General features: G+C 40.1%; 1 protein-coding gene across 1 annotated transcript; it reads right to left on the bottom strand.

Moving 5' to 3' along the window:
- Positions 1-35800: 35800 nt before the first annotated feature.
- On the bottom strand, positions 35801-71608 carry LOC126109743 (inositol polyphosphate 1-phosphatase). The gene is made up of 6 exons (XM_049914798.1): positions 71154-71608; positions 70937-71059; positions 66128-66278; positions 53220-53388; positions 39941-40028; positions 35801-37158 (listed from the first exon to the last, which is right to left on the bottom strand). The coding sequence occupies exons 1-6, from the start codon at positions 71358-71360 to the stop codon at positions 36751-36753; spliced, it is 1146 nt and encodes a 381-aa protein (XP_049770755.1). The 5' UTR covers positions 71361-71608; the 3' UTR covers positions 35801-36750.
- Positions 71609-72089: the final 481 nt, after the last annotated feature.

Genomic DNA, 72089 nt, shown 5'->3' with positions numbered 1-72089 from the left:
CCACACTCCTGTCCTTGTGACACAACGACATTATCTTGTCGAAAACTGACACTGCCATTGGCAAACATCACTGTCGTGAAGGGGTGTACGTGGTCCTCGGCTACCGTGGCGCCTTGCGCGAGCTCCACTGGACACACGGATGCCCACATGAATGCTCCCCAGAGCATATGGAGCCACTGCCAGCTTGTCTCCATCCCATAGCACAGGTGTCCAGGAGCTGGTCCCCAACAGGACAATGGATTTGCACCACCCCCCCTCCCCCCCCAACAGCATGACGAAGAAGGTATCAGGATTCATCAGACCGTAGAATGCTCTGCCACAGCACCAAAGTCCAGTGCCAGTGGTCACAGGCCCATTTCAGTCGTAATTGCTGATGCTGTGGTGTTAACATCAGCACATGCACAGGTCATCAGCTGCAGAAGCCCATCATTAAAGTGTTTGGTGCACTGAGTGTTCAGGCATGCTTGTACTCTGCCCAGCATAAAGTCTGATGTTAGCTCCACCACAGTTCCCTGTCTGTTCCGTTTTACCAGTCTTCCTGTAATGTGGAGTGACCACCCAACACCATAGCATCTGAACATGGTTTCACTTGGTTTCGCCACGTGTGGAAGACACTCACCACAGCACTCCACGAACACCCGACAAGTAGTGCAGTTTCTGAAATCTTCGTGCCGATCCTCTGGACCAGTGGTTCCCAACAGGTGGTCCGCAGACCCCCAGGGGTCCGCAAGCTATGCCAGATGGGTCCGCAAGATGCTATTAGAATAAAAAATATATTAAATATATTCCATACGATAACAGATTTTTTGTTTTGGCCACTTCCTGATGAGCAGTTTTAAGCTCAATAATGAATATGTCAATGTTTTTTCTAAGTACCAAAAATAGAAAACAAAATAGAAAATGTATAAAAAAATACTTAATTTGGCTTTTTTATGTACTTGATACTGTGATATGACAAGGTAGGAATCATGCTCGATGAGGGGTCCTCGAGAAAATTTTGCTGGGAACCCCTGCTCTGGACCATCACAATCTGCCCTCAATCAAACTGAATACATCATGTGCCTTTCCCATTGTAAACACGGACAGCACGCTCACTGATACTACGTGTGCTGTGTGTGTGTATGACTAGTAGTCATTCCTCATCAGGTATCGCTGCTATCACCCGGATGGGCTTATATCGATAGTAGGTCAGTGGTCGTACTGTTCTGACTGATCAGTGTATATGTATATGTAAATGATTATCCATCTAATACATCTAAAAACAAAGATGCTGTAACTTACCAAAAGAAAGCATTGGTATGTTGATAGGAGACAATAAAAAACAGAAACACACACACAAATTTCAAGCTTTCGCAACCCAAGGTTGTTTCATCAGGAAAGAGGGAAGGAGAGGGAAAGACGAAAGGATGTGGGTATTAAGGGAGAGGGTAGGGAGTCATTCCAATCCCGGGAGCGGAAAGACTTACCTTAGGGGGAAAAAAGGACAGGTATACACTCGTACACACACACATGTCCATCCGCACATATACAGACACATGCAAACATATGCAAATGCAAAGAAGTTGGGCAGAGATGTCAGTCGAGGCAGATGTACAGAGGCAAAAATGTTGTTGAATGACAGGTGAGATACGAGGGGCGGCAACTTGAAATTACGGAGGTTGAGGCCTGGTGGATAACGGGAAGAGAGAATATATTGAAGGGCAAGTTCCCATCTCCGGAGTTCTGACACCAACCTATCAGTTCTTTCTGAGGCATGTTCTATCTTTGAAAGCAAAAATCAGTCAGTATAGGATACAAAATACGACAGGTTGTACTTATTTTGTATGTGACATACACTGCAGGTCTTATAATTGTAATTAACTAGTGCATAAACTATAAATTATGACTTCCTTTGAATAAAATATGAAGTAGTAAAATTTACAATGGTTTAGTAATAATATAACATCCCCCTCCCCCTTAATATTCTAGGATTAAGCCCTGTTGTTATGTCAAAGCCATACCATACCCTCAAAAATTGTGATATATTCATAAAAAAAAAAAAAAAAAACGCAAAATAGCTCTTGTAGACCAGAATAGGAATGTCACTGCTTCACTTGCAGCAATTTAAGATGTTCTCTTACCTTCCAGCCTAACCACATATCTGAAGGACAGAAACCTGCCAATATCTGCAAGACAATTGAAACATTTCCGCTGATCACCAAACTACCCAGACACGAATATTGAGCATATCTGGTATGCCTTGCAACATGCTGTTCTGAAGAGACCTTCACCCCTGCCGTACCCTTCAGAATTCATGGTGTCAGTTCCCTCCAGCATTACTTCAATCATTACTCAAGTCTGTGCCACATTGTAATCCAGCACTTCTGCATCCTCATGGGGGACCTATATGATATTAGGCAGGTGTACCAGTTTCTTTGGCACTTCAGTGTACATGAAACAATATCATGATTCCAAACTTACATAATAACTTCGTACTACTACTTTTAGATCTCATGCTTGAGACACTGGACTGTATGAATGAAATGTAAAACTATTTCCTACCATAAAATTTTTTGCTTATAGTAGGCCTATTAGGCATCTGATATTGATACTTTGTTAATTCTTTCTGTTGTGTTATTTATGTAAATGAGGTACACAAAAATGACCATCTGTGCCAAAGCAATTTTGCTTATTTGGCATGTGTTACAATTGCTGTTATATTGGAAAGGCCTATTTCCTTTTATTTTGCAGAAAGTGACAAAATAGACATAATAAAATCAAAAAACCACACTAGTCTTGGGTACTATTAGAACAGTTTTCAATATTGGATAACGACACTTTGATTTTCCATACAGGAAAACGTTTCATGAACTTTGATGAGGTACTAGATCCTTTCGCAAAAAGGAAAGCACATTGCATAAAGCTGTAGCAATGTTAGAGAGGAAAAAAATGTTGGGATCTGGCACACAAAAGAAAAAGTTACTAGTTAATAGGCATTAAAGGGTGCAGATTTTCTGAAGAGTTCTTATTCTCCTGGTTACAAATAATCCAACCCAGTATTATTTTTTAGTCTTTTTTAAGCAGGTAGGACATCAAACCGACTGACTGGGAGCATTCGAGGCACCACAAGACATTTTAATTTCCACTGCCTTGAATAGGTTTAATGGCTTCCATTACAAAATATACGCATAATACATATGATTCCAAAGACCGAAATACAGTGCAATGCAACAAAAGAATGCTGTGTGAAGAGGCGTGGCACTGCACTTGGGCACACTTAAGATCAAATAACATGTTTTACATTTCCTCTAACATACATGTTTTATATATCAAACCCGTCAGAACGATGTGCGTTATGAAATGAACATACACTACCGACCATTAAAATTGCTATACCAAGAAGAAATGCAGATGATATAACGGGTATTCATTGGACAAATATATTATACTAGAACTGACATGTGATTACATTTTCACGCAATTTGGGTGCATAGATACTGAGAAATCAGTACCCAGAACAACCGCCTCTGGCCGTAATAACGGCCTCAATACGCCTGGGCACTGAGTCAAACATAGCTTGGGTGGCGTGTACAGGTACAGCTGCCCATGAAGCTTCAACACGATACCGCAGTTCATCAAGAGTAGTGACTGGCGTAGTGTGACGAGCCAGTTGCTCGGCCACCATTGACCAGACATTTTCAATTGGTGAGAGATCTGGAGATTGAGCTGGCCAGGGCAGCAGTCGAACATTTTCTGTATCAAGAAAGGTCCGCACAGGACCTGCAACATGCGGTCATGCGTTATCCTGCTGAAATGTAGGGTTTCACAGGGATCGAATGAAGGGTAGAGCCACAGGTCGTAACACATCTGAAATGTAACGCCCACTGTTCAAAGTGCCGTCAATGCGAACAAGAGGTGACCGAGACGTGTAACAAATGGCACCCCATACCATCACGCCGGGTGATACGCCAGTAAGGCGACGACGAATACACACTTCCAATGTGCATTCACTGAGATGTTGCCAAACACGGATGCGACCATCATGATGCTGTAAACAGAACGTGGATTCATCCCAAAAAATGACGTTTTGCCATTCGTGCACCCAGGTTCGTCGTTGAGTACACCATTGCAAGCGCTCCTGTCTGTGATGCAGCGTCAATGGTAACCACAGCCACAGTCTCTGAGCTGATAGTCCATCTGTTGACTCAGGGATCGAGACGTGGCTGCACGATCTGTTACAGCCATGCAGATAAGATGCCTGTCATCTCGACTGCTAGTGATATGAGGCCGTTGGGATCCAGCAAGGCATTCCATATTACCCTCCTGAACCCACCAATTCCATATTCTGCTAACAGTTATTGGATCTCGACCAACGCGAGCAGCAATGTTGCGATACGATAAACCGCAATTGCGATAGGCTACAATCCGACCTCTATCAAAGTCGGAAACGTGATGGTACGCATTTCTCCTCCTTACACGAGGCATCACAACAACATTTTACCAGGCACCACCATTCAACTGCTGTTTGTGTATGAGAAATCGGTTGGAAGCTTTCCTCATGTCAGCACGTTGTAAGTGTCGCCACCGGTGCCAACCTTGTGTGAATGCTCTGAAAAGCTAATCATTTGCATATCACAGCATCTTCTTCTGTTGGTTAAATTTCGCGTCTGTAGCACATCATCTTCAAAAAATGGCTCTGAGCACTATGGGACTCAACTGCTGTGGTCATAAGTCCCCTAGAACTTAGAACTACTTAAACCTAACTAACCTAAGGACATCACACACATCCATGCCCGAGGCAGGATTCGAACCTGCGACCGTAGCGGTCGCACGGTTTCAGACTGTAGCGCCTTTAACCGCTTGGCCACTCCGGCCGGCGCACATCATCTTCGTGGTGTAGCAATTTTAATGGGCAGTAGTGTATTTTTGGAAGATTTTTTTTTTTTTAATTTTTGTCGTCCTAGCTCAAACGCATGAGGGAGGGCACTATCAAGCTTTTGTCCGGTTCGGAAATATCGTAGATCCGGGGCTGCTAGGCATTTTCTTCAGCGCGAATGCACAAATATGCCCGACCTCCAGTGGGAGTCAGGGTAGCGAACGAAAGTAAAATGGGCAGGGACTGCGGATAGGTGGCGCTCTGTGGGAATGTGGATCGGCCATTAGCCGTGCCAAGAAAATCCGCGCGACAGCGGTGTGTCCCGGATGCGGTGAACGCACCTGCCTAGTAAGCAGGAGACCCAGGTCGGTACACATTTTTACTCGTCGCTGCTGATTCCGCGTAATGCCCCATTGCACCTGACAACAGCGATCCCCTTTAATTTACATATGTTTGAAGCCATGGCTCTACTTGCTTCAATACTGTATGTATATTATTTTGTGTGAGCGCACGCGTGACGAAATAGTCATGCTGCTACTGACCGACACAAACACATTTAAAATCACGTCTAAATGTATTTATCCATGATGGAGATGGATATGGATGAACTTCGTGACTTTTCCCTGGGTTTCTTATCGTGTTCTGTGCTTGCTGTAACTGGCTGACTTGATCACGTGTCCTGTGTTTAGATTCTGTAAGAAAAAAAACATATCGCACAGCACGACTTCACAGTTTCCGGAACTGTCTAGCCTTATTTTGTGGATTTGGTATTTGTAGCTACTTACTGTGCAAATATGCGCTTTCTGTAATGCAGCACATTAAAGATCTATCCCAGACACGCTTTTTCCTCTGGGTTCGTTGTGCTTTAGTGCCTAGATGTCCGACACAAACACATATAAAAACTTCACGGTATCTCTGGTACATGACCGTCGGTAGCTCTTACGACACACCCATTCGTAGTAGCTTTCAGTCGCTTGGCAGTAGTCAGTGTTATATCTAGCTGTTTTACGTACACAAACTAACCCACCTCGTGAGCGAGAAGAGCAAACACAGTTGAAAACACTATGCCTATAGTGCGATATTTTTTTCACTGAGCAGTAATTAAATAATTTTAATTGGCGCTTGCTATCCCATTTCAATTTACGGGTTTTATTGCTAGGATAGGCCCTATTTAGCGGAGCAGTAGTTATATAACTTTAAACTACGCTTGTTAACTTTTTTTAATTTACGGGTTTGATATGCGAGAAGTATTACAAATAGCCTTTTAGCACTATACCTAACGATTTACAGCCGAGACGAGATATCTATTAGGACAAAAGAGGAACTTCGTATAAAATTTACCGTTCCTCTGAAACTTTTTTTCTGGTGATATTTACTAACAATTTTCATAAGGGCGATAATTTACGATAAATGCAAACAATATACACTCCTGTTAAAAGAGAAGATTAATGTGACACGATATATTAGATATTCACAGTGTAGATCAGAAACGCCGATTTGCCACGACATAGGTTGTGCCTAACACACGTACTTGCGAAAATATACGTTTGCAAGGGTCCCACACTGTCATAAATATACCGTTTCTGCTTAAATAATTAACAAAATTGGGGAACTGTTTGTTTTGAAAGAGGATATTGTCGCCAAAAGTTTCTACAACACACAGGTTATGTTTGTAATTCACGATGTCACGATACAAGCACGAGTTCTGATACGATCAGCACGGAAAACACGTATAAATTTTCCGTCAGTTTTGGACCTAAGTTTGCGATACAAACCGATATACAAAACACGAATACGCTCAAAACAATCACATTGGGTACATTCTTACCGAATTAAGTACTGTATTAATTCCTTTCACTGCAGCAGCTGCTTTCATACATACGTTGCACACCACAGAACAACAATAAATGGTACAAACAATTGTTACACTTCACACTTTTGACGGCCTTGCCGTCTTGACTAAGGCCGGCTTTACGCTGTCAAATTTCTTTGACAAAATTGATTTGTCCAATATATTTGACGTAGTGTAATAGGAAACATTTGTCAAATGTCGCCTTTCGTCCAATTTATTTGATCAAATCCAACGCCTCGTAACCTTCATGTTACGCATAGTAAAATCCTAGTCCCCTGCTTGATTGACAGATACGGCTTCGTTTAGGAAAAACACTGTACCGAAAGGATTTCTTAAGGCCGCCGGAGACGATCAAACAATTTGTCAAACTTTACTGCGCTTGCCAAACATTTGACCGTCTACAGTACTGTTTGACATGTTTGTCAAGCACAGGTCGTGTTTGTGAGAAATTTTGTTTGAGGAAAGTTTGACAAGATGGCACACAATGTTCGTGCCGATGTTTCGCCGCGTATGTTCAGTGAAAAATTGTTTTATTACAATTGCTCTCGCCGTATCGCGAGTTTCCACAACTACGGGAACTATGATCAGGGATAAAAACAAGAAATCACTGACAGTTACCAAAATGGTAGCGTTTTTTTTCCATATTTCCGAGTCACACACTACGTGGGAAGAGGTTAAGAAGAAAATCAATACTCTACGGCCTACGCGTAACATACAAGCAGTGGTGCAATGAAATAAAGAAATCTAACTTCTCCGATTCTTCCATGGTTACTGTGGGCATTGTGTTTTCACGTTGCTTTATATAAAACTGTCATTAGAAGATCAAGTAGAAGACAATAAATTTTCGGGATAAATTATTGAGTCCAATTCCACTCATCGGCTTTAAGCAATGATGTCTTACGAACGGCAAGGACGCTACATAGAGGCAATCTTTGAAAGCAGCGGATGTTATTTGTAAACAGATTAATGTGGCATACGATAGTATTACAAACACAATTCCGCGGTATTTAATTAGCGTCGACGTATATCCAACCGAATTGAAAATAACAGAAACAAATAAGAAAAAAACAAAATGATGACTCGAGGAATTTACTACAACTCCATACGCATCGCTCATATACTGATCGTGACGATAAGATTACAGTAATTACTGCACGCCAGAGACATTCAAACAATCATTCTTCCCACGCCTCATGCGTGAATGGAACTGGAAGAAAACCTAATAACTGGAAAAATGGGAAGTTCCCCTCTGCCATGCACCTCGTGGTGGTTTGCAGAGAATAAATGTAGATGTAGAAAAGAGAAATACCGGTATACAGTTTCGAAATAAATTATTGTGATTTTTTTGAGAAAGAAAAGCACAGAGTAGCTTTAAATTCCATTACAATAATGGGCCACCTGATATCGTAGTAAATAAAACAAAGTTAATTAAAAAGAAATAAGCGCAATACACAAATAACGAAAATTCACATAATGTAACAAATACTGAAATCGATAGCTATGAATTGGCCTATATACGTTAATTCTAGTTACTGACTATAATATTAAATACTTTTTTGTAGAAGTTACAAGAGCATGAATCATATTACATTTCAGTGCACACACCTGCTCCAAAAACGATCTAAATAATGAACCATGCAATGGCTGGAATCGGCAACTAGAATTGACTAATACGGGATGTTAATTCTAGTTACCGATTCCAACCATTCGATGGTTCATAATTTTGGACACATTTGCAGTATGTGTGAGAATTAGATTATTGTAGGATTTCTAGAATTCTTATTGAGCTCTTAACTACTGCGAAAAAGTATCAAATACTGTTGGTACCGAATACAAGGTTTTTTTTTCTTTTTTTCCCCTCATAGCATAGACGATCAAGCTCGCACGTAGAAATTTTTTTTATCCCCCGGGGGCGACTGGGCAAATCGAAGAGCTAATTTTACCTGGTGTGACTTTTAAAACGTACAGATTCGATTAAGGCTTGTAATATGTCACACTGAGTTTGTTGTTTTCATTGGTCTTAAATGATCCATAAATGTGTCATAGCTCACATTTCCGCAAAATTACAATATAAATATTTGTTTAATTTACAGCATGGCAGTGAAGTATCAGTCTCACATAGTATACAGTAAAAATGCAAATACCCCAAAAAATTCAAAGAAACTAACAAAAGGTTACGAAAGTAAATTCAACTCATAGAGGAGATTGTGTGAAAATGTCAATTATAACACTGGGGTTCACACTAAAACATTGGTTAGTAAACAGTGGCTTGGTGGTCGCTCTCACTTTAATAGACCTATACCATGCCATATGACCCTTCCTGCTAAAATCGTTTGATTATTTTATTTATTTTTTTTTTCCTACATGAAAGGCATTTATTTACTTTACACAGATTTTCAAACAAAAATGATAACCTTGAGTCTATTCTGTTCTGTTCCAAAACAGCCCAGATGCAGCAACATCACACCTAAATTTTTCCTTGCATGGTTGAGACTGGAGACAAAGGAAGCTAATTAGCTCACACCTGCCCTTGCATGATCTATTTGCAACAACAAGGAAATCTTTACACAGTTATAGATTTAGTAATGTTATGAAACTGTTCAACATCTACTGTGCTTTACATGCGTTGAATACTGATATAGTTTTGTGAATCTTCCTCTGCTGTTTTTCATCATTTCATTTTTATTGGCACTTTTAATCATTTGTTGAACAAAAAATACAAAATGATATTGGACAAGTTACTGTGATTTACAATACACATTTTTAAATCATACAAGAATATTTACATTGATTTAGGCTTAATATTCTCACAGATAAAAATGAAGCTTTCATGCATGATATTTAAGACATGTAATTCAATCAGCTTTTTTACATAAAACTTTTGATTAACATTTCATTCATTCTTTTTTTAATATTTGCAATGAATTTTTACCTTTCAAGATATTCATCTATACTATAAAAACACTCCTGCAATAAATATTTATGGACAGCAGTTTTAAATTTTGAAGTTTTATTGTTTTAATGTTGTGTATGCATGTTGAACGTGTATATCCTGCTTTCTCCTTGTGTTATACAGATGGATACTCTGATTAGTTGATATAAGAATAAGATTGTTTGTAAAACATATGTAGACTTAGTAGTGGAAGGATGTGAAGTTTCTTGAATAAGGGCTTGCATGAGCTTCTTTGAACAGCATTTTCTATGCCTCTTACAATTCTATTTTAGCATATAAAACAACTTTTGTTAGCAGATGTGTTTCCCCAAAAGATTATGCCATATCACAATAAGGATTCTGCCTGGGCAAAGTATACATTGTTTAGTGTCTCTTTCAATGTGCAACCAGAAAGAATTCTGATTGTATAACAAATGGTGTTCAATTTATTTCTAATGTGTTTTGCACGTTGAGCCCCTCTTAGATCTTTTTGGATCCATATTCCAAGAAATTTTGTAGAGCTTACATTTTCAAGGGTTCTGGTATACAACTCTATGTCTGGTGTTAGGAGACATTTATTTTGCACTGTGTGTAAGAGCATTGTAACTGTTTTTCCTGTGTTTATTAATAAATTGTTTCAGAAAACCAGTCTGTGGGTGGTACACTTTTTAATATTGTGCAGTAATTCTTCTCTGGTCCTTCCTTTTATTATCACATCTGAGTCATCTACGAATTTTATGTAATTGTGGCATGGACTTGTTCAGTTCCAAGTAATTTACAGATAATAGAATGGAGCCTTGTGGTACACAGTACCGTGGAGTGGTTGGAATCGGTAACTAGAATTAACTTACCTATAGGTCAGTTCTAGTTACCTGTTCCAACATCAGTTACATTTTCACAGTAGTTCAGGGAACAATTACAAATGCAGACATCCTATTACATTTCAGTGCACGCAAATGCTGGAAAAATGGTTTAAATTATGAACCAGAGAATTTTTGTAATCAGTTACTAGAATTGACCTATATAGCTTAATTCTAGTTACTTGTTTCTTTTTCGTGAATTTTCGCTACTTGTGTGCTGGATTTTCTTTTAGGCTTCCTGTGTTGTTTTCTCCACATTTCATGCTACTGTTATTTTTATGTTTCATGTACATTGTTGTTAATTTCATTTTCAAGTTGTTGCGTTACATTTTAGTTTCTCCTTGCCCAAAACCCCCAACTCTCCCATGGTAGCCCCATTAGATTCAATAATTATTATTAAAAATTAACACTATTTCACAATATTATGAATTCACCATGCAGTAAACGTTAACAAATTTAAAGGTTCTCTGTGGTTTTCTTACTAGCATAAATTACGATAATAAATTATTTCAGACACTACATTTCTCTTTTTTTGTTCATATTTATTGTCATTACCTCCAATTCTTTTTGATATGATTTGTGGCTAAGTAATTATTCACATGAACTATGACTGACTGTAATTTTGTTTTATCATATGTTACATTCGTTCATTTATGAATATGATCAGTTGCTTTCAAAGGTTGCCTCTATGTAGCGTCTAGCCTAAGGTATGAGGTCATTGCCCAAAACCAAGGTGTGGAATCGGACACTACAATTGACACTATTTTTGCACAGTAGTGTCTCCTTTTCCAGTGCGAAAGTGAAGTAACTCTGAACAAGTTATTAAAACTTTCACTGTCCATCCCAGAAATTTGACACAATCATCAGGTTCTGACTGTAACATTTTCTTTAACAGGTTTTTATGTGTATCTTTCTCCATCTACATCTATACTCTGCAAATCACTGTGAAATGCAAGGAAGAGCATATGTCTGATTGTACCGGTTATTAGGGTTTCTTCCCATTCCATTTACATATGGAGCACAGGAAGAATGATATTCTAATCTTATCCTTACAATACCTATGTGAGTGATGCATAGAGGGTTGTAGTATTTTCCTAATAATTATTTGAAGCTGGTTCTTGAATCTTAGTTAGTAGACTTTCTCAGAGTAGTTCATCTCTATCTTCAAGAGTCTGTCAGTTTAGTACCATTAGTATCTCTGTGACACTCTCCCACATGCCAAACAAACCTGTGCTGCCCGTCTCTACATACATTCAGTATCCCCTGTTAGCCCTATTTGGTACAGGTCCCATGTACTTGAGCAGTATTCCAGAACTGGTCACACAGTTTTCTTTGTAGTCTGCTTGCACTTTCCCGCTATTCTACCAACAAACCAAAGTTTACTAATTGCTTTACACACGACTCAGCCTATGGGAGTTGGATTTCACATGATTGATGTTTTCAGAATCCATGCTGATTGGCATAGAGGGGGCCATTCAGTTCAAGATAACTCATTATGTTTGAGCTCAGAATATGTTCTAAGATTCTACAACATATCAATGTCAAGGATTTTCAGTATTTTAAACATAGCTGCGCAACAGCAACGGTTCCATGTAATAAGACTAAAAACAGCCAACCAGTTGCAATGGATAAAGAAATCTTTACCTAGGTTTCGGCAGATTTAAATCTGTCTTCTTCAGAAGGCGGCAATTTTACATCATTCCATATTTATGTAAAATTGCCGCCTTCTGAAGAAGACAGATTTAAATCTGCCGAAACCTAGGTAAAGATTTCTTTATCTATTGCAACTGGTCGGCTGTTTTTAGTCTTATTAATGTCAAGGATATCGGACAGCAATTTTGTGGATCACTTGTACTACCCTACTTGTAGACTCATGTGGCATGTGCTTTCTTCTAAGAACTGGTCACAGTTTTTGTTCGACGGATCTACGATAGATTATAGTTAGAAAAAGGGCTATCTCAGCTGTAAATTCAGTATAAAATCTGATAGGGATTTTATTGGGCTCTGGAGCTTCATTCAGTTTTAACAATTTCTGGTATTTCTCAACACCTCTGACTCTAATACTTATTTCACTCATCTCTTCAGTGGCACAAGGATTAAATTGGGGCAATTCTGCTGAGTTTTCCTTTGTAAAGGAACATTTGGAATCTGAGTTAAGCATTTCAGTTTTTGCTTTGCTACCCTCAGTTTCAATTCCTGTCTCTTTCACTAGGGACTGTATGCTGACTATGGTGCTGCTAACAGCCTTTACATACAACCAGGATTTCTTTGGGTTTTGTGAAACATCATTTGATACTATTCTGATATTGTAGTCATTGATAGCTTCATGCATTGCTCTCTGGACATTCAAACATGTTTCATTCAGCATATCTCTGTCTATAACCCTATGCTTTGTTTTACACCTATTACACAGTAATCTCTGTTTCTTTGGAAGTTTCTTTACAGTGACTGTACACTATGGAGGTTCCCACCCATTATGATCTGTTGTACTGGGTACATATCTATCCAGTGCAGGTCAAATATTCTTTTAAACTTGAGCCAGATTTCCTCTACATGCTCCTGCCATGTGCTGAAAGTTTCAAGTTCCTCATTGAGATATGACACTACTGATTTTTTATCTAGTTCACTGGACATACATACACTTTTCTGCTTGTTTTAGTTGTCCTTTGTACTTTGGTAATCATTGTTGTCACAACCATGTCATGGTCACAGATACCCATTTCAATGTGAACATCCTCAAAGAGGTCAGGTCTGTTTCTTGCCATTAGATCCAATATATTTCCATCATCAGTTGAGTTCTGAAGTATCTGTTCTAGGTCATTTTCAAAGACGGCATTTAGTAATGTTTCACAGGATGTCCTATCATGCCCAAAACTAACAAAACAATCATTTTACTAATCGATTGTTGGATGATTAAAATCTCTGCCAATGATTGCAGTATGATTGGGGAACTTGTAGAAATGAACTGAGGTTTTGTCTCAAGCTTTCAGTTACATCAGGAGATGAGTCTGGTAGGTGATAGAAGGATCCAGTTATCATTTTATGACCACACATCATACCGAGTCTTGCCTAAACAGTCTCACATGCAGATTCATTTTCTGTTCTTGTCTACTGCAAAAAATAAACCACCCCCATTTCCCATTTGCCTATCCTTTCTATGTACACTTAAATTTTCCACAAAAATCTCATTGGTATCAATTTCAGGTTTCAACCATCTTTCTGTACCTAGTGTTATGTGAGCTCATTTTAACTCATCCCCTGGACCAACGTCTTGCTTACTTTTTCTTTAAACACAGCCCCATAGTCGATGTTAGAAATGCTTTATCTGCATTTTTAACCATTCCAACTATCATCAAAATACAGCAAATATGAAAAGTGACTGCTTCCAAAGTAACATTAAACTGACAAATTTTGTTGGCACATATATGGCTTGTTTGACAAAGAAAGCGAGAGATGTTTTAGACATCGTCTCATATTGGAGGGCAATCCATTTATGTGGTCTACATCAAAAACCATTAAAGCAGAAGATGACAGAGTGTGGTAAAAGGGAATCTAGAAAACCAAGCACAAAATAGATCAAGAAAATCCAATGAAAAGTCTATTACACTTGCGCTACAGGTTAATGATTTGGTAATAATTGATGGTTTCCATCTTAGTTCTAATTTAGAGAGACAAAATAGAAATTTTTTCCAAAATACAGTGGGCAATTCGGAACAGTGAATATTCCACACACAAAAGCAGTCTTCCTAGTAAGGGCAAGAAAAGGCACTGTGTAATGTCAATACAATAAAAGATTTCAAACCCTCAAGAAAACATGCTTCCTTTGCAGATTCCAAGTTAACTGCTTCTTTACTCCATATTTAGCTTTCCATGGAGTAATTTCTTCTTTTTCTTCAACCATTCCATTTTCTATAATTTACATCCTCATCTTACTGTGCTATCTTACCTAATAAAAGTAACATGGAAAGTCTGTTATTTGGAACATAAAGAGTATACATTATTAAATAAAAAAATATAAGCTCTATTTCAGAATACGGAAAAGTAATGCTGGATGTTTTGTACGAGGGATTTTCTAACTTTTCCTTTCCTTTTATGCAAAATGATCAGCTTTTGTATATCTTTTATAGGAGAGGTTTGGTCATATAAGGTCTTAACTATGCACTGTAATCTGGATAGTATAACCAAGGCGAGTTTCACATTGGTGAAATACTGTAAATGACAACTGATGTAGAGACAGGTGATTCAAAGGCTGATTAATACAATGACGAACTTGCGGTTACCCAATCTCTACTGGCTATCCATAGAAGTGTCTTAGTGTAAATTTCCAGGGCCTGTATGAGTGAAATTGTGACAAGCCTGTTCTGTAGGGCATGTTGACTACTCTTCATCCGCCAATGTCATGGTGAAGTTACTCAACACAGTGGGAGTCTTGAGGAGGGGATGGGTGGGGTGGTATGGGATGCTGCCTTTGGGGAACTACCTTCTTTATTTCTTCAATCCTAAAGATTTTTTTTCTTTTTTTACACGGGTGTGTATGAAATGCAGGAGTAAAGACACACTTGAAACTTCCTGGCAGGTTAAAACTGTGTGCCGGACCGAGACTCGAACTCGGGACCTTTGCCTTTCGCGGGCAAGTGCTCTACCAACTGAGCTACCCAAGCACGACTCATGCCCTGTCCTCACAGCTTTACTTCCCCCAGTACCTTGTCTCCTACCTTCCAAACTTTACAGAAGCTCTCCTGCGAACCTTACAGAACTAGCACTCCTGAAAGAAAGGATATTACGGAGACATGCTTGGGTAGTTCAGTTGGTAGAGCACTTGCCCACGAAAGGCAAAGGTCCCGAGTTTGAGTCTCGGTCCGGCACACACTTTTAATCTGCCAGGAAGTTTCATATCAGTGCACACTCCGCTGTAGAATGAAAATCTCATTCTGGAAACATCCCCCAGGCTGTGGCTAAGCCATGTCTCCACAATCTCCTTTCTTTCAGGAGTGCTAGTTCTGCTAGGTTCGCAGGAGAGCTTCTGTAAAGTTTGGAAGGTAGGAGACGAGATACTGGCAGAAGTAAAGCTGTGAGGACGGGGCGTGAGTTGTGCTTGGGTAGCTCAGTTGGTAGAGCACTTGCCCGCGAAAGGCAAAGGTCCCGAGTTCGAGTCTCGGTCCAGCACACAGTTTTAATCTGCCAGGAAGTTTCATATCAGCGCACACTCTGCTGCAGAGTGAAAATCTCATTCTAAAGACACGCTTGTTAGTATAATGTCAACCGAACAGGGGGAGAAAGGAGGAGAGAGATAGCATGAAAAGCAGAAAACTGAAGTTTTAACAAGTATTTAGGGATGTGGAGAGAGGACACATGAAATATCTGGCTGATATAATAATACACGGCATTAGCATTATCTGCAAGAGTGTACTTATCAGTTGTCTTTAAAAAATGTGGTGAGAAATCACTCTAAAAAACTACCATCTCACATGGGGAAAGTGTGCTAGCCAATAAAAGATTTAATAGGTGATAATAATTTTTCACATATTTTTTTAAGTAGTAAAAGAGATAAGGTGCAATTAAGTAACAGTTTTGTACCTTATGATTATTAAAATCAATTACAAACAAAATTAATAGCTTAGTAGGAAATGTTCTTAATGGGATTAGAAAGCTTTGCTTAGCTTCTTTGGGGTAGAGTACTATATAGTCACATTAAAATGAATGAAAATAAAGCAGCAGGAACTGTAGCTTCAAGGGGGTGGGGGTCTTAGACATGAGTCAAAATATTTTTGACAGTTCAGTTGAGGTGGAAGTGGACAAGAAACCAGACTTACAGAAGTTACTGATATGTTTTTTAGTACAAGTGGGAGGATTAGGCACTAAGTTAAGAAACATAGAGGCTACATTGAAATCTAACAGTAATCATCTGGAATTCCAAATAAAATATAACAGTGACCATCTAGAACCTCACATAAAATCCAACAGTGGCCATTTAACTGGAAAATGTGGAAACTAGAATGGAAGGAACAGAATCTGCTATAAAGGCTAACAATGGACAATTCAGTAACCAGATTTTAGAATTGAAGAAGAGGATGTAGGCTGGCTTTATGGGTGTTGATGCAAGAGAAGATACCACTGAAAATAGAGTAAATGAAGTTATTAAGGGAACTGCAAAGCAATCAAAGGCTACTGAACAATTACTGGTATGGCAGACAATTTAAAAATCGACTATAGCAAAAAGTTTCCTGAAGGAGAAGCTTTGTCATGAGCAATCGTTAACTATGGTCATTTCAGGACCTTGAATAAAAAAAAAGTTTTTAAATAAACTTTGGTCAGAATAAAGAATGAATTTTTGAATGGTCCTATTTATAGGGAGAAGAATAGTTGTATGAAGGAATTTCTGTAGAAACTGCCTAAAGAAATTAGTACAGTTAGACAAAACTTCTGATGAAATTGATGAACCTAAGAGAAGGTTGCCTTTTGGGATCTTGTTCATGAGCCAGATGACACTCTAGACATATTCTTGAAATTTGTTGTTAAGTGCTTTGGACAGAAACAATGGGCAGAACATTAACCAAGAAAATAATTGCCACGGGAGGTGGATTCTGGTTTCAACTCGGCTAACTTTGGGAGAAGAAATTACAGGAATCATGGGTCTGAACATCAAAACAATAGTGCAAGAGATTAAAATGAAAATAACAGAGGCAGGCAGTGGAAAAGAAATGCTGAAAACAGGAACAGTAGATGGCATGTAGGAAATGAAACACGTCCAAAAAGAAGACAGGATAATGGGGGAAAATAGAGAGGAAAACTTAATATCACCTCGGCGAGGGTCCACAGTTTTGCGGCAAACAGAGCAAATAATTATGGGACCCTTAATTCAAACACCAATAAAAGAGGGATGTTAAATAACAATAAATGGGGACAGTACAGCCACTCTACCTAATATGTAAATATGAAAATGTCTGCTTGTGTCTGTGTATGTGTGGATGGATATGTGTGTGTGTGCGCGAGTGTATACCCATCCTTTTTTCCCCCTAAGGTAAGTCTTTCCGCTCCCGGGATTGGAATGACTCCTTACCCTCTCCCTTAAAACTCACATCCTTTCGTCATTCCCTCTCCTTCCCTCTTTCCTGATGAAGCAACCGTTGGTTGCGAAAGCTTGAACTTTGTGTGTATGTTTGTGTTTATTTGTGTGTCTATCGACCTGCCAGCGCTTTCGTTTGGTAAGTCACATCATCTTTGTTTTTAGATATATTTTTCCCACGTGGAATGTTTCCCTCTATTATATTAATATATGAATTAGTTAGAGTTTAACAAAAAATTCTGGGACATTATGAGGGCTAATGATTGTTCAGAAAAAGTGTGATCTTAAAAATGTAAGAGGTTCAGAGGTAGGGACTGAAGTTTTACCAGGATTTTATAAGTGGGCAGAATGTGAAGTACCAAATGTAAAGAAGGAAAGTAATGAGCATAACAGTTCTGATAAGAGGGGGGGGGGGTTATTTGAACAGAAATAAAGTGGCTGGATGAATGTCAGTACCATGCAACAATCACCTGAGGATATGATGCAAAAACCACTAAATTTAGTATGAAATATTGTCCCAGTTAGTACAAATCTATTCCAAATGTAAACTATTCAGAAGTCCAGAATGAGATTTTCACTCTGCAGCAGAGTGTGCGCTGATATGAAACTTCCTGCCAGATTAAAACTGTGTGCCGGACCGAGACTCGAAGTCGGGACCTTTGTCTTTCGCGGGCAAGTGCTCTGCCAACTGAGCTAACCAAGCACAACTCACGCCCCGTCCTCACAGCACAGAAGTAAAGCTGTGAGGATGGAGCGTGAGTCGTGCTTGGTTAGCTCAGTTGGTAGAGCACTTGCCCGCGAAAGGCAGAGGTCCCGAATTCGAGTCTCGGTCGGGCACACAGTTTGAATCTGCCAGGAAGCTTCATATCAGTCCACACTCCACTGCAGAGTGAAAATCTCATTCTGGAAACATCCCCCAGGCTGTGGCTAAGCCATGTCTCTGTAATATCCTTTCTTTCAGGAGTGCTAGTTCTGCAAGGTTCGCAGGAGAGCTTCTGTAAAGTTTGGAAGGCAGGAGACGAGGTACTGGCAGAAGTAAAGCTGTGAGGACGGGGTGTGAGTCGTGCGTGGTTAGCTCAGTTGGTAGAGCACTTGCTTGCAAAAGGCATAGGTCCCGAGTTCGAGTCTCGGTCCGGCACACAGTTTTAATCTGCCAGGATGTTTCATATTCAGAAGTCCCCATCTAACTGGGCTCATATTTCACCCATAGGCCACAGTGGGGGAATGCGAGAGATATATTGTGGGACACTGGCACATTTTGCTGCTGACGTAAGATGACATCTAATGCTCCAATATAGAAATGTTGATCAGAGCCAAGATGACCTAATCTTAATTGTCCAGATTTTTGTGCTAGAGTGAAATGTACAGTGTTCTCACTGATATACAACTGAAGACATGGAGCAATGAATTATACAATCCTATCGTGATATACCAGCTGTAGAGGTATGAAACTGGAATTTGGGATGGAATAATTACAAGTCCGTTGTTTGAAAATGATAAACAATATTTTATTCAAAATAATCTCCATTGCTATTTATACATTTCTTCCACCTATCTGGCAGACTACGAATGCCATACCAAAAAAAACAGTTCTTCTTTTGAAGTGAACCAGTCAACGAGCCATTTCGTACATTTTCATGTGAACTGAAGCATTGTTCAGCAAGAGCATGTTCCAGTGTGCAAATGGATGATAATCGGATGGAGTCAAGTCTGGAGAATAAGCCGCATGCTCTCGTATTTCCCTACTCAATGCCAGTCGTTTCCCTGACTCGTTTTGCTGTGTGTGATGGTGCATTATCATAGAGCAATATGACTTTGTGTTGTCTTTTTCCATATTCAGTAATTTTTCACATAATGCTCAATCTAAGTCAATCATTTGCTGTTGGTAGTGATCAGTGTCAATGGTTTCACCAGGTTTTAGCAGCTCATAACAGATGGCTCCCTACTGATCCCACCAAACACAGAGCATTGTCCTTTCCAAAGCGATTTGCTCTTGCAGTGGATGTCAACGGTTTGCTTGGATTCATCCATTTTTCATCACCTGTCACTATTCGTTGGAGAAACGACTTTCTTTTGTAGAAGGAGATTTTCACTCTGCTGCAGAGTGTGCGCTGATATGAAACTTCCTGGCAGATTAAAACTGTGTGCTGGACCAAGACTTGAACTTGGGAACTTTGCCTTTCGCGGGCAAGTGCTCTACCAACTGAGCTACCCAAGCATGACTCACGCCCCATCCTCACAGCTTCACTTCTGCCAGTACCTCGTCTCCTACCTTCCGACTTTCTTTTGTATCTGACAAGCAGCACTTCACAAGTGGTCTTTCAATTTGCTTGTTATCTTTCATTCATTCCATGTGGAACCCATTTTCCTACCTTCTGCACTTTTCCCACAGCTTTCAACCAAAGAGTGACAGCTTTCTGCAGCACTTTCTATTGTTCTGCAAGTTACTGTTGACTTTGAGTATCATCTTCATCCAATAAGGCCTTCAATTCATTGTTGTCGAACTTTTTCGGTGGTTACCTGCAGTTGTTGTTTCACATGTTACAATCACCACTTTTAAATTTTTTGAACCATTCGAAACACTGTGTTTTTCCAAGAGCATGTTCGCCGAATGCTTTGACAAGGATGCAATGTGATTCTGTAGCAGTTTTCTTCAAATGATAACAGAAAAACAATGTTGTCTGCAAATTGTAATTTGTAGGAACAAAACTTGACACGTTTACGAAACAGAGTCTGACACAACGGAAATTGGGTTACTGTGTGTTGACATTCATCGTCAGCCATTACAGGAAGCACATGGCACTGCAGATGCAGTCTCATGAGCCCAACACTGACGGCTAACACCATCTATAGGGAAATTCTAGTTTCATAGTTCTACATCTGATTTTTGAAAGAATTTGTACTCACTGTAGAAAAGAGAGCAGTATTGCATCCAAATATGAGGCTGACATGTGCAACAACACTTTTAAAATGTATGAATTACCTCGTGAAGCAGTATTGTATTTCTTGTTAAGGTAGGCCATGGGTGAAATTTGAGCCTCATGAGATTGGGAATTAAATTTACATTTCAATTAAGCTCGTGTTAACTAGAAGAATATTTCATAGTGAAGTCAGGGGCTGCTCATAACCACAAATTTGCAATCATCTTGCAAACTGGTCATTTGCTGCCCCATGTTTACTGAATGTTGTTTGCTTCTACTATCGTATATTTTTGCGCATGTCAGTTTTTGCTATTAATTGTGATATACAATGTATTAGGTTGTCATGAATGGTTGTTCCCAAAAATTTTACACTATTCCTGTTTCACAATGTTGTTGCCTATATAAAGTTCACAACTGACATGTTGTAGGTGCTTTCACTGAGATGGCTTTCATTAAAATATTGCACTATTTCAGTTACAACAATGTTCAAGTAGACTCTGATTCATCACAGGCTTAGTGCTTACATATAACAATGTATTACCTGCATGTAGAACTACTCAAGAACTAAGAACAGTAATTACATGTAGAAGAAAAGGCAGTGGACCCAGTACAGAACATTGAGGCACGCCATATCTTATGGATAGTCAAAAAAACAGTATGAAGTAGCTCCACAATGCAGTCAGCCCCAGATGACCACATGATGCAGAATGGCTGCCGTGTCATCCAGTGCTCTATGGCATTATTTGAATCCAATATGGAAGAAGCAAGAGGCCAACAGACAGCCCCCAGCCATTGTCAGCATTCAGTATTGAAGCCCCAAATCTTCAGCTGCTCTATCATCAAGAGATTGAAAGTACAACCCTTCCACATAGGAAATGTACCAGGCTGTTGAACCCTGCTCATCTACACAGCAGTCTGATGCAGTTGACTACTCATATGTGGGGAGGCTTCAGGATTACATTTATATATGATGTTCTGAGTGAATGTTGTGGCAGTTCTGTGGGTAAATCTGTCAAAATACTGAGAAATCGTTTAAACAGACATAAATTTGGATTAAATACGAGGCTGTACACTGCTCAGAGCAGATAGTACGCCAATTCATAAGGCTGGCCGACACAAGAGTTTGGCCAACTCTTGTGACTACTGGACCTGTGCCATCGAGGTAGATGAGGAATTACATATACATGCAGGTAAACATGAGAGTGGGTGGCTCAATACAGAAACATGCAATTAACAGTCTCTATTATAATGAGAACAAAGTATCACTGATGAAGACTCTAGGACTGTGAGTTCCTCCTTTGAATGAGGTCATCGAGGACAGTATTAGATAAATATTTCGGTTTCTTTCCATTCCATTTACATTTGGAGCACGTAAGGAACGACTGCTTGCTTAAATTCTGTAATGTATGTGAGATGGAAAGCAAAAAGGAACCGGTTGTCGAAAATTTTGGATTTTGAGTAATTGTAATTTGTGTGTTCATTATTAAGTTATAAACAATTTGTAAAAAAAAAAATAGGTTTGTATCTCTGAATTTGAGTGAGTTACCTATTGAATACTCACGATGGACAAGAGGTGTTTTGAGACAATTCCTTTTTAAAGTTTCACCTTATTACCATTGTTTAACTGGACATACTTAAGAGACAAATTCTGTACATATATTACTCCTAAAATGTCCTTTGTCAAATGGTACAGAGATTTATGACTTAACATTACACATCATGTGGTTAACTACTTCATACCTGTAACACACTGCAGTGCACGTAAATTTAAAACCAAGTAAATTGGCCCCAAATTGAGAGAAATCTGTAAACCTTTTGCCACTTTTTTTTTGGCAGAATACTGATATCTTTATTCTACGTTATGACCAACTGCAAATTGACAGCATCTGTAGCCATTTATGACTCTAATATGGAAAGGGACTGGTTGTCTTGTTTGGCTCGTCATAATCACAAAACTTTTTCTTTTATACAAAACTGCTCTGAGCCCCTTAAAATTTCTCTAAAATTTAGCAGATGCTATTTTGTGAAGCATTACATATAAATCTGTGAGATTTTGAAAAGTGATCTTTTGTCGGGCTAGAGTTATTTCTCCATAACATCAAGAGGACCATTTTCAGAAGACTAATGACTGCTTTTAATGATGTTATTGACTTCTGCTGGATTCAAACAACATCCAAACTGATATGAGTATGCACTGAATAATACACAAAAAAACTAAAATGCATTTTTACTTGTACTGAAAATTTTAAATTTCTGACAAAAGTTTGCTTTCTACTTTCCATTCCACATGTATTTTTGTGGCTGCTAGGGGAAGCAATATCAGGGTTGCCATAAGTTTCCCCGAGTGAAATTCCTTGATATTTCTATGATTTCCAGACAAGTTTTAGCATTTTTCCATCATAAATTTTGACGTCTCAAGGGTAAGTTAAGACATAAATTGACAATCTGTCTTTGCAGCTACAGTACAAGAAATGATAGCTCAAATGAGGAAATATCGAACAAAAACTTGCAAGAAGATGGCGTTTCCTGATATGAGCAAAAATATTAAGGACTAACACCAAAATCTTTTGTAATGAACTGTTTTTAGATGGGGAAAGCAAGCCAATAAAACAAAACTCATTTGGTGACAAAAATATGGATTTCCTTGGAGTCGCAAGACATATTTAAAATACCTTCACTGATTTCAGAAAAAAAGTAGACTTCTTGAAAGAAGGGTATTAGATGGGGAAGAATTGCGTAAACCAACACTGTAGGTGACCGCAATAAAATGTTGGTTCTACTCTGTTCATTATTGTCAGTTATTACTCTGTGTGTTATATATATTATTTTACAACTATTTTATGATTTTCTTTTGAGAAAACTATGAGAACATAGTGTACAAACCGCCAGCGACTGACACAATTTTCTTCTTCTTATCGTACATACTTTCCAATATATAAACTACTTTTGAAGTGCCAAAATGTACTAGAACAGATAAAATGTCTATAAAATGCCACACTGTAAAACATACTTGCGGTAAGACAGTTGCAATTCCTGAAATCCATCACCCGTGGCCTATGGCCTGCTGACAAGCACTGCTATCCTGGGTCCGTGGATGAACGATGAAAATCTGCTGCTTTATGCCAAACACAAATGGACTCGGCCTGCGCGCAGATTGGTGAGACTAGATCTGATGGCAGGGACTGCACATTAGTGGGAACCAAATGGCTTCAGATTGGTGGCTCCGATCCATTACAGATATACGCAGAAATGGACTGTGGTTTTGGCCCATTGTGGAAATCCACTCATGTGGCAAGCTATTAATGAGCCACAGAAAAGACAGTTACACTCTCACAACTAAATTTTCAGCCATACTGTTGCTTTTGAGTGAAATACTCTTGTAGAAATGTGTGTGCATGTTACCATAAAAATAGGTGTTTATTTTGAAAATGGCAAACTAAAGGGAAGGAAGGAAAAAAACTAAAGAAATAAAGGATGAGAAACTTCCCATAGATATTTGGAGGAACATTCACTTCACAAGAGTGCATCACTTCACCCAGTGAGTATCCATTTGCATTTGTATCCATACAAATTAACCTCAACTGCAGTTCACTTTTTGAGAAGACAACAGAGGTTAGGATAGGAGTTAACAACTTTGATGGAATGAAAAGAACTACACAGTCAGCAATGCATGGGACTGGGTGCTTGATCCAAAGGAATATGCTGAACAGTTTATGATGTTATACAAATAATGTATTAAAATTTAACACTGAATTACCATGAACACTTGAAACAAGAAATCTGTGCCAAAATACTTTGCATTTGGGAGTCAATTCGTGGATGAAGTAACAGTATTCGCCTTTGGTTAGGTAAAATTAATTCTATATTTCAAGTGAAAAGTAATAATACATAATAAGCTGAAACATAACAATCAACAAAAATACCCTTGCAGCCACAGCCTTCATCAGTTAAAGAGAAACACACACTATTCCTACATACAAGCAAGCACAACTCATGCACATGTGACTGCCAAGTCCAGCATCAAATTCTGGAGCTGGCGGTCATGCGTGCACTAGTTGTGCTTACTTTTGTGTATGAGTGGTGTGTGATTCTGTTTTGCCGAAGGCTGTGGCAGAAAGCTTCAAGTAAGTGTCTTTCAATTGTGCCTGTCTACAACTTAAAGGATCTTTTTTATGGTAAGTAGCAATCTGTCTTTCCTACACTGTTGACATTCCTACCTGAGTTTCCACTGTTTGACAATCAACAGAAATATGAATTTATTAACCAGTGCCGGTCCTAAGTGCATATCCAAAAGAAGGGTGAGAAATATGTACCTTCCTTTGTTGCATCAAACCTCTTGTACATTGCTTCACTGACATATCATTTCTGTGTTTAGCAGAACTTGGCCACACACAAACATTTCTGTACCATGTGAAGCCACAGCATGCAGCTATTGTTGGTGTTAAAGGCTTAAGAAATCACTCCTAGAGGTGAAGACGTGATGAGTGACAGGAGGAAAAAATCCTACAACCAAATGAGCTCCTAACTGCAGGCCTTTAGATTTGTAATCTGAAACCCCCCAAGCCATACTCACTTGGAATACAAGGGCAAAGTACAGGAATTATATCATGTTTGTTTGCATGAACCAACAATGTGTGTTTACGTATGACAGATGGAGAGGGTGGGAGAGCGAGGGAGAGGGGGAGAGAGAGGGGGAGAGAGAGAGAGAGAGAGAGAGAGAGAGAGAGAGAAGTAGTTTATGTAGTTAACAACATAATTAGTGTTAGCGAAATTGGTTGTTAGCATGCTTGAGAGAAGTTGCCAGTAGTGACTGCTTCTGCCAATAATATTTTTTTTCGTTTTCTTCTTTCCACTTCTTTCTCTCTTTCTATTTTCATCTTTCCCTTCTCGCCGGTCCCGACCTCCCCGCACTCTGTCCTTTTCCACCACTATCTTTCCTCTCAATTCTTAATTTAAGAATTTAAGTATTCATTTCATTTCTCATTTATTTTCCTTTCCACTGTTTTTTACATTTCACTCTGCATTTGCTTGTCTCTGGAGCTGAGTGCCCTTGCCTTCCTTCAGGGACCTAACCCCTACTCATTCCTAGTGAAGGAACTAACAGTTCTGAAAGCCAGAAATAGCTCACCTCCCCCAGCGGTAATGGAATTTCTCCTTCTTGCCGGCCAAACTGTCTCGCAATAATTCTGCAACATGCAACTTCATTCTATACACATCCTTTTAATGTTTCCCTTAGTAGTAGGATTCACAGAACATGATATGTGAGAGAATGAGTGAGTGAAACCTTACACTGAGCTCTGAATCGATTTAACCAGCAAGTTATACGGAGACCTGTGTTTCAACAAGAACTCTAAATGTAATGTTTCTTAGTGGTATGGGAGTTAATTTCGTCGGGCGTTGGTCTCTTTCCTTTCTGAAGTAAAAATTAAGAAAATAATGCCACCTGTGTTTCTGTTATATCCCAACCAGCAATGGAATAAGTTCAATTATCTTTCTTTGAACTGCGTTATGTAATAAATATAATATTCTAAAATATGGTTTGGACTTATAAAATTCATTTACATAAATTCAAGTTACTGTAGAAGGACACTGAAAAATGTAAGCTGCAAATTGATGCCTGGTGTGAGTTAACATATATCCCTATATTTGACTGACATATGTTAGTATACCTTTGAAGAGAACTGTGTCAAAAGAGTTTTGCAATTGTGGCATGGAGTTGAATGAGTGCAGTTGTAGAAATTTAGAGCTACAGATTGCCAGAGTTAAACATGTGACAATGAATCCATTATTTTGGTGAATGATGCAATTAGGAACTGAACACTGAATACATTTAATAATCAAGAACAGTACAGGAAGTGTTAAACAAAACACAGAGCAATTTGACATTTGCACATGTGGAAATTACTGCTGGAGGTGAAAGAAGCAATATGTGACAGGAGAAAACCTACGACCAACTGAGGATTTACACTTGCATCTTTAGTTATAAAGGCTGGTGCTTACCCCTCGAGTCACACTTTTGCGAACAAAGACCTCAGAAACAGTGCCCAGAGATACTATATATTTACTAATACGAGGGGCATTCAATAAGTAATGCAACACATTCTTTTATCAGAAAATTTCAGTTGAAAAAATTTGGAATTTGTTGTGGGACATCATGGAATATTCCCGTTTCAGCTCCTACAGCTTCAAAAGGTTCTGATAAGAGGCAGTGCTATACGTAGCCTTCGAAATGGCTTGTAGATAATGTGGGTGGTTTCACAGGTAGCCTTACCTTTGATGGTATGGACGATCCTTGTGACTGGACTGGAGTAGGTGGCGGTGGGAGGATATATGGAACAGGTCTCACATCTAGGCCTATTGCAGGGATATGAACCATGAGGAAATGACTGCCACAAAGCCTGTGCTATCTGGACCCTTCCTACCAACACCACCTTTTCTGAACTGCACAGGTGGGAATTCGCCCTGCAATATATCCTATGGTCCTGTAACCATCTTGGCCTCAAACTTCACTAATCACTGTACTTCACCCACCTATCCACTTCCCTGTTCCCACTCCAGCACTACACAAGCCTTCTATTCTACCAACACACACACACACACACACACACACACACACACAGTCTTTTTACTTCTCTGTTTTTCCACTGCCCCCACACTTCCCCTGCCCTCGATCTAACCTCACGACTGCAACTAGCTGCCCTATCATCTCCCCACTGCACCCCTGTATGTTCCCACGAGCAGCAGTTTACTGTACCCCACTGCTGCCCTGCTATCCCTCCCCTCCTACGCCCCAGACTCCTCCGTATCACCACCACTCACACTGCATTTCCCATGGCGCACTGCTGCTTGCAGTTGGAACGAGGCCTTTGCTGAACGCTTGCTTGCTTGACAGTCCTTTTGTTGTGCTTACCTGCAACTTGACATCTGCACTATATGGTGGCAGCAATCTATCCTTTCCATAATACTGACATATGGCATACAGACAGTTTAAGTGTTACAGCCTACATTACTTGCTTTGACACTGCAGTGCCTGTTGTCTGTGGATTTGTTTCTATTCCTCTTGCTCGAGAATTATTTTTTGCGAAATACCAAAACATGCTCTTCCAACTGAGTTGCTACAAAAACACTCATCAAGTTGCAATTATCATGCTAAAAATAACACAGAAGCACTGTGTATCTGATACCCAATTTATTTTGTGTGCTCTACACATTAGTTGGCAAAGTAAACTGTAGACTCAGTCGTAGTGGCAACTTACTGGGTCACATGACTTAGGTACAGTTACGTCACAGTTGAAGTAATGCGTGTGATCATCAGCTATTAACAAAATCAAATTTATAAACAATGAGAAGGAGAAAGCAGTGACAGTGCAGATGAAAAAAGTTATGGAATGTGCAGCAAAATATTAATCCTCAAATTATATCATCTCTGGAAAAATATATTATATGAATATGGGAACTCTTAACACCAAAGTGATTCTAGAAACTAATGGAATATTTCCACAAAGATAATAATGACTTCCACTGTTGCATGCTATAATTAAGTTGCAATCTTGTAAAAAGATTCCTACTACTTCTCCACAGGTGGCCACCTAAATCACATACCACTCATTTGCCTTGATTTATGTTTCTTCATTCAGCTGCTAACCCTGTATATAGTAGTGCATTTATGAGATAATTGGTCTCACAGTTTCGTACAGTGCACTTTTTTACCCTGAACTGCCCATTTGTTGAAGAAATGTTCTCTTTAATGAACATCGTCCCCTGGAAGTTCTAAGGTGCTCATCAACGGTACTATATGAACTGGAATCCAAAATTTTTGGGACTGGTGCTGCCATCTGGAAAGTAGGAGTAGTAGAGCTTTGCACCACTAGGTGTTGAGAGCGGCATATATGATGAGTCAGTGTGCGGAGTGGCATTCAGCTGGGAGGGCGTGTTGCATGTCCACAGTGATTTTCGTAATAATGCGGCAATTTTACGACGGATCCGCAAACAGAACAGCGCCTGTGTCAAATGCTGTGCGAATCTCAGGAAAAGTGCTATGGAGACCCTTGCAATGATTCAAGTGTTTGGCGGAGAGCATGAGCCGTACACGTGTGTTTCAGTGGCATGCTCGGTTCAGGGCTGGCTGTACAGACATCAAAGATGATGCTCACACTGGAAGGCCCGTTATCTGCACAACGCCAGACATTGCTGCCAAACTTCAACAATTGGTTCTTGCAAATCGACATTGAACCATTCAAGACCATGCGGATGAAATGGGTATTGGTTATGGGACATGTCAACAAATGTTGACTGATGAATTGGGCATGCATTGTGTCACCACAAAATTTTTGCCAAGGATCTTGACTGCCGATCAGAAGGCACAGTGCATTGCAGTGTGCACAGACCTTCGTCAGACCGCATCTGATGAGCCAACCTTTTTGTCACGGGTTATCACTGGTGACGAGAGCTGGATTTAAGGTTATGACCCAGAGGCAAAGTAACAATCATCCCAGTGGAAGAGCCCAAGCTCTCCAAGACCCAAAAAAGCAAGACAGGTTGTAGCACCGCAGCTATTATGCGACTGCAGATTTTTGCAGCAAGTTTGTTGCGTTATGGCAAGCTGTTTTGGGAACCTGCAGTATAGTAGTGTCCGGTGGCAGCTGGTATGTGGCCTGCCGTATGCAACATAGCCCATCTGTCGCTAAAGCGGACCATGTGAATGCTCACTGTGGCGCGTACTAAAATCACTTTTTCACTTCACCTAAGAAACTAAATAACTACGTTTAATATTAGCTGTTTTATTCCAAATTTGGTACATGACCTTTTGTTATTCTGATGAGCTTTGTGTCAAAATTTGATACTGCTACCTATAGTTTCAGAGACATAAAAAGCCTATTAAAAAGCACTTAACCGACACTTAAGAAAATAAATTCAGATAGTAATAATAACAGTTTATACACTCCTGGAAATGGAAAAAAGAACACATCGACACCGGTGTGTCAGACCCACCATACTTGCTCCGGACACTGCGAGAGGGCTGTACAAGCAATGATCACACACACGGCACAGCGGACACACCAGGAACCGCGGTGTTGGCCGTCGAAGGGCACTAGCTGCGCAGCATTTGTGCACCGCCGCCGTCAGTGTCAGCCAGTTTGCCGTGGCATACGGAGCTCCATCGCAGTCTTTAACACTGGTAGCATGCCGCGACAGCGTGGACGTGAACCGTATGTGCAGTTGACGGACTTTGAGCGAGGGCGTATAGTGGGCATGCGGGAGGCCGGGTGGACGTACCGCCGAATTGCTCAACACATGGGGCGTGAGGTCTCCACAGTACATCGATGTTGTCGCCAGTGGTCGGCGGAAGGTGCACGTGCCCGTCGACCTGGGACCGGACCGCAGCGACGCACGGATGCACGCCAAGACCGTAGGATCCTACGCTGTGCCGTAGGGGACCGCACCGCCACTTCCCAGCAAATTAGGGACACTGTTGCTCCTGGGGTATCGGCGAGGACCATTCGCAACCGTCTCCATGAAGCTGGGCTACGGTCCCACACACCGTTAGGCCGTCTTCCGCTCACGCCCCAACATCGTGCAGCCCGCCTCCAGTGGTGTCGCGACAGGCGTGAATGGAGGGACGAACGGAGACGTGTCGTCTTCAGCGATGAGAGTCGCTTCTGCCTTGGTGCCAATGATGGTGGTATGCGTGTTTGGCGCCGTGCAGGTGAGCGCCACAATCAGGACTGCATACGACAGAGGCACACAGGGCCAACACCCGGCATCATGGTGTGGGGAGCGATCTCCTACACTGGCCGTACACCACTGGTGATCGTCGAGGGGACACTGAATAGTGCACGGTACATCCAAACCGTCATCGAACCCATCGTTCTACCATTCCTAGACCGGCAAGGGAACTTGCTGTTCCAACAGGACAATGCACGTCCGCATGTATCCCGTGCCACCCTACGTGCTCTAGAAGGTGTAAGTCAACTACCCTGGCCAGCAAGATCTCCGGATCTGTCCCCCATTGAGCATGTTTGGGACTGGATGAAGCGTCGTCTAACGCGCTCTGCACGTCCAGCACGAACGCTGGTCCAACTGAGGCGCCAGGTGGAAATGGCCTGGCAAGCCGTTCCACAGGGCTACATCCAGCATCTCTACGATCGTCTCCATGGGAGAATAGCAGCCTGCATTGCTGCGAAAGGTGGATATACACTGTACTAGTGCCGACATTGTGCATGCTCTGTTGCCTGTGGTTCTGTCAGTGTGATCATGTGATGTATCTGACCCCAGGAATGTGTCAATAAAGTTTCCCCTTCCTGGGACAATGAATTCACGGTGTTCTTATTTCAATTTCCAGGAGTGTATTTCTTTTGTTATTTGAAAACAGTAATAGCACTCTTCGTGTGCTGATTTATTTTATAAAGATTTTCAATTCTAAACTTCTGATAATTTTTCATTTGTAATGGAAATAACAGTTTAAAAGTTAATATCTATATTTTGTATTAGGGTGAGGGTAAATGAGATTGAATGTGAGTGTGTATGTGGGACATACGTCAAATTTCAATTCTATATTGTATTACACCTTACGTAACTAGCAAGTGTTACGCCACCAGGATGTCATGAAAAAACTGTGAATCCCCCTAACTGGCGGATGACGTATGTCTATGAGCGTTTGCTTTTGTAATAAGGCAGTCAGAAAGATGGTACGAGGATAATGAGTTCTAAAGTATATTTCAAGCATAGTTTTCTCTTAGTTTTCGTTTGGTTGGGTTCGGTGGAACATTTTGTTAATACTTGCAGCACGAAATGACGTAGATGCATCTGCAAATGCGGATTGGAGTAAAGCAGTTTGAGCACGAATATGATCATGAAAGATTAATCTGATTGGCTGTTCGTTTTGATCAACCAATGAGAGTAAAGTCTTTCCTGCACATTGGAATGAGTTATATGTCCTGAAAGCAATGGCGTTGTCAGTCGTGGACTAGCTGCCAGACGAGGAGGTCATGTTAGATATGTCCTAAAAAGTTATTTGTAAAATGAAAAAGTGACTGATATTTAGCGGTCGGTTTATATCACCGTGACAAGCAGATGTATTTACGGACAGTTCTGTGAAGTTGGGAATTCTGCATGGCATGTTCAATATACATTTACAGAACATTTTTGGCGAGCATCTTCATTCGAAGAATCCACAGAAAAGAACCAAGTGTGAAACTCATTTCGTATCAGAGTATTGACTGTATTAATCTCGTAATATTTCAGGTTGGACTTAGCACATTTCTGGCTGTCTTGCATGTGACATAAGCTGCACGAACTAGTAGTGGCTGTGCTATCGATGTAAATGTGGATTTGTTAACAACATAGATAAAAGACAATAAAAAACATTAGTATCGATACGCGGACATTTTCAATAAAGGAAGGAAGCATCCCCTTATGCTTGTTATTACTAGAGATTTGCAGGTTTATTTTGTTACCTAAGTTACGCTGACTGTGCAATCATAAGTATGGACGACGGTTTTCTTCAACACTGCTTAACATCGTCTGCATAGTACCTACGAATGCAGAGCATCGGATGGTGAACGAATGCTATACTGAGGTAGGTGGACATTAATTTTGCAGCTTGCTTCACTCTGTGTTAGCGAACATTCCAACACTGCTCTGACGCAAGGTGAAAAGCAAAGTGAACAGTATGAACACCGTTTTCTTTGATACCAAGGGAATTGTGCACAAAGAATTCGTTCCACCCAACCAAACAGTGAATTTTGCGTACTACTGTGACGTTTTGCGACGTCTCCATGAAAATGTGTGACAACGATGGCTCAAACTTTGGCGTCAAGGGAACTGGCTGTTGCTGCATCACAACAACGCGCCCTGTCATATGTCCTTGCTCACTATGACCTTTTTGCAAAAAACAACACGGCGGTTGTACTCCACCCACCGTACTTGCCAGATTTGGCACCCAGTGACTTTGCGCTATTCCCAAAACTGAAACTCAAGTTGAAACACCGTTGGTTCGACACTCTAGAGAGGATTCAAGAAGCATCGCTGGTTGTGATAAACACTCTAAAAGAACACGACTTTCGTTTGACCAGTGGCATTAGCTCTGGGACCGGTGTGTATGTGTGGATGGGAACTACTTCGAGGTTGATGGTGACCATTAGTCCAAAGGTAAGGTTTTCAACAGATATTTTGGAAAGCACCTCGTACAAGGCCCAGGGATATAAGATGAAATGCATGCATCAACAAACATTTTAAACACAGCCTAAACAGGTTCAGCTTTTGATTCAGGAAGTTTTTCTTTCTTCACTTGTATGTTTATTATCAACCGAAGGTAAGTCAGAATATAAGGAAATCTTGAAAAACTCATTGTGATTTGAAAAATGTAAACCAGACAGTCTTTAGTTCTGTAGATTCAAGTTCAATTCAGTATTCAAGTTACAACTGTAGAATTTTACTGTCTTCTGCATGATTAATAGTATGTGTTACTTTTACACTATGCAAGTGATTGGTGATAAAAGGTCTGCCCTTGTCTTTATTTGTGGCCTAAGGTGACGTGGAATATGTACAGTTTCACATATTGTATTCCAGGAAGCCTGCTTGCAAATATCAGGTGATACTATGTTGTGTGTTACCTGTCCCCTTCTAGGTACAAGAGAAGGTGCACTAGTTTCCTGAATACCATTATCATAATCTTCACAGTCATTAACATCCACCTCATCTCTGACCTGTATATCTTCCTGTCACATCTACATCAGTAACACTTTCATTCCCATTTTCGAAAACTGATTCATTATCACTATCACCTGCTCGAGCCAGTAGCTCATTTAAAAGCGTATATCATCATCCATTATGAACAAAATATAATACCATGTCTAACTTCAACAAAATGCAATTTCTAACTGTGATTTTATTCCGACCATGCACGTATATGTTTTCTATGAAATAATCACAACAATAGACATATGAATGTTGGTTGAGAAGGTGCATTGTTGCCAAATTTCTATTTTCACAAGGAAGCTAAAATATAACCTTGAAAATCACATATTATATATATATACATGGGGTATTTTCTGATGCCACTGGAAAAAATTCAAATTATTGTACAGCAAACTGTGGCATAACCATAAATACTTTGCCCAGTTATAATCAAAAATTCATAAAAAGCATATCTGGAGGATGAGCATCCTATGTTCATGATAAGACTGTTTCTTTGTAGTTAAAAGAGCCTCGGCCTGTAAAAAGACCCTAGCCACCAAGCAAGGGTTAAAGCTGAGGGAGCACAAGTAAAAATTTCAGCAGTAGGGACACAATGCTGAAATGTGTGGAGGTTAAGTATTTACCCCAAACAATAATCAATAAGTATGTGTTTAACAACATGGTTAACTGTATTATTTGGTAGCAATTTCTGTGGTGTTATGAACAACAGATGGAAATACCAACTTTTGGAGGCCTTTACAGTTGATGTTGAACAGAAGTGAACTTCACAGCTACCACTGAAGGGGAGGATGTGCGGTGTAAGGTGAAGATCGGATAATGGATTGTACGGTGATGTGGTCTGAAGTGTCAGATATATAGTTGTTCAGTCTGGTGTGCCTTTGTTGACAACATATTGTTCTCAAAAAGTGGACCATCCATGAAAATGACCACAGTATGAGGAAGAACACTATAGCATATTGTGCAATGTTGCAAGCTCACACAGTATGGGGATACAGGTTCTATCCTAGTCAGAAGTAAGTTTTGATTTTCTTCCCTCTTACTCTTTTTACTTGTTCTATTTTCACTTATCACAACCACCTTCATTACGTCACTTAGAAAGAGAAAAAATGCAACTGCTTTCATATTATCATGCTGCAGGCACATACAAATTTACTTACTAAGTAATGATCAATAATTTTCAGAAAGAGTGTGGTCTTGAAAACAGAACTGGTAACAATAAGTGTTTCTGCACAATGGACACTGTATGCAAACCTTTCCAAAACAAATTTCAATTTTCAATAAATTTCAGACAAAACTTAAGTCATTAACATTTGGCACTATTGGTTTTTTGTAGTTAATTTTGCACTGTCTAATTAATTCAGCATTCTTCTCCCTTATTTTCAGTTATATATTTGTATATATTTTAAAAAATTCACATGTCTAGCACAGAACCCAAGCCCTCAAGTATACTCAAGCTGATAGGCACTTGGCTACTCATCCATTACCAGCATTGTTTCTATTTGAATAGGTTATACAGAAATTGATTTTGTCCTTTTTCTGAGGATGACCTCTCTCGTATGAAGGTCCACCTGTGTGGATGGCTTCAGTGTGAAACAGCTAGTACCCTAAGCTGCATCACCATTCAGTCATTCTCTAATCGCCATCTGCATCCAATGTTCTCCACCTGTGAGAAAAATTGTTCTGTCTACAAAATTTGTTTTTGAAAGGAGCCAGAATAAACAAATTATTTCACAACTAGATGACATTTCTACTTTTTCAAAAAAGACAAACTACATTAAATTTTTTATGAAAATATGAAGTATCAGAACTGAAGTGGCCAGTAGTTTATTCACATGCTACTCAATGGTTGACCACTGTGCTACGCAGGGCACTGACACAGAGATGTGTAGCGTGTGGCAGTGTTCCACTTGCAAAAATTACCAAATGTACGCTGTTCTGCCTCCCCTCCTCATTTCTTGGCCATAAACATGACGGTGCTGCCACCCTGTTCAAGTATTCAATTTGTTTTGCTGAACAATAAAATTCTACACTCATGTACTTGTAAATTGGCCAAGAACTGTCACCATAAAGCATACATAATAACTGATAACTTCAGTTATAAAAATCACATCTCCTTTCTCATATGATACTGGCTAATAAAATCAGTAACATTTTGATTCAAGAGAAACTGTGCATCAACATGAACCTCTGACATGTTTAATGAATATATGAACAATAGAACAGCTACATATGTGTGACAAATATCAGATCATAATTTGTAAAATTTCACAATCAAATAAGACTAGCATTTGAATTACATCAAAACAACATCACTCATTTGTTGTATCAAAAGATAATTCACTTGAGAAAACTAAAAAAACAGATTAATGACAGAAGTGTTGCTACTACTTAATGTTCAGGTAGCAAAACATGCAGTACTGCCAACAGACACACATAAAGGAACCTACTTGTTGCAAGCTTTTGAAAATATTGGTTTCTTTCTCAAGGAGAAAAAGAGGGATAAGGTTCAGAAAGGTTAAAAAGGCAGGATAGGTCACTCAAGACACAGGAGAGCTCCAAAGCTAGAATAGTGCCATGTGCTTTTACACGAGTCTATCTGCAGTACTAAATTCTTTATTGCACTTCCTTGTCTGCTTTAAGAAACTTCCACTTGCAGAGAAAAAATTGACATGGCAGAAACGAGGATTCAGTATTACAACTGACTGATTAATCATCTGGCAAGGTAACACTACCTTCTCAATGTAGATGTGACATTACTATAAACATGTACAGAACAGTTCGAAATAAATACAGTAATTACAAATGATTATAACCATCAGAATTACGCAATGGTAATGTTGGAAGCCATGGAGGAAGGAAAATTTGCTGCAGATCTCATTTTTAGCAATGAGGCAACCCTCCACATAAGTGGTAGGGTTAACTGGGACAACATCCGAATATACGTACAGAAAAGCCTTCACGTACAACAGAACATCTGTGTGACTGACCAGAGGCTAATGCCAAAAATAATGCCAGAACTCAAATGTACAATTCTAATTCTTCAGAACTGATTACTGCTTAAATGTTGTCTGTATGACTAAAGGTAACTCCTATAAATAATGCAAAATATTCTCGAATTTCTTTTATTTTACATTCTTGGAATGCTTATCAATGTATCAGTACTCATTAAATAGTTATGGTCATTTGTAATTGCTATATTCATTTTTCGAAAAAATTACTAAAAAACGGCATATGAGATCATCAATTTGAATCTTTATACATACAGGTACGTTTGCAAAATGCATCACCTCCAGTTCACTATCTCTAAAATACTTTTCACTCGGCAGTGAGGCATACGAGATCGGGCCAAAGGGGCAGACCGGATCACCAGGGATCGTAATGCATTCAGGAGTAGACAACAGTTAAAATTGTAGTAAGGCATATAATTTTCATCTGCTGTCACAGCAGACTCCACTGCAGTCTGTGAAACAACTTCACTCACTTTCGGGATAATGACATTAAAATGGCGGGAAAAATATAATTGTCCACAGTCGCCAGACGGTACTTTCCGAGGGGTGACGGTCTCTCACTGGAGTGGATCGCCAGATGCCTGTGGGTCGCCAGACGCCTGCGGGTCAAGCGGCAGGGCCGACTCCTGCAGCTCACGGTCAAGCAGAGCCTCCAGGAAGGAGCGGTCACGGTACGCGACGATGCCACCCTCGTTGCAGGTGCCTACGCTCCCAGTGTAGGTGAGCTGCGTCCCCGGATTGGCACAGCTGGCGACGCCACCGCCCTGCGAGAGCAGCAGCGCGTGCGGCCCACAAGTGTCCCACAGGAAGGTGGTGGGCCGCGTCAGCACGTACGCGTCCGCCAGCCCCAACGCCACACCCACCAGTTTGTGGCCCGCACCTGCCACACCGCGTACCACCACTGCCCCCGACGCTCGCAGCTTCTCTCGCAGCTCCTCCGACTCGCCGGAGCCTACCAGCACCACCTGAATGAGGGACATTTATTTTATTTTATTCATTAAAAAAGGGAATGGAATTGAATATTATTATCCATTTATACAAATGTGACATAGCCTTGGGGGTCTATAGGTATTTATTCAAGTTGAAAGGGGGATATATGTCAGGCTACAAAAAGAGAAACAGAACCCAGAAAATGATAGGTACCTGCTCTGAGGAACTTGGACACGACACATTTATTACACATTTTTAAGTGTAAAAGTTTGTTTCTTTGTCTTTGCCTTATTGCCTTAGGTTTCGACTACCTCTCGTGTCCCGGAATGAGAAGTGCCCTGTCCACTATCCTTCCCACCCCTCCCACAGCAGTATTCTGCTGTCCACCGGACCTACACAATACACTCGTCCATCCCTACACAACCAATGCTCCCAACCCCTCACCTCATGGCTCATACCCCTGTAATAGACCTAGATGCAAAGACCTGTCCCATACAACCTCCCACCACCACCTACTCCAGTCCGGTCACAAACATCACCTATCCCATAAAAGGCAGGGCTACCTCTGAAACCCATCATGTGATCTACAAGTTAAGCTGCAAATACTATGCTGCATTCTACGTGGGCATGACAACCAACAAGATGTCTGTCCACATGAATGGCCACCGACAAACTGTGGCCAAGAAACAAATGGACCACGTGGTTGCTGAGCACGCTGCCAAAGATGACATCCCTCATTTCAATAACTGCTTCACAGTCTGTGCCATATAGATCCTTCCCACCAACACCAACTTTTCTGAATTGCACAAGTGGGAACTTTCCCTATGGTATACAAAGGGCATTCAAAAAGTTTTGCTCAGTCATCTCTAATTTTTTTTTAGTTTTTGCAGGAGGAGGATTAAATTTTTTGTGAAGATACTTGGAACATTTAGCTGTAAGTTAGTCTATAAAAGTATTTTCTTTTATTTACAGATGAGACATAATGGACCATGACGTAGATGTCAGGTTGCAACAACGGTCGGTGATGGAGTTACTCTTCAAGACCGGCGATGACTCTGCCACATCAATTCACAGGAAGTTGCTCCCTATTTATGGGAAGGACACAGTGGATCGCAGCAGTATCCAGCTGTGGTTGCACAGGTTTAAAGAAGGTGATTTCTCTCCACTGGACAATCCACAATGCAGCAGACCATCAACAGAAGTGAGTGATGTGAATAAGGAGACCACTGATCAAATCATCCACGATGACAGATGTGCGACGACACAACAGCTTGCTGAAATGACTCGTTTGTCAATGGGTAGTGTGGTATCACTTGTACAGTCACTAGGGACCACTGGAAACAGTGTTTTGATGGCGTCACTATCCAGGATGAAACATGGTTGTTTTTGTTTGAACCTGAGAGCAAAACCCAATCCTTGGGGTGGTGTCATCCAGGTTCCCCTCAGAATAAGAAACCAAGACTTTCATGAACAGCAAGCCAAAAGGTGATGGCCTACTCCTTTGGGATCAGTGTGGTATTATTTTCATTGACTTTTTAAACCTGGCTCCACAATTAACATGGACCATTACTGTTTGTCATCAGACACACTGTGACGTGCCATCAAGACCCACAGAACCCATCTTCAGGGTCAGCTCATCAAACTACACCATGACAATGCCAAACCCCATGCAGCCCTTATGACGCAGGAGAAAATCAGGAAAATGGGTTGGAAAATTGTTCCTCGTCCTCCCTACAGTCCGGACTTAGCTCTGTCTGATTTTTTACCTCTTTGGTGTTCTGAAGGCACACATGTGCGGTAAAACATTTGATAGTGAGGAAGAAGTGATGGTGTAAAAGTCAATCCCCAGAATTTTACTAAAGTGCATTTACATCCAGGAAAGAGTGTTGGGCCTGATGCGTCACAGTTGATGGAGGCTACACTGAGCAGACTCAATGTACAGCTAAATGTTCCAAGTATGTTCACAAAAAATTTCATTCTCCTCCTGCAAAAAAAAAGAGAGGTGACTGTGCAGAACTTTTTGAACGCCCTTTGTATCTTACGTTCCCCATAACCCTCCTGGTCTCAACCTTCGTTAGTCATTGTCACCATCCATCCGGCCTCCCTGCTCCCATTCCAGCACTATACAGCCCTCATTCCCCCATCACATCCAGTCCTTTTACTTTTCCACTTTTCCGCTACCCCCCTCCCCAGTCCTCCATCTAACCTCCCGACTGCACATAGCTGCCCTATCCTTTCTCCACCTTGCCCCTGCGTACTCCCCAACAGCTCTGCACTGTCCACCACCCCTACCCTACTGTCCCTCCCCCTCCCCCTCCCCCTCCCCGTCCCAACCTTCTTATTACCACACCTAGCTGCCACTCCCTTCATGCAGTTGTGCTGCTACTCGCGGTGTGGCTACAGTTGCCTGAGACTGCAGTTATGTGTGTGTGAGTTGTGTTTGCGCGCGCGCGTGTGTGTGTGTGTGTGTGTGTGTGTGTGTGTGTGTGTGTGTGTGTGTGTGTCATCTGCTTTTGGCGAAGGCTTTATATATCACTGATAACAGCTTGTTTGTATTTAGGTACCACTTATGAGACATCCTCAAAACCTGTAGCAATAGATAAAAAAATATATAAAAAAGCATCTCTGATCAAGTTTCATTGCAATGCATTTCATTTCATAAAGTCTGCTAATAATTATTATAGAATCAATAAAATCCCAGAATCTCTGATTGTCACAAATATTTTCAAAACATTATGTTCTTTTAAAAATTAAAAGAGCTTGCTGATTAAGTTCAAACGACTTTAATCTTTGTAAGACCTCGAAATGATATGTTACCTTCTCTTTAGGTGATAAATCTGGTTTGGGAATGCAGTTTACATTTGTATCATTGTGACTTATCCCCCACATACATCTTCCGATCCATCTGCAACAGAAAACAAGGTTCACTTGCAACAACAGTGAGAAGATGCAAGTCAAATACAAAACAAAATTAGCAACTTACGCCATGCTAGGACACGCTTCCCGGACTATAAAAACAGCACCACATTTAATAAACAAAGTGGCCAAATTATAGCAAGCAACTGAGGCTGCAACTCAATTTTAAAATATTTTTCGTAGTTACACACTGAGGTGACAAAGGCCATGGGATAGTGATATGCACATATACAGATGGTGGTAGTATCATGAACACAAGGTATAAAACGACATTGCATTAGCGGAGCTGTCACTTGTACAGGTGATTCAAGTGAAAAGATTGTCAATGTGATGATGGCAACATGATGGGAATTAACAGACTTTGAATGCGGAATGGTAGTTGAGAGCTAGAAACGTGGGACATTCTATTTTGGAAATCGTTAGGGAAGTCTATTTCACAGATCCACAGCATCAAGAGTGTGTAAATAATACCAAATTTTCACATTACCTCTCACCACGGACAATGCAGTGGCTGATGGCCTTCACTTAATGAGTGACAGCAGCGGCATTTGCACAGTTGTCAGTGCTAACAGACAAGCAATACTGCGTGAAATAACCAGAGAAATCAATGTGCGATGTAGGACCAACATATCCATTAGGAAAGTGTGGTGAAATCTGGTGTTGATGGCCTATGAGGTACCCTCTGCCATGCACCGTATGGTGGATTGCGGAGTATGTATGTAGATGTAGATGTAGACAGTGCCTCTCGTGGGCTCGTGACCCTACTGGTTGGACCCTAGATGACTGGAACACTGTGGCCCGGTCAGATGAGTTAAAGGTAGGATTCAAGTGTGGTGCAGACCCCACAAATCATAGCCTCAAGTTGTCAACAAGATACGGTGTCCTCTGGTTCAACTGAACTTACCATTGATTGAAAATGGTTATGTTTGTCTACTTGGAGACCATTTACAGCCATTAATGGACTTCATGTTAGCAAATGACGATGGGATTTTCATAGCTGAAAATGCGCCACATCACCAGGCCACAATTTTTTTCACAACTGGTTTGAAGAACATTCTGGACATTTCGAGCAAATGATTTGGCCACCCAGATCGCCCGACATGAACCCCATCAAACATTTATGGGACATACTTGGAGAGATCATTTCATTTCATGCAGAAAATCCCCCACTGGCAATACTTTCACAATTACGGATGGCTACAGAGGCAGCACATGGCTCAATATTTTTGCAGGGGCCTTCCAATGATTTGTTGAGTCCATACCACATCAAGATGCTGCACTACTCTGGGCAAAAGGAGGTCTGTCATGATATTAGGAAGTGCTCCATGACTCAATGCATGTATCAATAGACAGTTGATTCAGTATCAGATATTAGTGTTTTGAACACACTGACATAATTAAAATTATGTTATTCTGGGTTGCAATATAACATCATACAAAACACTAAATTTCTTGCAATGTAATTTCTTCAAACAACTTAAACTGAGTCACCCCTGCAATGTCAAATTTGATGGAAAATTGACATATGATTTGTTGCTCTTGTGACTGCCATACAACAGCATAAAAAATGAACAGCCTCACTAAGCTTCTGGCACAATCCAGAAGATTTTTCTATACACTGCGATGAGTAATGGCCCTCTAATTCTCCCTCAGGTGCTCTCAAAGTAATAATTTTGTCCTGCTCAGAATGATAGGTTGAATTGTATCTGCTACAAAGGCCTGAATTCAATCAAATTGCTGACCACATATTGTGAAACCACATATTTTGTTCACTGTGAGACAGTTTAAAACTGCAACAAATGTCAACCACAAGTCAAAAACCATGTCAATCAAGATAACTTTGTCTATGGGGCTCTGGATCTCATGGGCTAACAGGGTAAACTGAGTTTACAAACCTATGGTGGAAGATTTTGTTCTTGAAATAGGTAATAGGATGTGAGCATGAAATGTGTTCTGTAATTCTTATGTTGGCAATATAGGCAATATGTTGAAAACAAACCGGTGTCCCTAAGCATGGTGCATGGGCCTTGCCGTGCTCGCCACCCTTGTCTTTTGTTGTGCAGGACGTACGGTGCCAATTGTTGGGCACCTTGATGAGCAAAATTGAGGTTGGTTTGTCATCTCATGCTGAACAGCTTCCCAGCTCATAATTTGCAAGCTCCAAGTTACGTATGACTTTCATTCTGTGTTTAACTAAGAAGGTTGTTGAAACTTATTGTTGTGTGGGTAGCTGCCGGAGATGGTTCTGAACTTGGTTTAACACTGGCTATTTTAAGGAAGCTGATGTTCCTCATTTCATTTCTCATCATTAGTTGAGTGTGTGTTTTAAGTGGTTTTCATGCAAGTTGTAAATTGTTTTAGGACATAATGACACTTGGGGACTGGTTGCCATTGTGTACGTGCCCGGCAGCCATAGAGTTAATGGTTTAATCTTTTGTCACGGCAGGATTTGGTATGTTTATTTAATGTTGGAAGTGCCAAAGGCAACTGGAAGTGATCTCTAAGTTTCCTGCTAATTTACTGGGAGACGGGCAATGTTAGAGTATTGCTCCTTAAGAATTTGGGGGCATGCTTATTATATATTCCAGTGTAGCTGTGAGTTGACCTTGTTTTCATTGCAATCTATTTGTGCTGCAAGCAGTTTGTTAAGTCTGCTTGTTTCCTGGTGTCTGTGCGGTTATGGATTCTTGTCTGGACTACTGATTGTGAGACCAGTCGGACTATATATAAATATATACCACCTGCTAGTGAGCCTGTGCACAAGCCATGGGGACTGAACACTCGTATTGCCTGCCGGCCGTAGCGTCATTGATTCCAAATACTGCTGTGGGTCTTAACGCTGTTCTCTAAAGTTAAGTCAGGCCACTTTGTTAATATGAGCGTTTCTGTAAGTTATTTTACTGGTTGAGTTATTACTAACCATTCTTATTTAATACTTATTTTAATCATTTGTGTATCTTTAATGAATGTGCAACTTGTTATTATTCCTATGTGTCAGTTTTGCGGCCCTGGTTGGCCCACTTTGCATTTTTAGTATAAGCATGTTTCACTGTGGACCTTTATGTGGGCAGTTCAGTTTCATTAAGCTTTAAGATCTTTGTTTTTTTAATGAAGTTGTGGTATTACGTGGCTGTGTAACTTTGGGTTGGAAGTGTATAGTGTTACTAGTCTTTTGAGATATGGTTAAATAAGAACAATTGTTTATGATTGATTATTCACCGTGCATACTATCTAAGATTTTGGTTGCGGACACAAAATATGATTCTTATTCGTGTTTATGTAATTCAATTAAAGTGAAGATTTGTATTTTGCATCAGTAAGAGGGCAAATGTCCAAATTGAAATTTGTAATAAAGTCTGTTTTGAGTCAAATTAAAATTGTAAACAATCACAAGCTTGTCCATCACCAGTGACCCCGGGCTTCCTACTTCCTTTAAATAACTGTGGTGAGATTGTAATTTTTGATTTTCTAAAGAATTGAGTAGTAACAGGGTTCACCCTTCTTGAAAAACAATGACCTGTGGCTTTTTCCAATTGTCTAGAATGTTTTATTGCTCCAATGGCCTAGTATAAAATGTCACAAGAAGAGGGACAAATGTTTTTGCATAATGTTACAACATATATTAGTAAGTGATGGAAATTAGAAAAAATATATATTTTAAAACTCACTCACATTGCCCCAGGCAAATCCAAGTCATGCCAGAGACAGAGACGGAAGAAGAAAGTGAGCCATTATGTCGCAAGTGGGTGAGATCAATGATACTGTCTGTGAGTAAGGAATAAGCATTCTATAGAAAAGAGGATGGAAAACCACAGGAAGTGAGGACAGCATATTCGTTAGCTTGTAAGGCATTGTTTCTATTTCGTAAGGGCACACAGCAAGGGACCAACAGAGCAGTTAACGATCTGTTAAGTGAATGCAGTAGAATAAGGCTGGCTGGTTTGTGGGGGTTAAAGGGACCAGACTTAGAATAAGGACACATTCAGTCATTATGAACTGAGCTTCTTGACACAACCTCATGCTAGTGCCCTTTAAATACTCCATCTCACCAGCTCTTGTCATGAATTGATCATTGGGTCTGCGGCATACATAGTAATAGCACTCAGTTCCATGATTATGATTGTACTAAAGCTATGTCCTAGATACTCTCCAGCACAGCCTATGAACTAGCCAAAAATCTACATCTACAAGGATACTCTGCAAATCACATTTAAGTGCCTGGCAGGGGGTTCATCAAACCACCTTTGCAATAATTCTCTACTGTTTCAACCTCAAACAACATACAGAGTAAATGAACACATATATATTTCCGTGCAAGCTCTGATTTCCCTTATTTAATTACGATGGTTGTTCCTCACTATGTAGGTTGACATAAAGAAAATATTTTCACATTCGGAGGAAAAAGTTGGGGATTGAAATTTCATGAGAAGATTCTGGCCATGGTGACAAATGCCATTATTTTACTGTAATTATGTCCACCCCCAATCCTGTATCATGTCCATGACACACTCTCCTGTATTTTAACATAATAGGAAATGTGCTGCTTTTTTTTTTTTTTTTTTTTTTTTTTAAACTTTCTCGGTGTACTCTGTTACCTTTCTGGTAAGGACCCCAGACAACACAGCAGTACTCCAAAAGAGAAATGACTAGTGTAGTGTAGGCAGTTAGATGTTACATTTTCTAAGTGTTCTGTCAATAAAATGCCATCTTTGGTTTTACTTCCCCAGGACATTTTCCGTGTGTTCTTTCCAATTTAATTCATAATTGTAATTCCTGGGTTGTTGTTGTGGTCTTCAGTCCTGAGACTGGTTTGATGCAGCTCTCCATGCTACTCTATCCTGTGCAAGCTTCTTCATCTCCTAGTACCTACTGCAACCTACATCCTTCAGAATCTGCTTAGTGTATTCATCTCTTGGTCTCCCCCTACGATATTTACCCTCCACACTGCCCTCCAATACTAAATTGGTGATCAATTGATGCCTCAGAACATGTCCTACCAACCGATCCCTTCTTCTGGTCAAGTTGTGCCACAAACTTCTCTTCTCCCCAATCCTGTTCAATACTTCCTCATTAGTTACGTGATCTACCCATCTAATCTTCAGCATTCTTCTGTAGCACCACATTTCGAAAGCTTCTATTCTCTTCTTGTCAAAACTATTTACCGTCCATGTTTCACTTCCATACATGGCTACACTCCATATAAATACTTTCAGAAATGACTTCCTGACACTTAAATCTATACTCGATGTTAACAAATTTCTCTTCTTCAGAAACGCTTTCCTTGCCATTGCCAGTCTACATTTTATATCCTCTCTACTTCGACCATCATCAGTTATTTTGCTCCCCAAATAGCAAAACTCCTTTACTACTTTAAGTGTCTCTTATTTCCTAATCTAATTCCCTCAGCATCACCCGACTTAATTCCACTACATTCCATTATCCTCGTTTTGCTTTTGTTGATGTTCATCTTATATCCTCCCTTCAACTTTCCATCCATTCCGTTCAACTACTCTTCTAAGTCCTTTGCTGTCTCTGACAGAATTACAATGTCATCGGCAAACCTCAAAGTTTTTATTTCTTCTCCATGGATTTTAATACCTACTCCGAAATTTTCTTTTGTTTCCTTTACTGCTTGCTCAATATACAGATTGAATAACATCGGGGAGAGGCTACAACCCTGTCTTCCTCCCTTCCCCACCGCTGCTTCCCTTTCATGTCCCTCGACTCTTATAACTGCCATCTGGTTTCTGTAGAAATTGTAAATAGCCTTTCGCTCCCTGTATTTTACCCCTGCCACCTTTAGAATTTGAAAGAGAGTATTCCAGTCTAAATTGTCAAAAGCTTTCTCTCAGTCTACAAATGCTAGAAACGTAGGTTTGCCTTTCCTTAATCTTTCTTCTAAGATAAGTCGTAAGGTCAGTATTGCCTCACGTGTTCCAGTATTTCTACGGAATCCAAACTGATCTTCCCCGAGGTTGGCTTCTACTAGTTTTTCCATTCGTCTGTAAAGAATTCGTGTTAGTATTTTGCAGCTGTGGCTTATTAAACTGACTGTTCGGTAATTTTCACATCTGTCAACACCTGCTTTCTTTGGGATTGGAATTATTATATTCTTCTTGAAGTCTGAGGGTATTTCACCTGTCTCACACATCTTGCTCACCAGATGGTAGAGTTTTGTCAGGACTGGCTCTCCCAAGGCCGTCAGTAGTTCCAATGGAATGTTGTCTACTCTGGGGGCCTTGTTTCGACTCAGGTCTTTCAGTGCTCTGTCAAACTCTTCACGCAGTATCTTATCTCCCATTTCATCTTCATCTACATCCTCTTCCATTTCCATAATATTGTCCTCAAGTACATCGCCCTTGTATAGACCCTCTATATACTCCTTCCACCTTTCTGCTTTCCCTTCTTTGCTTAGAACTGGGTTTCCATCTGAGCTCTTGATGTTCATACAAGTGGTTCTCTTATCTCCAAAGGTCTCTTTAATTTTCCTGTAGGCAGTATCTATCTTACCCCTAGTGAGATAAGCCTCTACATCCTTACATTTGTCCTCTAGCCATCCCTGCTTAGCCATTTTGCACTTCCTGTCGATCTCATTTTTGAGACGTTTGTATTCCTTTTTGCCTGCTTCATTTACTGTATTTTTATATTTTCTCCTTTCATCAATTAAATTCAATATTTCTTCTGTTACCCAAGGATTTCTACTAGCCCTCGTCTTTTTACCTACTTGATCCTCTGCTGCCTTCACTACTTCATCCCTCAAAGCTACCCATTCTTCTTCTACTGTATTTCTTTCCCCCATTCCTGTCAATTGTTCCCTTATGCTCTCCCTGAAACTCTCTACAACCTCTGGTTCTTTCAGTTTATCCAGGTCCCATCTCCTTAAATTCCCACCTTTTTGCAGTTTCTTCAGTTTTAATCTACAGGTCATAACCAATAGATTGTGGTGAGAGTCCACATCTGCCCCTGGAAATGTCTTACAATTTAAAACCTGGTTCCTAAATCTCTGTCTTACCATTATATAATCTATCTGATACCTTTTAGTATCTCCAGGGTTCTTCCATGTATACAACCTTCTATCATGATTCTTAAACCAAGTGTTAGCTATGATTAAGTTGTGCTCTGTGCAAAATTCTACCAGGCGGCTTCCTCTTTCATTTCTTAGCCCCAATCCATATTCACCTACTACGTTTCCTTCTCTCCCTTTTCCTACACTCGAATTCCAGTCACCCATGACTATTAAATTTTCGTCTCCCTTCACAATCTGAATAATTTCTTTTATTTCATCATACATTTCTTCAATTTCTTCGTCATCTGCAGAGCTAGTTGGCATATAAACTTTTACTACTGTAGTAGGTGTGGGCTTCGTATCTATCTTGACCACAATAATGCGTTCACTATGCTGTTTGTAGTAGCTTACCCGCATTCCTATTTTCCTATTCAGTATTAAACCCACTCCTGCATTACCCCTATTTGACTTTGTGTTTATAACCCTGTAGTCACCTGACCAGAAGTCTTGTTCCTCCTGCCACCGAACTTCACTAATTCCCACTATATCTAACTTTAATCTATCCATTTCCCTTTTTAAATTTTCTAACCTACCTGCCCGATTAAGGGATCTGACATTCCACGCTCCGATCCGTAGAACGCCAGTTTTCTTTCTCCTGATAACGACATCCTCTTGAGTAGTCCCCGCCCGGAGATCCAAATGGGGGACTATTTTACCTCCGGAATATTTTACCCAAGAGGACGCCATCATCATTTAATCATACAGTAAAGCTGCATGCCCTCGGGAAAAATTACGGCTGTAGTTTCCCCTTGCTTTCAGCCGTTCGCAGTACCAGCACAGCAAGGCCGTTTTGGTTATTGTTACAAGGCCAGATCAGTCAATCATCCAGACTGTTGCCCTTGCAACTACTGAAAAGGCTGCTGCCCCTCTTCAGGAACCACACGTTTGTCTGGCCTCTCAACAGATACCCCTCCGTTGTGGTTGTACCTACGGTACGGCTATCTGTATCGCTGAGGCACGCAAGCCTCCCCACCAACGGCAAGGTCCATGGTTCATGGGGGGGAATTCCTGGGTATTTAGTTGAATTTATGGCCTTCATATTTGTCTTATTTATTGTGCAACCGAAGTTTAATGGATTCCTTTTAGCACTCACGTGGATAACCTCACACTTTTCATTATTTAGAATCAACTGCCAATTTCTGTACCATTCAGGTATCTTTTCTAAATCATTTTGCAATTTTTTTTACCTTCTGATGACTTTAATAGGTAGTAAATGACAGCATCATCTGCAAACAACCTAAGGCCGCTGCCGAGATTGTCTCCTAAATTGTTTATATAGATAAGGAACAACAGACGGCCCATAACACTATATTGTGGAATGCCAGGTATCACTCCATGACTTTCTGTCAGTTACTACGAACTCTGACAGGAATTCACAAATCCAGCCACATAACTGAGATTATATTCCATAAGCTTGCAATTTCACTATGAGCCGCTTGTGTGGTGAAGTGTCAAAAGCCTCCTGGAAATCTAGAAATACGGAATCAATTTGAAATCCCTTGTCAATAGCACTCAACACTTCAAATGAGTAAAGAGCTAGTTGTGTTCCACAAGAATGATGTTTTCTAAATCCATGTTGACCGTGTGTCAATAGACCATTCTCTTAAAGGTAATTCATATTGCTTGAACACAATACACGTTCCAAAATCCTGCTGCATATTGACATTAATGATATGTGCCTGTATTTTAGTGGGTTATCCTCCTACCGTTCTTGAATATTGGTGTGACGTGTGGAACTTTCCAGTTTTTGGGTACAGATGTTTCGTTTAGCGAGTGGCTGTGTATGACTGTTAAATATGGAGCTATTGCATCAGAGTACTCTGAAAAGGATCTAATTGGTATACAGAAAACTTGCTTTTATTAAGTGATTTAAGTTGCTTCACTACTCCGAGGATATCTACTTCTAATTTACTCATAGTGACAGCTGTCCGTGTCCAGTATTTGAGTGGTCAGCACGACAGAATGTCAATCCTAAGGGCCCGGTTTCAATTCCTGGCTGAGTTGGAGATTTTCTCCGCTCAAGGACTGGATGTTGTGTTGTCCTAATCATCATCCTTTCATCCCCATTGACACACAAGTCACCAAAGTGGCGTCAGATCGAAAGACTTGCACTCGGTGAACGGTCTACCCGATGGGAGGACATAGTCACACGACATTTACATTTAGTGGCAGCTGTCCTTGATTCAAATTCTGGAATATTTACTTTGTCTTCTTTGGTGAAGGAATGTCAGAGACTGTGTTTAGTAACTCTGCCTTAGCAGCACTGTCGTTGATAGTATTTTCATTGCCATTGTTCAGAGAATGCATTGATTGTGTTCTGCCACTAGCATACTTTACATACAACGAAACTCACTCTGCATTTTTTGCCAGGTTTTGAGACAAAGCTTTGTTGTGGAAACTATTATAAGCATCTTGGATTAAAGTCCATACTAAATTTTAAACTTCCGTAAAAGATCGCCTACCATGGAGATTTTGAAATTTGTTTAAATTTGGTATGCTTTTTTTGTTGTTTCTGCAACAATGTTCTGACCTGTTTAGTGTACCAGTGGGGATCGGCTCTGTAATTTGTTAATTTATTTGGTATAAATCTCTCAGTCTCTCAATTGCTCTCATTCTTAAATACTGAATGAAGTAAGTCCGAGAATTCAAGCGTCACAGGCTATGCTTCTTTCCCCACCCCTTTGATGGGTAGGGGCTTCTTAACCCTACAACGATTGTTACTGACAGTAAGGTATATGTCTCTACCAAGTCTCACTGAAACTGTCCAGTGGTATATTTCTCATCTTGTAATTGCGAGGTTGCCGGCTCAATTTTCACTATGTGTTACCATTCTTTATAAACACACATTTGTAATATATATTTACCATGAAATTTAAATGTTAACTAACAAGTACTGAATCAGATTATATATACATAATGCTGTTTCCAATACCATGTGCATATTTATTCATTATCTCTAGAAATAAAAAAGGGACATTATTTTCTATTGTAAACCGAATTTAATTTATTATGAACATTCACACTTTTATGTGCTTAGTAGTTAAAAATAAACTGAAGATCCTGGCTGTAAGCAATGGTAAGGCACAGCACACGATAAACAGAGTTATTGCATGTATAATATGGTACATGACATACTTATTAACATTAGTTGATACTTCCAATATAAACCAAGAAATTGCAGCTCTGTCTCTAATTTGAGATTCTCACTAACTGCAACTTTGTTAGGATGTGTGCACATAAACAGTGAAAGTGCCAAAACCATAGGCGTCAGTAGCATTAACGTCAGTGGTGGCCATGCCACAAAAATGCCTTTCAGGGACAACTAGTACAAGTCCACTTTGGGTAACTAAGACTCAGATGTTATGGAAATGTTAAGGACCATACTTAATACTGTTTATGTGCTGTAATGTGATGATAGAATTGATTTTGTATTGCGTTGAATCACATATTAGTTTTTGAGGCTGTTATACTTTACTGTAATTACTGCAACAACTGGTAATGCAAATCATAGTATCATAAACTGAGAAAATTCAGACCGTTTAAATCTGTATTTCTGATAGGTTTCACAGTAATATTTTGTAAGCTTATGTAGCAAGTAAATAGTGGTAAGCCAATGCTAACCCATGTAAAATGCACTCAGTTTGCAGGTAAACAATGTTAAGTATCCACTAACATATTTTTAAGAACACAATTTTGGATTGAATCTGCAATTTTAAAAATACAGTATATTTCCAATTATTCAAGGTAATGTGGGGGAGATGATGCACAAATAATTGAAAAATTGAATAATCAAGACGTTTTGAAATACGTACTCTTTTTCAAAAGTTTATCCAAGTTCTGTGCTTAGGTACTATAGGCCTGTAAAATAGTGTGCGATGTGATCTGCTTCTGAGCGGAGTTCACATTTATTGCACCGCATTTTCAATTTTTCTTGCATCAATAATGTCATTGTACTGAAAGCCCCTCTGACTGATATAATCTAAAAGAGCATCAACATATTGCAATGCTGTACAATGACTAACAAGATCACTGTCTTCATCCGCACTTTCACATTCACTGTCCTCTTATTGTGAAGCAACGGCCACAATTTCAGTGTCATTCATGTACTGGAAAGCAGGATCACATGCAACAATCTTCTGCCATTCACTCAAGTTTCCGTCATCGACATCTTCAAAATCATTTAAACAGGGTTCTAGATTCATCATTTGTGCAATTGTTATTTCTTCATCATTGAAACCTTGAAAATCTCTTTCTTCTGTACGTGGAAGTATTTTCCTCCATCATCAAATTAGTTCATTTGGCTTTGCTTCCTACGAGGCATCAGAAATCCCAGAATGCCAGTAAATCCTTCTTATCAATTAGCATTCTCAGTACACCAGCTCAGTAACATCACTTTACCAATGCAATTATACCTTGTTCCGGTGGCTATGCAACAGCAGTCACTTTAGGAGGTAAGAACTTAGTTATGACATCATCAGAGACGAGAATCCTCTCACTGGTATGTGAAGGGGCATTTTCGAGCAATAGAACAGCCTTTTGGTGCAACCCTTTCTCTTCTATACATTGCCAAACATGTGGCACAAGTGTGTGGAAACAGTTTTTGAAAGTTTCACTATCCATCCATACTCCTTTTTGGTTGTAATAATGCACAGGGAGCACCTTAGCTACAATATCCTTGAATCCTCTGGGTTTTGTCGATTTTCCAATTACTAGTAGTTTCACTTTGTTGTTCACAGAAGCATTAGTGGTGCACAAAACTGTAATGCATTCTTTTAACAACTTACACCAGAAAGCACGAGCTTTGCTCTTAAAAGCAAGGTTCCTGGTTAGTTGACATTTTCAATACAGATCACTTTCATCTCCATTATAAATTTGGCTTGGTGTGAAATTCTTTTCTTCCACAAATATCTGGAACTCTTCCTGGAAAGGCTCAGCAGCCACAACATTTGAACTAAGCTGCTCTCCTCACATAGTAAGTTTGTGAATACTGTGATGACGTTTGAATCCAGTTAGCTATCCAGATAAGGCATTAAATTCTCTCTCTAACCATACAGAGCTTCACAAAAAAATTTAGCTTTTTCAGCAGACATCGCACCTGAAACAATGATGCCTTCTGCTCGTTTTTAGGGAAACCACTGCAAAAGAGCAGTGTAGATCTTTTCATTTTTTTTTTTTTTTTTTTTTGTACAAATGGTCCAGAGTTAAAATCGCATTTCCTGACAAAATCCTGCATTTTCTGCATGTTCTTTTTAATGTCCCAAACAGTCTGCATTCCAGTACCATAATCAGCATGCAGTTTTTCAGCAGATTCCCCCTTCTTAAATCTTTCAATTAATTCTAATTTTTGTTTTAATGTCAACAAGTTTCTTTCATTTCTCCATCATCTTTCATCCAAATTTCTTTTAACTTGCTTCACTGACACTTACTTACCAACCAACATCAGAAAACTGAATTTGTTTCCAGTTTACGCGGAACAGGCTGGCCGATAACAACGGAAACAGTACTCTGTTATCACGCAGCAGTCATTTAAACAATGGGAATGGCACTTATTGTCAAGCAGCAAGTTGTTTATTGCAGTCTGCTACATAAAAATATTGCACATCCGTTTCTCTGCAAGAATTACTTGCAATCTGGATAACATGCACACAAACAATCGGGAGTACACTGTATGTCACTACTCTAGAAATATTTGACAACAATGGCTTATCTGAATAAAACAATGGATGTCCTCGAAATATTTTATTTATGAGCATTTATTAAAACTTTACTGAGCAATTTCTCAGAACATCCAACATGTCCCTTGCTATTGCTTCAGCCAAAGTCTTAAATTATGGTCCAATATTTTGTAATCAACATCTCATACGTGAAATAAAAGAACAAAGCTGTGGGTAGTGAGAACTGAATTGTAGCAAGAGGCTTTCCATGAAAGCTCACTTTCTGTACTTTACAACATTAATTCAGAAATTATTTGATCATCCAAGTTACTTTTTTTAGCACTTTTGCAGAACAGCAGCAGTCTGTAAGGTCTCCCCACCTCACACACACACACACACACACACACACACACACACACACACACACACACACACACAAAATGGTACATAGCAATGGTACCTGTCATCATCGTGAATGTAGAAAGGCTGGTTTACAACACCCATCACTGGACAACCGGTCGACCTGTCGAACACTCCCAAGAGAACGGTGACGCACTGCAAGCCACCACAGTACAAACCATTAATGGTCGATGGGGTCTCCTTGCCCCTGATGTATTCAGAAGTCGCATCTACATAAAAAAAGAACGGAGACAAATATTTCTCAATTGCAGTTATTTCACAGCATAGTAAAATAATCCTATTACTACTTTGTAGTTTCATTGCTGTAAAAGTGGTGGGGTAGAATAAATCAGTCTTGTATATCCCAGGCATTGCGCAAAACACGTATTTATAGATCGTCATTATTCTTGTGCCTGCGCTGCAGATTATTTACTTTTATTTCAAAGTATGGGAACATGTAAAGAGAGTATCCATTTTCGACTATCTCCAGTACGAAGAGTGAAAAACACATTATAAAGGATGACAATACCAAATACTGAAGGCTACGCAACATGAAACTTATGACTGCAAAAATAAAAACGTGAATCATACTATTTCAAATACATCAGAATGCGAATATGTATGGATAGATACCACAAACCAGAAAGCAAAGGGAATATTAAAACTTATGAATAAGTACTTCTGTGGTTTCAGAAGATGACTGTGTGAAAGCTATCAAGGGTAGTCGAACGAACAATGAACACTTGCCACAATAGGGCTATGAAATGGTTTCATTTAAAAGTAATCACCACAAGCATTAAGACAATTTTTCCACTGGGAGAAGAGACAGTCAATTCCTGTTTTGTAGGACACGATTAGCTGTAGACAGATCCACAACCACTCCCACTCTTGCACTTCCTCGTCCCGAATGAAACCAACGTCAATACACGTTTTTCTGCAGGTCGCCAAAGATAGGAAAAAAGACATGATAAAAGATCAGAGGTGTAAGGAGGATGTTGCAGTGTTTGCCAACCAAACTGCTGAAATGTAGTCTTTGTCTGATTGATTGGCAGTGTGGGGGTGAGAGTTATGGTGTAAAAGGATGATTCCATTCGACACCATTACAACAGCCTGAAGGCAAACGGCAAAGCAACAGTGCAAAAATGACTGCACCTCTCCTGCATCTCTCCTGTCAAAGAAATTCAAAGTTGTTCACACAAGGTCCTGTAAGCTCATGACCACCTTCTACTTCGACTCCAGGGGCCCTCTGCGCATCAAGTTCCTCGTGCATGGAAACACAATCAATGCATAGCACTATGAAGACACTTTGCAGAGACTGTGATACATCATCATTAAAGTCAAAACACCCAGGAATGCTGTCAGACAGAATATCCTGTTCCACACTAATGCTCACCCCCACACTGCCTGTAGGATAAATGCTACGCTTCAGCGATTTGTTTGGGAAACCCTGCAGCATCCTCCGTACAGCGCGGATCTTTCACTGTGTGGTTTTCACACCTTTGGTGACCTGAAGAAAGATGTGCGTGGACGTCAGTTTCAGTCAGACGAGGACGTCCGAGAGTGAATGCAGTTGTGGATCTGTCAGTAGCCAAGCGTATTCTATGAAATAGGAATTAATGGTCTTGTCTTCCAGTGGGTTAAATGTCTCAACACTTGTGGTGATTACTTTTGAATAGAACCATTAAAGGGTCCCATTGTGGCATGTGTTCAGCTTTCATTTGAATGCCCCTTAAAAGACGTGAATTAACTCACACATATTCTGACACACCTGCCCCCAGTGGTCCACAATTGTAGATTGCCTTTCCCTGCACAATATTTCAACCACTGATCCAATCGTCATCTTCAACTACTGCAAGGTGAGTCAGGTGCACTCGCTGCCTGGACTCAAGCCAGATTGCCACTATTTGTAGCCAAGCTCAACTCCTGGCACCTGCTAAGCCCTCGCTCATTCGTTTTTCAGAGCTCTCACCATCACACACATTCTCTCAGAATTTCCCAGCTCTGGTGGAGAATATTGCCCATAAGACCCTAAGAAATCAAATTACATTCCTAGAGCCATATTTACATTGAAACTTTCATCTGGGTTTACTAGGTTGACCGACATCTTTATTTCGATGGAATATTTAATTACGCTGCCAAAGATACCTGATGTTTGTACCACAATACTAATTCCATAGTATCTCACTTCACTTCATTTCATTTCACAATACATACATCCATTACAGTGACCTGAACACAACACATGAACTTCATACACAGCTCACACAACGTCCAAAGGAAAGGTAGCAATGTGCACAAAGAACCCCTCAGGTCTCGCAGCTGACAATGTTGTAGAACTTTTCATTTAGAAACTGGTAAATCTCTGTCCATCTGCAAAGCATATTCAAGTCATTGTATACAAGGGTGTGAACTGTCCTGCAGGTTGCTTTAGAAACCTGTGAATAAGAAACCCTACATTTTCAAATAAAGTGAGAAGACTTTTTAGTGGTGCTCTCCTTTTGCTCTCCACAGAAGTTCTTTACAGCAATCTAGTGATGTCTCACTTTATATATGAGGCATGTCCAGAAAGTAAGAGTACTGAGCCTATGAAGCTCGTAGCAATATTTATCTTTTCTTTTTTTCTTTACAGAGGTGACAGCGCTGCATTTGAGGACAAGGTGTTGACAACAGAACAAATGCCAAGTTGTGCCAGTCAGCAGAAAACACTTGTTGTATTGCCATATTGAAATGCAATGCAAGGGACATAATCCAGCTTCTTCTAGCAAAGGAAAAAGTGCCATTCCAGATTTTTAATGAAATAAAAGCTGTATATGGGGATGGTGTGATGAATCATACTAACGTGTGCAAGTGGTTTCATGAGTTCAAAGCTGGCAGAACAAATTTTCATGATCAACAAGAAAGTGAGGGTCTCTCAATTGTAACTGATGAGACAGTGAACAAGATTGAAGAAATGATTTGTGGCGACTATCGCTGACTCAGCCGTGACTGGCAACAGAATGTGGGTTCCCCACTACAGCCCTGAGGCAAAAAAACAATCAATGCAGTAGTGACATCCCTCATCACCATCACATCCTTTCTCACAATCTGTAAACAATTCGAAACCATTGTTTTGGCTCAAAGAATCATGCATTCATTCTTTTGAGGCTGTAAAAGGAGTCTCCTCGCAGAAAATTTGCTCCTGGGAGAAACAGTTCATACTGAATGGTACTATGGAACCCCAAAAAGCTATGAAGGGTAATACAAAAGAAAAGAAGGGGACTGTTAACAAAGGGAAGTGCATTCTGTATGGCAATGCATATCCCCATACTCCAACTCTTGGATTCATTCGGTTGGGACATTACCTACTGCCCTCACTCAAGTTACAGACTGGGCGCCGTAGTCTGCAGGCTACCTTTCGATCTAATCATGTGGTAGATGACGCTCTCATACTGTTGATAGTTAGCTTACAATCTGTGTGAACAAGTTCATTTTATGGTTTTTCTTAAATAAATGCTCCATAATGGCATCCCGCGTAAAAATTATTTGCACAAAGAAAACTCCTTCCCGCTTCAATACGTAAAATTTTGGCAGTAGTATTGCACTTTCAGAATCCGGTGGCACTGCTATTGCTCTGCAAGGGACCATAAAACTACAAGAGCATCTCCACGTAACAAGTAGGGAGAAATCTTACATGTCGGCTAACTAAGTCAGTTCAAGGACAGACTGACTTAATTATCACAAAACTTGGATGGGAAAGTGGGGGGTTCTTGCAAGAGGCATCAAGAATAGTTACTTTGGTAACGGATGCCCTGATTTTCATCTCTTTGAAGTTGTTTACGGGTGGAAAAAGGTTCTACACCAATGATTACATTTACATTTACATTTATACTCCACAAGCCACCCAACGGTGTTTGGCGGAGGGCACTTTACGTGCCACTGCCATTACCTCCCTTTCCTGTTCCACTCGTGTATGGTTCGCGGGAAGAACGACTGCTGGAAAGCCTCTGCGCGCCCTCAAATCTCTCTCTAATTTTAGTTTTGTGATCTCCTCGGGAGGCATAAGTAGGGGGACGCAATATATTCAATACCTCATCCAGAAACGCACCCTCTCGAAACCTGGACAGCAAGCTACACCGTGATGCAGAGTGCCTCTCTTACAGAGTCTGCCACTTGAGTTTGCTAAACATCTCCGTAACGCTATCACGCTTACCAAATAACCCTGTGACGAAACGCGCCGCTCTTCTTTGGATCTTCTCTATCTCCTCTGTCAACCCGACCTGGTAGGGATCCCACACTGATGAGCAACACTCAAGTATAGGCCGAACGAGTGTTTTGTAAGCCACCTCCTTTGTTGATGGATTACATTTTCTAAGGACTCTCCCAATGAATCTCAACCTGGCACCCGCCTTACCAACAATTAATTTTATATGATCATTCCACTTCAAATCGTTCCGTACGCATACTCCCAGATATTTTACAGAAGTAACTGCTACCAGTGTTTGTTCCGCTATCATGTAATCATACAATAAAGGATCCTTCTTTCTATGTATTCGCAATACATTGCATTTGTCTATGTTAAGGATCAATTGCCACTCCCTGCACCAAGTGCCTATCCGCTGCAGATCTTCCTGCATTTCGCTGCAATTTTCTAATGCTGTAACTTCTCTGGATACTACAGCATCATCCACAAAAAGCCGCATGGAACTTCCGACACTATCTACTAGGTCATTTATATATATTGTGAAAAGCAATGGTCCCATAACACTCCCCTGTGGTATGTCTGAAGTTACTTTAACGTCTGTAGATGTCTCTCCATTGAGAACAACATGCTGTGTTCTGTTTGCTAAAAACTCTTCAACCCAGCCGCACAGCTGGTCTGATATTCTGTAGGCTCTTACTTTCTTTATCAGGCGACAGTGCGGAACTGTATCGATTGCCTTCTGGAAGTCAAGGAAAATAGCATCTACCTGGGAGCCTGTATCTAATATTTTCTGGGTCTCATGAACAAATAAAGCGAGTTGGGTCTCACACGATCGCTGTTTCCGGAATCCATGTTGATTCCTACAGAGTAGATTCTGGGTTTCCAGAAATGACATGATACGTGAGCAAAAAACATGTTCAAAAATTCTACAACAGATCGATGTCAGAGATATAGGCCTATAGTTTTGCGCATCTGCTCGATGACCCTTCTTGAAAACTGGGACTACCTGTGCTCTTTTCCAATCATTTGGAACCTTCCGTTCCCCTAGAGACTTTCAGTACACGGCTGTTAGAAGGGGGGCAATTAAACAATGGGCCAAAGAGGCGGCAGGAGATGTTTTTGATGAAGCTCATCCTTCGGCTTGAAAAGTACAATGAGAACCATTGTAACTTAGCACATATCTGCCCGAGAACCTGAGAAAATTATGGTCTTACGTAAAATTGCTGTTATTGTTGTTGTGGTCTTCAGTCCTGAGACTGGTTTGATGCAGTTCTCCATGCTACTCTATCCTGTGCAAGCTTCTTCATCTCCCAGTACCTACTGCAACCTACATCCTTCTGAATCTGCTTAGTGTATTCATCTCTTGGTCTCCCTCTACGATTTTTACCCTCCATGCTGCCCTCCAATACTAAACTGGTGATCCCTTGATGCCTCAGAACAAGTCCTACCAACCGATCCCTTCTTCTAGTCAAGTTGTGTCACAAACTTCTCTTCTCCCCAATCCTATTCAATACTTCCTCATTAGTTATGTTATCTACCCATCTAATCTTCAGCATTCTTCTGTAGGACCACATTTCGAAAGCTTCTATTCTCTTCTTGTCCAAACTATTTATCGTCCATGTTTCACTTCCATACATGGCTACACTCCATACAAATACTTTCAGAAACGACTTCCTAACACTTAAACCTATACTCGATGTTAACAAATTTCTCTTCTTCAGAAATGCTTTCCTTGCCATTGCCAGTCTACATTTTATATCCTCTCTACTTCGACCGTCATCAGTTATTTTGCTCGCTAAGCGGGTCTAACACTTACATCCAATCACTCATTGATCAGCCTGGTGTGGCAGTTGAAGAAAGCAAAACAAAAGCTGAAGTTTTTAATTTTACATTTAAGAAATCGTTCATGCAATAGAATCGTACAACACACTGTCATTTGACCATCGAACAGACTACAGTATGGATGACATAGTAAGCATCCCTGGTGTACAGGAAGAATTGGAAGAGTTTAAAACAAATAAGCTGCAGGTCTGGATGGATTCCCAATTCGATTTTACAAAGAGTGCTTACATCATTGGCCCATTATTTAGTTAGCATCTACCATGAATGTCTTGCCCAGTGCAAAGTCCCAAGTAACTGGAAGACGTGCAGGTGAATCCTGTGTATAATGAGGGCAAAAGAATGAACCCTCAAAATTATGGACCAATATCCCTAACATCTGTTTGCTCCAGAATCCTTTAACATATCCCCAGTTCAAATACAATAAACTTGTATGAGACCAACAAATTCATTTCCATGAATAATCATGGTTTTAGAATGCATTGTTTGTGTGAAATTCAGCTTGCCCTTTTCTTGCATGATGTATTGTGAATTATGGATGAAGGGCAACAGGCAGATTCCGTGTTTTTAGACTTTCAGAAAGTATTTGACACAGTTCCCAAGTGCAGACCATTAACAAAGGTAAAAACATATGGAATAGGTTCCCAGATATGAGAGTAGATCGAAAACTTCTTAAGTAATAGAATCCAACATGTTTTCTTCAATGTCGAGTGTTTATCAGAGACAAAGCTATCGTCAAGAGTACCCTAGGAAAGCGTGCATTTGAAGGTGGCTGCCGAATGATCCTACTACCGCCAACATACATTTCGCGGTAAGGACCACAAAGATAAGATATGAGAAATTAGGTGTCATATGAAGGCACAGTAACAGTCATTTCTCCTTCACTCCATTTGGGAGTGGAACAGAAAGGAAATGACTAGCAGTGGTACCCTCCGCCGCACACTGTACGGTAGCTTGTGGGGTAAGTACATACATAAGTATGTATGTACATATGTGTACCAATGAAAATAATCATTTTTGAAAATGTAATGCCATTGGATGGCTAAAAAATCTACTCATCAAATAGCGGGAGGAGAAGACACATATGAAGGCATTTGAATTTGCAACCTTTTGGAGCCAGTGGTTCCTTCTTCCAGCAGGAGGGTTGAAGGGGAAGGAAGAGGGGGTGAAGGATAAGAACTGGTGAGGTTTAGGAAATAGGGAGAGTTTGGAAAAGTTGCAGAGAACCCTGGGTCAAGGAAGACATACTGGACGGGATGAGGACCAAAAAAGGTTGATTGTATGTATGTGGAAGTAGAACTGCATAGAAAAATGGTGTTTCATGTACACCTGTGAATTTGAAAATTTTTCATAAATATATTGCCATTTTGATTTTTAAGCAAATAGGTATTCTTAACTTCAAGACAGTTTGAAGACTGGGTTGTTGCAGTTCTCTACAACAGTCTATCCAGTGCAAATCTGTTCACCTCTTCATAAATGCAGCAGCCTACATCCATTCTGTAGAGTATTTAAGCCTTGGTCACCCTCTTAAATTGTCACGTGGCACTTATCCCTCCATTACCAAAATAACTAATCTTGATGCCTCTTGTAAGAACCCCCCCACTCGTACTAAACTTTCAGAAATATCCCAGTGTGACTGGTGAGTCCCTAGATGGTGGTATAAGTTGCACACAGAATAAATGGCCATGCTTTCCCACCCAAGTTTTGTGATAATTAAGTCAGTCTGTCCTTGAACTTAGTTAGCCACCATGTAGGAGTTCTCCCTACTTGTTATGTGGAGAAACTCTTGTAGTTTTATGGTCCCTTGCAGAGCCATAGCAGTGCCATCGGATTCTGAAAGTACAATACTACTGCCTAAATTTTACGTATTGAAGCGGGAAGAAGTTTTCTTTGTTCAAATAATTTTTACACTGGATGCCATTATGGAGCATTTATTTAAGAAAAACCATAAAATGAACTTGTTCACACAGATTGTAAGCTAACTATCAATGGCACGAGAGCATGATCTATTGATTATGCCAAAGTTATTCATTTATTTATTAACTTCAACATTCCCTGGCATTGTAAAATTAGCCTGTAGACTCTTCCTAATGTCCGAGTGACAAAAGGCAAGTTCTTTTAGCACATACTTACACTGAAGAGCCAAAGGAACTGTTGCACCTGCCTAATATCATGTAGGGCTCCCACAAGCATGCAGAAGTGCTGCAACACGACATGGCATGGCATGGACTCAACTAATGTCTGAAGTAGTGCTGAAGCGAACTGAACTCTATGAATCCTGCAGGGCTGTCCATAAATCCATACGAGCATGAGTTAGTGAAGATCTCTTCTGAACAGCACGTTACAAGGCATCCCAGATATGCTTAAAACACTCTGAAGCAATTCTGAACATGTGGGGTGTTGTATTATCTGGACATGTGGGTTGTTGCATTATCCTGCTTGAACTGCCCAGGTCTGTCGGAATGCACAATGGACATGAATGGATGCAGGTGATCAGACAGGATGTCTACGTACGTGTCACCTGTCAGAATCTATATGTATCAGTGGTCCCATATCACTCCAACTGCACACACCCCACACCATTAAAGAGCCTCCACCAGCTTGAACAGTCCCCTGCTGACATGTATGATCCATGGATTCATGAGGTCATCTCCATACCTCTACACATCCATCTTCTCTATACAATTTAAAATGAGACTCGCCTGAGCAGTCATCAACAGTCCAATGTCGGTGTTGACGGGCTCAGGTGAGGCGTAAAGCATTGTGTCGAGCAGTCATCAAGAGTATACGAGTGGGCCTTCGACTCCAAAAGCCCATACCGGCGTTGAATGGTTCACGTGGTGACATTTGTTGATGGCCCAGCATTGAAATCTGCAGCAAGTGCGGAAGGGTTGCGCTTCTGACACGTTGAACAATTCTCTTCAGTCGGCGTTGGTCCCTTTCTTACAGATTTTTTTTTCTGGCTGCAGCAATGTTGGAGATTTGATGTTTCAGCGGATTCCTTATATTCACAGTAGACTCATGAAACAGAACCATATTCTGTCTGTTTACATATCTCTGTATTTGAATACGCATGCCTATGCCAGTTTCTTTGGTACTTCAGTGTATTAATAACAATTACTTGATTTGCTCCAGAATAAATGTACTTTCCCTACATATGTCTTTGCTGACATCATGAGCAATTTCTGGATCGGCATCTCATCTTGGCTGTGAAAGTGCCAGGTGGCCAACCGCCTCCACTAGTCAGCATGGGAAACTACCACTCGCTCCTTACTCCACATGTACTGCAGCGCTGATACATTCACTTCAGGTACGTACTTACTCACTTACTCCTTGGCGCTACAGCCCATGTAGGGCCTTGGTCCCTCTGATGATCACAGCCCAATCCTTACAATTTTCTGCTCGTTTCCTCCATCTCCTGACTCCAATCTTTCTCAAATCATTTTCCACATCCTCCAGCCATCATTGCATCATTTCCGGGGTCTCCCTTTGCTCCTTTAGCCATCTGGATTTCCTGTGTAAACCTTTTTTGACAGCTCGATCCTCCGACATTCGCTCTACATGGCCCAGCAACTTAATCTGTTACACTTAATTTCAGTCACCAAATCAGGATTTCTCTACAGTTCTTCTAATTCCTTGTTTCTCGTTATCCTCCATTGCCCCGCCTCACACACAGCTCCAAAAACCTTTCTTAATATTCTTCTCAAAAAATGTTCAAATGTGTGTGAAATCTTATGGGACTTAACTGCTAAGGTCATCAGTCCCTAAGCTTACACACTACTTAACCTAAATTATCCTAAGGACAAACACACACATCCATGCCCGAGGGAGGATTCGAACCTCTGCCGGGACCAGCCGCACAGTCCATGACTGCAGCGCCTTAAACCGCTCGGCTATCTCTCGTCTTTTCAAGAGCTCTTCTTCTGCTACAGTCATTGTCCATGTTTCTGAGCCATACATTACCACCGGTCTTATGACTGTTCGATAAACAGTCACCTTCGATTTTCTGCTCAGGCTATGCGACACAGATATTTATCAGGGCTCAGTAAGCTCTCTTTCCTGCAGCAATCCTAGATTTTATTTCTTCTCTTATTCTGCTATCCTCTGTAACCAGCACTGCCAGGTATTGAAACTTCTCACATCTCTCATAATTGCCTGTTTTCAACTTAATGTATTTCTCTTTAACAACAGCATTTTTCCTGGAAGCAAACAGATACTGTGTTTTTGTGTTGTTTACTAAGTCCCAACTGTTCTGCCTCCTTTTCCAGTCTGTCAAATCCTCCTTCCATTTCTTTCAAACTTATAGACAGCATACACACATCATCAGCATAAGCTAGATTTTGGTGCATACGGTTAAACACAGTGTCACCTCGGTTATCAATCTCCACCCCTCGCATCACTCTCTCCAACACTATGTTGAAGAGTAGCATGGATAATACATGACTGTCTTAATCCTTGGTTGATCTCAAATTCTTTAGGACGTTTTCTTCTACTTTTACCTGGCATTTTGTGCTGGTGAGGGTCATTTGTACCTGTCTGATAAGTTTGCTTGGGAATTCCATCTCCATTAAGGTGTCATATAGCTTTTTCCTTTTAACACTTGCCCATTTAAAGTCTACAAAAAGTTGGTGTACATCCACATGCACAACACTTTTCCATTATTTGCCTTATAATGAAGATCTGCCCCATCGAAAAACACACTGGTAGTCTCTGAGTATAAGTCTTATAGCAATGACTTTGGCTAATACTTTTTACACCACGCTGACTAAAGCAATACCACGATAATTTTCAGTTTGCTTTGTCTTTCTTTTTATGAATCGAACATATAATGGCCATGGTCCACTGGTCTGGCATCTCTTCCTTTCCCCATATTTCCACTATCAGCTGATGTACCAATCTTGTTAGACGTTCACCTCCACCCTTGGTCATCTCTGCTGAAATGTTATTGTTACCTGGAGCCTTATTATTCCTTAAGCTTTTAATTGCTTTCCTAACTTCCTCTATTGTTGGTGAAGGTACAGGTCCTTCATCCTAACATTTTGCCACAGTTGGTGACCCTCTGTTTCATTTTCTTCCAGAACTTCTCTTTCTGTAGTGATATTCAACAGCTCACTAAAATATTCGGCCCATCGGTCCAGAAACTGTTTTTCTCCTCCTATAAAATTTCCCTCTTTATCTCTGCAGAATACTGTATGTGGTTGGAAGCCTTTCTACAGTTCCTGAACTCTCTCGTAAATTTTCTTACTTCTTGATCATTATATTCTTCTTCTAGCTCCATAATCCATCTCCTCTCTAATTCTCGTTGCTAAGGGACAGAGTCACTGTTGGACAGGAAAAACCGCAGACAATGATGGACGACTTGAAAAACAATACACACATGTAATAAAGGTCCTTTCAGTGCGGAACATGCCATTCTTGGGCACTAATGCACATTTTGCACCTGTTATTCATTTTGTCTAACAAACTGTTGTGGAGTCCTTTAGGGATATTGTCCACTCTTCTTTCAAAGCAGTTTTCAGTTCTTGCACGGTTCTGGGAGGGGGTGTTTGTGGAGAAACACATCTGCCAAGACATTCCAGGCATGTTCTTTAGAGTTAAGGTCTGGGGAGTATGCAGGCCATTCCATACATGCAACATCTTCACTTTCCAGTGTATTTAACATCTCAACAGTCCTACGTAGGTGGGAATTATTGTCCATAAACAGAACGTTGGGACCTACTGCACCCCTAAACAGGTGAAAGTAATCCAGAATAATCTCCCTGCAATACTGATGTGACGTAACAGTACCTCGCACAAAGATATGCGGCAGTATTTGGCCATTGTGCATAATGGCTACTAACACCATAAGGACTAGGCCATACTGATGACATTCATGAACGTTCTGTGGTGTGTAATGTGTTCCCCTCTCTCTCCACACTAGCTGGTGGCCAAAATCACTTGCCTGTGTGAAGCAAGATTCATCAGAGAGCACCCCTCTGGGCCACAGTGGCTGACGCCAATAGACATGCTCACTACACCAACGTACGCTTTCTCAATGATGGTGTGGTTGAATTAGAATGAACTTAATAGGCTTCCGATCATACAAACCAGCCTGATTTAACTGCTGCAAAATGATTCTGGCAGAGACACATGTAGTGGTAGTAGCTGCAAGGTCAACAGTGATCTGCCTAGGAGTGAGATGTCTGTTCCTTTTCACCGCTGGGGCTACATATTGATCCTCTTGGGATGTGGTGGTCCATCTACAGCCACTAGCATGCTTTTGTATAGCATTTCAATTTCCAGTAGCAGTTTTTAATTATGAGACTTTTGGACACACCCATTACTGTGGCCACAGTAGGGTTAATTTGGCTGGCTTCCAGCCACCCAACTGCTCGTTCACAATCCATAAGCAGTAAGTGATGTCTTGCAGATGTGTTGCCTTACCACACAGAATGTTGCACTAATTGGTTCAACAACAACATTCGTTACACACTGCACTGCACGAACTGTCGAATGCATACAGAGCATTTGTCAAAAGACTTCACTCCAGTTAACACATTGCATCCTCTACCTTTCCTTTTGCTGTCTTTGGTCAGGTATCCCTTCCAACTGCTGGTTGTTCCATAGCAATCAGCAGCTGTTATTCAGCATGTGTCAGCTGTTCCTTAGCAATTGTCAAGCAGTGTACTTTCAGCATCTAATTCCTCCACTATCTCCTGACATTATTCAACTACATTCAATTACCTTTTTATTCTCATTAAAGGTTTACTTGTAATCTCTTAGAATCAAATAAAACAAAATTACACTTGAGAAAGGACTGTACTGCAAATAAGCAACACACTTCAATCATGTAGTTCAATCAGGTGATGCGATAAAGAGAGATAAGAATCAGTACAACATATGATTAAAACAAACACTCATAAATATGTTCACAGTGTAGCTGATTAAAATGGAACACTAAGCCAACATACCAATAGGGTCTATCCAGACACCCAAATGCTCGACAGGCAGCTCAACTTTGTGAGGCAGTGTGGAGTTGGCGAGGTTCACGTCCTCCAGTGGCACCACCTTATGAACTTCGTCAGCCAGCAAACCTGCAGCCACTGTGTCCCCATTCAGAACCTACCACACAAACTATTATTATTTTCCTGTGCAGACAAGATATAGTCTATGTAAGTAATGAAGAGGCACTAAACTAAACTACGGAGAAAAAAGCTAATGACAATGAGTCAAACACAAGATATCCCTTTGATATGCACACAGAACACAGGCAAATGGAATATATAAACTCACGAGGTCTGGATAATTTCTGCAAAGATGTGTCAGTGGACACTATGACACTCTTGAAAAAGAGGAAGGCTACAGCATAGACAACGACCTGGCATATCAGATTTGTGCTTCGTGGAGAGGAACATAGCCAATTCAACATGGTATCTTTTACAGAACAAGCAGAACATGGGATCTGTCATATTATATAGTGTTAAGGATCATATTTTGTGGGTTTTCATTCTCATAGGGTATGAGGTACGAATATAAGCAGTTTCAAAGCACCAGAGTCCTTTTTAGCTAAAATTCATTATAATAAAATGACAAGGAACTACACACCAGCAGGTAAAGGCTTCCTGTAGCTGATGTTTTATGTTATAACTTGTGAGCTATGAAAGTATACCATTTGAAAGCTATGGCATGATAATGATCTGTCAAATGTTCACCTTTTTGGAACAGTTTCCATATTACGTATCAAATAGAGACATCCAAAGATACAGTCTTTAGACATATGTAGAGGTGACTGCTGCATCAAAGCTGTAGCGTAGTTGGTTGCGCTGTGAGCTCCTGAGCTGTGAAGAATAAAGCAGTGGGTTCACATCCACTTCTTTCCCGTTTTCTTCTATCCTTCACTTTCCAAAAGGTTCTAGGTCTTTCTTATTCATTTGATATAAGTATTAATATCTTCAATGATGGTGAGCAGCTTCAGAAAAATCTCCTCTTCCATTCAAATTAAATTATGAAACTAATCTCGATCTTGAAATGTATGTGATGAAATACATTATTTCAAGAGTGTTGGTAGTCAGTGTAACACTGAGAATATAGGTATCATGCATGTTCAAATGGACGAATGTGAACTTGAGATGAAAATGCAGATGAACTAACAAATAATTTCTACTTATATGTATCCCAGATCATTGTACAGCTTTATTTAGTGCTCCTCTACAAACAATACACTCTTCAAACCATCAAAAAGTTCATAAACTTCTTCGCAATTTTCTCTGCTCTTCTTCTACAGTCACCACCACAGTAAATGTCACATTAAACAGCTCAACCCATGTGCCGATGTGGCTGTCTCTCGTGAGGTCAGATGTTCCATCCAAATCCATATCAATCTTAGCTACCTCGACCCTTGTGAGGAAGGCTTTATGCTAGGAACCGGAACAAAAGCTAAAAGTAGTATCAGAGTTTTTATTAAGTGAAGAACAAATGCATTGTGATGAAACAGATCACTGAAAAACATACAGAATTTAATCAAGGGACTTACTTAGCATTTGCTGATCTAGAAAAGCTTTTGACAAAGTTAATTACAATAAATGGTGCAGCACAACAAAGAAAACAGAATGCCCACTCCATTTAATACATACCATAAGGAGTCTATACAAAAACACAACAATCACATTAATTATAAATGGACAGCTGGCAGCACCATCCATCAGTACTAGGTGGGAGGAGTCAGACAAGGGTGTAGAGCATTTTACCCATGTGGTAAACCAAGTTTTATGCAGGTATCAGAAAAGACAAACTGACTGACCAGAATTGTGTTTTATATGCAGAAGGTGTCACAATTTCAGCAGAGAATGAGTACAACTTTCAGGAAACATTCCTCACACACAAATAAAGAAAAGATGTTATATGGACATGTGTCCGGAAACGCTTAATTTCCATGTTAGAGCTCATTTTAGTTTCGTCAGTATGTACTGTACTTCCTCGATTCGCCGCCAGTTGGCCCAATTGAAGGAAGGTAATGTTGACTTCGGCGCTTGTGTTGACATGCGACTCATTGCGCTACAGTACTAGCATCAAGCACATCAGTACGTAACATCAACAGGTTAGTGTTCATCACGAACGTGGTTTTGCAGTCAGTGCAATGTTTACAAATGCGGAGTTGGCCAATGCCCATTTGATGTATGGATTAGCATGGGGCAATAGCTGTGGCGCGGTACGTTTGTATCGAGGCAGATTTCCAGAACGAAGGTGTACCGACAGGAAGACGTTCGAAGCAATTGATCGGCGTCTTAGGGAGCATGGAACATTCCGGCCTATGACTGATATGATAGCAACATGAGAAACTGTGAATACTGCCCAGGAGAAACTGTCATAAATAAAATTTTAAAAGACTCTTTTCATGAAAACTTAATTGAACAAGTTCAGTTCCGACAGTGGATGTCAGTTGACCGATGTAATCTGGAAATTGTTCAGAAAACTTCTGAAGAATTCATAGATTTATTTTGTAGTAAGACGTCGACTTTGATTTGGGATGACTTCATTGCCAAGCAACAACGAACATTCCTTAACTCCACAAGAGAAAACCTTATGGAATCTGAATTTGTTGTCATATGTGATTTTTCAGAAAATTATAGTATAGTTCTACAGGATGAAGCTCAGAGTTTCCACTGGACAAGACAACAGATTACCATTCATCCTTTTGTTATATATTACAAACAGGAAAATAAAATTGAGCATATGAGCTTTGTCATTGTTTCTGATTGCCTGGAGCACAATACAACTGCGGTTTACACCTAACAAATAAATTTCAAAAGATTCCAAAAAAGATATACTAATATTCTGACGGTTCTGCCGCTCAGTATAAAAATAAGAAAAACTTCCTGAACCTTTGCCTTCATGAGGAAGACTTCAACATAAAAGCTGAGTGGCACTTTTCAGCCACAGCACATGGGAAAGGGCCTTGTGATGGAGTAGGGGGTTCAGTAAAGAGACTGGCAGCTCGTGCAAGTTTGCAAAGGCCATACCAGAATCAGATCCAAACCGCACAAGATCTATTTGAGTGGGCTGTAGATAATATCACAAATGTTGATTTTGCATATTCCACTCAAAAAGACTACACTGCTTCAGAAATATTCTTAAAAAGCCGACTTGAACAGACATTTACAATCAAAGGAACACAGCAATTTCACACTTTCATTCCCAACACTACATCAAAATTAATAGTCAAATACTTCTCAGGTGATATGCAGAGTTGGGAGAGGGAAGTAACTACATCACCAGACAAACTGAAGTTACAAGATGTATCAGGCTATATCACCACTGTACATGGCAGAAACTGGTGGCTTGGGTACATTCTAGAAAAAAACGAAGAACTTGATGAAGTGAAAATAACTTTTCTTCATCCAGCTAAGTCATTCTCTTATCCTGCACATGCAGATGTCCTGTGGGTGTCAGTTGTGGATGTTCTCACAAAAGTGAATCCATTTACTCCGACAGGGAGAACATACATTCTTAATGAAAGTGATGTAAACCAAACCGAGTCAGCTTTATTAAAATGTCATACGTGAAGTTCCAAGACAATTTATTGGGAAGCTGCTTTCAACTCAAAACTTAATTTTTGTCTCAGGTTAGTGTTAATGTATATTTTATAGAACGTTGTTTCAAAATTATTGTTAGTACCTATTGTGTTAAATTTAGCTATGTACAGATACCTGTTACTCAAAAACAAGCATTACGTATTTAATTTGTTTAATAGTTACATTTCAAACATCATGGACCAGAACTATTATGTAAATACTTGTACTTACTCATACTTTATTTCAGTTTGTAGTTAAATGCTCAATTTCTTGTTTTTGTTATATCGGTTAATATACTGTTAGTGAAGTTGTATGAAATTAAAATAAGCAATCAACTTAATTATAAAATATGCTGATTAGTTTTGGTTTAATAAGGTGATGTTTTGATATTTCTAATACTTTTTTTACTTGCCTTTCAGTATATTTTAAAGAAATTCCTGTTTGTTAAAAGTCAGTTTGGTCAAACTAGGGCTGTTAGTGAAAAATAAGGGTCCGGAATATTTTTTTTTAACAATGAACCCATCATCATCCCAGGCTTATATTTTGCCATGTGATTTACAATAGTATGAAGTAGTTATGGAAATATTTTGAAAATTTTCAATTATGTACTTTTGTAAAAAAATTAAATCAAAATATTAATTAATATTTTGAAAAAGGTTATTAATTAGAAGCTATGTTTTGTTGTATATCCCTGGAAAGAGCATGCAAAATGACACCTTTCCCAGTTCTCTAGCTCAATTACGGCAGCTCCTAAGACAATTTAAAAAAAGTCCGTTCACACATTTTTGGCTGGTTTTTGAAAAGTTTACATAGCCATATTCAGGAATGGTTTGAGATAAAAAATTAAAATTTAGTATTCTTCTTAGTCTCAGTGCCCACTATAAGTATACCAACTTTCAGCAAAATCTAAGAGGGTGAGATAAAATAGGTGTGTTGATTAGACACGGAATGACTCGGTAGAACTTCGTACACGTTCATTGCAAATTTTAACAACTTCAGCTTACAGTACAAATAACATTATAAATAAACTACATTTAAATATTTAAGTTACATGAATTCCATGGAGGAGTGTAAAATGTAGTAATGAAACTTACATATATTACAGACGACGTTCTTAAAACTTTATATTGAAGAACTCATCACAAAAATGTTCGCCTAAGGCTTGGTTATCAATAAAAGGCACTAACATTAAATATGTACTGACATTACCTTACTCAACAGCGCTGCTGTAGAATCTTTGTCAGCTTTTACTTCAACCGTTATACTTTCACCCAGAGTGTTTTGAAATTTATTACTCTCTTCTCCCTTTATATGCTGCGCTAATTCCGGAAACTGCAAGAGAGACAAGCCGGCTTGTCATTTGCTGATATCTCCGGACACTGAACCAAATGTTTTCGTGTGTTTACAAATTTCACATATTGTTTACCTGTTCGCCGATGTCATGTTTTATTGTTTCTTGTATCAGAACGTCAGCCAGAGTCTTGAAATCGTGTACAAATCTAGGGTTTTTCTCGTCATCTACCTTTTCTTGCACAAGGAGCTCAAATAAATGTGCATTCTGTCGACATGCTCTTGCTATATTAGCTGCTTTTTCCGATGCTTGAATAAATGCACTTAACACATTCCTTTCCATAGCGTAAGATTATATATAGCTCTACTATTTACCTATTCTAAACCGCAACGACGTTCTTCGAGCTACAGCAGCTGTCAAAATATAATGCATTTAACGCTTACAATGGAAAAATGAAGTGTTGCTGATGTCCTTCATAGAATGCCTTACTCTCAGCTATAAATTTTACTCTAACTAAAAAAAGAAATCTTTACTCATTCAAATACAAACAATATCATCATACATTCCAAATAAACCAATTAAAAGCACTACTGCAAAGATACTACAACAAACACATAATGCTAGTATCGATAGATCGATCAATTGAGATATTTACTATTGTCATCAAACACTGCAAAGTTTATATATCGTGGGATCTACAGTGCCACGTGTCGCTTGAGCACGTTGACTTACATACTTAAAGATGTGCGTGAAACACCCAAAATCTCACGTCGTCGCAACTGGCGAACGTAGAAATTAAATCTGAAGCCGGGTCTGCATACTTGCGCACGTTGCCCCCCCCCCCCCCCCCCCCGCAACATTTTTTCTTCGTCTTCGCGAGATGGCGCTTCTTGCTTACAGTCTTTTTTTTTTTGTCCGTTCAAGAATTGATATCGTGCTAATTTTGTTTCAGAGGTCTGAAATATAATGACAGTGACAAAAATGTGCCCGTTATTGTATATAATGCAATTTATGGAACTCTGCGAGGAACACTCGTGTTCGTGGAACATTAAGCTTGATACTTAGAAATAT

This window comes from Schistocerca cancellata, chromosome 12 (genome assembly GCF_023864275.1).
Source record: "Schistocerca cancellata isolate TAMUIC-IGC-003103 chromosome 12, iqSchCanc2.1, whole genome shotgun sequence".
Classification (NCBI taxonomy): Eukaryota; Metazoa; Arthropoda; class Insecta; order Orthoptera; family Acrididae; genus Schistocerca; species Schistocerca cancellata.
The sequence above is the reverse complement of the archived record's forward strand: the minus strand, read 5'-3'. Positions and strand labels throughout refer to the sequence as shown.

Excerpts from the sequence above, each read along its gene's own strand:
- LOC126109743 (XM_049914798.1), bottom strand. The coding sequence starts at position 71,360 with ATGGAAAGGAATGTGTTAAGTGCATTTATTCAAGCATCGGAAAAAGCA. Across the intron at positions 66,279-70,936 it reads CAGCAGCGCTGTTGAGTAAG|GTTCTGAATGGGGACACAGT; the intron begins GTAATGTCAGTA and ends TTTGTGTGGTAG. Across the intron at positions 53,389-66,127 it reads TGTCTGGATAGACCCTATTG|ATGCGACTTCTGAATACATC; the intron begins GTATGTTGGCTT and ends TTTTTTATGTAG.